Raw genomic sequence first — 60,948 nt, forward strand, 5'->3', positions numbered from 1 at the left:
AAACAAGGGAACACTGCATGGTTTAAGAATTAGGAAAGGCATATGTCAGGGCTGTGCCCTCTCACCATATATATTCAATATCTATGCTGACTCAAATCCTCACAAAAGCACCAGTAGGTAACATCAAGATAAATAGAGAAAAGATTGAAGATTTCAAGGATTTCATCTTGCTTGCTTCCATAATCAATGCTCATGGAAGTAAAGTCAAGAGATCAAACAAAACATTTCATTGGGTAAATATGCTGCACGAGACCTCTTTAGAGTGTTGAAAATCAGGGAGGTTACTTTGCAGACTAAGGTACACCTGGCTCAAGCCATGATATTTTCAGTCACCTCGTGTGCATGTGAATGTTGGACATTGAATAAGAAAGACTGATGAAGAATCAATATATTTGAATTTTGCTCCTGGCAAGAGAATATTGAAAATACGTTGGACTGCCAAAAGGACAAAGAAATTTGTTTTTGAAACAGTATAGCTACAGTGTTCCTTGCAGTCAAGGATGGCAAGATCTCATCTTACATACTTTGAACAGGTTATCAGGAGAGGTCAGTCCCTGTAGAAGGACATCATGCTTGATATAGTAGATGGCCAGCAAAAGAGAGAACACCTTCTATAGGATGGATTGACAGTGGCTGCAACAATGAGCTCAAGTATAGGAACAATTGTGAGGATGTCATGGGGCAAGGCAGTGTTTCGTTCTGTTGTGCCCTGGGGTCTCTATAGGTCAGAAATGATTTGATGGGATCTAGCCACAACACAAAACATTGAAAAATGTCATGTATAATACTACTTGTACAAGCTCAGAATAAAAATGAGGGATGGTCTTTAGGAGGATTCTCCTTACGGGCTGCTCCTGAGATTAGGCAAAGCAAAAGAGAGACTAGCAACCAAAGCAGTCTTCGGTTGTTTCTGGTCACTTGGTGCACCAGAGTTGCACATGAAGACATCCACCCCTCAGTGTATCTTAGAGTTTAACTTCTGAGCAACTGGTTTGTGAAGGCTTTGGATGGCAGTGAAAGCTGAACATCCATTTTGAGAGTCCCCACTTGGATTAAGCCTCCCTGAAGTCTTTGACCATTGGCCAAGGACATGAATACTATTGCCCTCAGGAAGAGTGCACTGGGAAGTGAATTTCCTGGGCTCCCTTTCCAGCCTTTCCAGGGAGGGAAAGCCTCCCTTAGGGGCTTACCTCACTATATCCTTGAAGGAAATTGAACTCCTTGATGAAATTGATTAAATTCCATGATGGAATTGATGGAAATTGACAGAGGCATGGCACCTGTCAATTGTGCCCTGGCTGCTTTGGGCACATAACAGCCCGAACAGCCCAATGGTTGGCCTGTGCCACAGTTGGCTCCTGGCCTTGTGCTAGTTAGCTACTGATGTTACACTTTTCCATGGTTTCTTTCCACAGATATAGTCAATTTGATTTAAGTGTATTCCATCCCTAGAAGGTCATGTCTATAGTCACCTTTTGTGGTGTTGAAAACAGGTATTTACAATGAAGAGATTATGGGTCTTGTAATTCTATCATAATGATCCCCACTGCCATTTCTATCACCAAGGCCATGTTTCCCAACTATTATTCTTTCTTTGTGTTTCCAACTTTTGCATTCCAATCACAAATAAACATGAATGCATCTTGATTGCATATTAGATCCATCTCAGACTGAAGATTTTGGTAGAATCCTTTTTTTTAATCATCTTATTGGAGGCTGGTACAATTCTTATTACAGTCATCATTCATAAATTATTATTATTTTGTCATATATTATACTGTCTGATGTCTCCCCCCGCCTTCTTCTCTGCTCCCCGCCCCCCAGGGAGGAGGCTTTACGTAGATTCTTGTAATCAGTTCTCCCTTTCTGCCCCACATTCTCTCCACCCTCCAGGCATCAGCACTCTCACCACTGGTCCTGAAGTAGTCAATGTACATATGTAAATATATTTATATGAGTGTAGAGAAACAGATCTATGTACATATATTTATAGGTTTAGTACTAAGGCAGCAGATGGACATTGGGCCTCCACTCAAGCACTTACTCAATGCAAGAACACGTTGTTCTATTACATTAGCATTCCAGGATGCACACTTTCCTGACACAATTGCTGAAGAAAAATGTGTGCATAAGCAAATGTGGTGAAGAAAGATGACGGTGCCAAACTAACAAAAGATATAGCATGTGGAGTCTTAAAGGCTTGAAGATAAGCAAGAGGCCGTCTAGCTGAGAAGCATCAAAGCCCACAAGAAGAAGCACACCAGCTGACCACGAGGTGTAAAAGGGACCAGTTATCAGACATCAAAGAACTAAAAATCGTATCAGTGCTGATACGATCAATGAAGACAAACGTGTGCATAAGCAAATGTGGTGAAGAAAGCTGATGGTGCCCAGCTATCAAAAGATATAGCGTCTGGGATCTCAAAGGCTCAAAAATACAAGTGGCCATCTAGCTCAGAAGCAACAAAGCCCACATGGAAGAAACACACCAGCCTGTGTGACCACGAGCTGTCAAAGGGATCAGGTATCCAGCACCAAGGAACAAAAAGTCATATCATTGAAAATGTGGGTGAGTGCAGAGTGGAGACTCAAAACCCATTGGTAGCCAACTGGACACCCCTTACTGAAGGGCTGTGGGGTCATGGTGCAAGGTAGCAACGATGAAACATAACTTTCCTCTAGTCTTAAATATTTCCATCCCCCCAATATCATGATCCCAATTCTACCTTACAAATCTGGCTAGACCAGAGGATGTACATAGGTACAGAGAGCAACTGGAAACACAGGGAATCCAGGACAGAGTCTTTTTTTAAAAGGAGCGGGAGCCCAATCATTTGAGACCCTAGGCTCAGCACTACTAACCCTAAGTTTGGCAGTTCATACCCACTCAGCAACTCTGAGGGAGAAAAGGAGCCGACAAATCTGCTTCCATAAAGACCACATGTTCGGAACCCCCGACAGTTCTGCTCTGACCTATAGAATCACCCAGCACGCAACACCAAAGGACAACGGAGCCAGCCTGACCTTGCGCTCACTCCATCCTTTCTTCTGCTTCCCGCGACTTCTCCTTGCTGCATAGCCTGACTTGTTCTTTTACTTACAAATGAAGGAATCTTCACTCGCTCCTAGGAGTGAAATTCTTATTATGTTTGGAGACTAAGATAAAAATGAGAAACAGAACATCAGATTTGCAATCTGTGCTCTGTGTCATTAACTTTTATCGCCAATAGAGGGCAGCTCTACTGGTTTTGTGTATTTATTCCATCTTTTTCATTTCCCGGATCCAAGGTCACCCTCAGTCTGCTTCTTTGGATATGAAAACGGTATTTCTTGATCCTTTCTTTTTATCATCGTGATCTTATATACTATTTATCAATAGTGATCATATTTATATTTATGAAATTAACTGCATTTGCTGAGCATAATGTCTTCCAAATTCATCAATGCTCCAAGATATTTGCCAATTTCACCCCTGACTTTAGGGATACCTGTTGTTGCTAGGTGCTTTCATAGCAACGCTAGGTACATAGTAACACCAGAACAAAACACGCCCACTCTTGTCCCATCTGCACAACTGTTCTTATGTGTGGGCTCATTGTGGCAGCGATCGTGTCAATGTCAATCCATCTTGTCCAGGGCCTGCCTCTTTTTCCGCTGCCTGTCTACTTAATCAAGCATGATTCCTTTTCCAGGGACAGGGTCAGGGATGCATAGTGGTCCACTACACGTATGTACAGAGTCTATGTATCCATCATCCACAGAAGGGCATTTTGATTGGTTTAGCCTTTTGGCTATCGTGGATAAGAACGCAACAAACAAATTACGCAGTAGACATTTTAGGAGACACTTTCATAGATAGCAGTCAACGAAGAATTCATGTCAAATGTTTGCGAGGTGAGGCTGATTCCACGCTTCCTTGTAAAAGTTATTCTAACTTTTTTTCACGGTTTCTGTACAATGGTGGAGAAGTTGTGCCACCTTACAACAAGACCAAAGCACTTTAATTTCAGTAAAGGAGTTTCAACTCTAACAGACCCATTTAAGGTTTCAGAGCAGCTGAATAAATGTATGTTACCAAACTCACTACCAGTCGGTCAACTCTAACTCATTCTTAACTACAGCTAGAGTTATAGTGACCCAAGAGGGTAGAGTGGAATTTCTGTGGGTTTCTGAGGCTGTAAATCCTTAGGACACCAGAAGGTCTCATCTCTCTCTTGCAGAGTGGTTTGTGGTCTCGGACAACTAACGTTGTGTTAGCAATCAAACACATACCCCACTACCCCAATAGGGCTCCTTAGTACTAGTGTAGTAATACTTGTTTCTGGCCCCTTTTTACGATAACAGTGTGGAACTGCCAGATATTCAGTGACCCTTAGGGAATATTCCAAGTTCCTGTAAATTCATGTTTGAATACCCTTGGACCAAAAGACCCAGGGGAAGTATAACATAACCTACATCTTTAGTACAACACAGGCTACTTAACAAAAGCCAGTGTGCACCTCCTCCATGTCAGGCTAGCTAGCACTGCATTAAAATACCCTGACGTTGTCTGAGCCGGCAGGTTGAAGGGTGGTAAATATGGCCCATGGTCTTCTCTATCTCAGAAAGTAGAGCTGATAAGCATGGGGAGCTGGTCCCATGCTTGGAATCGACAAGTCAGATGCACCTGGAAACAAGTCTAACAGTTCAGGCACCAAAATGAGTACTGTCTCACAGGACAGGGAGAAGCACCAACTGACAAGAAGGAGGCCATTTGCGGGATTGCTACCCGGCAGCTCTGAAAAGACTTTACGGATGGTGACATTTTGCCAAATTTGTATCTGCAATCTTAGACTGAGAACAAAACCTCTTTATGAAACCCTTGGAGAAAAAGACACCATTGCACTTGTGTGGGCCCCAGAATGCCCCCTTTGCTGAGCTCAAGCAGTGAGCTCAGGCTCTCTGGCCTGAGAAAAGCTGTTGACAATGTTGTTCCTAAGAAGCAGGGTATCCTGTTGGGGTCCTCACTCAACACCTAAGCACCTGCCAAAGAGCAGTGGCCTACTTCCTGCAGGGTATTGATGCTGTGACCTGCGGATGGCCTCTCTGTTACAGTGTTAGAAACTCACAGCGTGGCTATGAGTCAGCACTCACTCAAGGGCAGTGAGTTTGGTTTGGGTATTGGGTATTGGGCAGTGAGTTATTCTGGTAAATGGTGTGGATCTCTTTGGGAAAGGCTGGGAGAAAGCAAACATGTCTGATGTGTAGTGAGATCTGTCCTCAAAGGGCCTTGGTCTCCCCTTCACTCAAGGGCTCATCGATCTGTAAACTGACTCGTCTGGGAATTGGTTGAAGAGTCATGAGTCTATATTCCAGTGATCCAAGTTAAATTGCTATTCGCCTGACCTAAAACTGTCACACACGCCAAATTACTCCTATATTAGAGCTTCATCCTGAGCTCTTGGTTTTCAGAAAGGCTATGGGATACAGTGGGCTCCTAACTCCATGTTGACTCTCCACAGAGATTCCACCACTATTGAGCTCTCTCTGATCACTGTCCACACAACCTAAAGTGATACCTCAGTTGCTGAACTCCATTCATTCCAATTCGTGTTCAAACGCCCCAAAAGGTTGATTACTGAGCATATTTTTCAAGCAAGAAATAATTGAAATCCACAGCATTTGTTCTGAAGCCGAAAGCCAGAACTTGAACATAAAATTAACAGCCCTAGGTTGTGAAAATACCCCCCTAAAAGTCTCAATACAATATATAACATATCAAAGCACAATACAGTAAGTAAAATTAACTGATTTTTCATTATGTTTCGTTGCTTAGAAACCTGTGGGTTCTTGGAATGGTGCGCTAACATGGGCTTCGCGTTAAGATCCCCACTAGCAACCCCACCCAACCCCAGCATGAGCCTATCTCATAGAGCCTGTGGCTGGGCAGTGCCTTCTCCCCTTTGGTGAGGAAGGTCCTTTGGGGCATTTTTTTCCCAATGAAGACTGGCTTCCCATCGCAGTGGAACATTTGCTGGAGACTAAAACCCTCGGGCTCCACGTAGTCAACAGATTCACACAGGAATGATCGGCTTCCACCGCCTCCCCATGACTCCCTACCCTGTGTATGCCTCTTCTCATTTTGGATTGTTCTCACCAGCAAGGCTGGCTTTGAATACTTGGAGCTGGTCAGCACCCGTTCCCATGTCATTCCTCCCCACAAAAAAAACCCATTTTATTTGGGGCTAACACGGATAACATATTGTGCCATAGTTCAATCGCATACAGCTGGTACACTTGGTACCACAATCTGTTTCAAAACCTTCCTGAGCTCCTTGGCATCACCTCCCCGGGAGCCTCCACCGCCGTACCTCCCAGAAAGCCTGATTGTCCTTACTGCGTCTATGGGTTCAACGATCCTGGGCTTCCTGTACTGAAAACGAATAACAAAAATTCAAGAGGGTTACCCCAAGGACAGAATATATCTGAGATTAAACCCCAACGCGGAAAAACAAATAAAAACCACACAGAAGTGTAAATCATTGAGGAGGCTTTCAGCCTTCTCATTCCCCCCACCCCCTGCCGTCTCAGAGAAGCTGTCCCCATCCCATTCTTTCTGATTCGCCCAAATTAACAGCCACTTTTCAACCTCTTCGATGATCTAGGTTCTTTGCATAGAGGTAAATGATTTCACACCTTTTGCTCCATTGGCCGCTTTAATCACATTTCTCCCCACAAAATGTTGATGCCAGCCAGCTGTGTTTTATTCAGATGCCAAACCAGACAAAAGGCAACTAGATTCAAATTTCCCAATGATATCTGCCTTTAACTCTTTTGTGATCCTCTGATTTGCCTCCTAGCTTTACAGCTGGTGTGGGGAACGGAGGACCGGGAAGAGAGGGTATGCGGACAAATTCTCTAGTTTCATGATTGGGGAACCCTGGGAGCTCAGGAGCCTGACTGGAGGGAGGCCTTCATAGTTGTGGGTTGGAAAAGAGTCCCAGTCACGTTCTCCTCATTAAAAATAACCCCCACATAGCCTCCCACAATCGTGCTACTTACAAGCGCGTGGCTAGTTACTACTGCTCAGCTCAGGGACTGCACTCCCCTTCCTGCCCCAGCACCGGTGTTAGGTTGCTCCCCCAAGGAGCTCAGGGACTGCTAGAGTCAAGATCCTGCTCACCTTGTTAGGTAGGTCGATGTCTGTGGTTGGGGAGGCTTTTATGCCCCAAGACTATATAAGTTGGTGAAAACATACATATTTCTCTCTCTCTCTCTCTCTCTCTCTCTCTCTCTCTCTCTCTCTCTCTCTCTCTCTCTCTCTCTCTCTCTCTCTCTCTCTCTCTCCCTGGTTCCTGCTGCCATGGAAGAGGTGAGTCCTTGCATGCTTTGCCTGATGTCTGTTTCATTATTCCCTTCAATTACCCAACCATCCCTTAGGACCCATCCGGATGTGGGATGGCTCCTACATGCTGTATCACTAACTTTCTTTGGAGCCAAAGTTATGATATATTACCCCTATAAAACACAAACAAAAGCACAACGAGGAATGTTTTCACTCACTAACGCAAGCCCTGCGGTCGCTGAGCGAGAGTGGTGCTTGGCCTGCAGCATCACCCCATTGTGTCCACAGCAGACTTGACCCCTGATTCTCTCGACTCAGACAAGTGTTTGCAAGTCAGATACTTGGTTCCTCTAGCTGGCTGATCAAGTCATGGAAAGTCCGAGCATGGAGCCATTGGAGAACACTGGTATCAGGGTGAAAGCTTTGCCCTCAGGCAGAGTGTGTACCCTGAGTCCCCAGGTCAGCCCAGGGAGGAGCAGTCTCCCCTTCAAGAGCTTGCCTAGGATGCCTCTACTGGACACTAGGGCCCCCCAGTTCATGGCTAAAAGTCATATCCCAATCTAGGTGCGAGAGGGCCTCAGAACCAATCCTGTAAATACGTCTCCTCCCCAATCGTGAATAGATCCAATTAGGGTCTCTTTTCGGATTGGGAGCTCACACCCTGACTGATGAATTGCTGTTACACTAATCACAGTTTGGGGAACACTTCCCCTGTTTACACATCAGTGGTCATGTGGCTGTCAATATTTGGACACCATTATACGCACGTACTGACGGCCTACCTCACGGGAAAATTTGTCGTTGCCTGTTTAAGCCTTCACAAAGGGGTCTTTATAAGACAGATTTTTATTTAGGGTCTCATTTCCTTTTTTAACACTGAAGGGCCTTTCCTCTGTTTTCAACCTTCGCATGCCAATAGCCAACAATTATCCGTGCATCTGGGATCAGCTCCAGACTGAAGAAGCAGGTCTTCGAAACCTCATTGTCACGCAGGCGATTCCAACTCTCAGTGACCCACAGGAAAGCGTCAACCTCTCCCTACGGGCTTCTCCCAAGGCAGTTCTTCAGGAGACCGGAAAGCTGCAGCTTGCTCCTGCGGAGCACATGGTGATTCCGAGCTGTTGATCTCGGCAGTCAGTCACAAGTCTCGGGGATATCACAGTCTGGGCAAAGGCACCCTGACCGAGGGGACATGCACAAAGCAGTCCTCCCCATGTGTAGTCATGGTCAGCTGGAGCGTGCTGGGTTCCCCCGTGCTCTGCACTGTGTGACAATGGCAAGCTAGACTGTGTGACACCTTTGGGGCCTCATTATGGTGAGTCTTATCATTGTCCCTGCTCCTAGAAGTCAGCTCTGGGTGTTCTCAGCACCCACCCACTTCTGTTCTAGACTGTCTCACAGGGACTCTGGTGGTCCTAGACTTGGGGCCAGGAGGACAAATACCTAGAGCCAAGCCCTGCTACCCAAGGGTCTTCAAACAGGGCTTCTCATTGTGCCCCACCGCTTGACACCTCTCCAGCTGCTCAGGTGAGGGTCCGCTTGCCTGAAGAGAGTAGGGAAGAACCGTCCTTGGGGTCTGAGCACCGCAGGAAGGAAAGCACAGTGGATTCACCGGTGTACCCCAAAGTCACAGAGTCCCCTGGAGACTGTGAACAGGTCATTTTATCCACATGATTTGGGGTGGGAGTTCATCAAGTCTTCCTGAATCAAGATGAATCACCCCTCTCTTACTTTTTCCTGGTTTTGGGAACCACCAATCCCTGACTCAGAGATGAGGAATTTAGTTACAAACAAAAACAAAAATCGTTTCCTCTTTCTCTTTGAGCCTGACACAGACAGTGGCAGAACAAGCCCCGTTGGGCGAGGGGCTTCTGTGGAGGCCGAGGTTGGACCTGCTCGTGCAAGCCTTCTCCAGGAAAGCCTGAGACATGAGAGGCAAATACACACAAGGAAAACTATGGCTACCTACACACACACGCGCGCACACACACACACACACACTCACTCACATAGCAGGAAAATGGCCACCAGCTGCACATATGTTTGCACTAAGAAATCCGCCACCATACACACAGCTCAGCTACCCACCAGAAAAATTGCCAGCACACAGAGAGCCCACCAGAAGGACTGCCAGCATGTGCAGATACCCACCAGGAGGATGGTGGCGATTGTTCTAGTGGGTGTGTGTGCGTGAGTATGGTGGCAGTGCTCCTGTTGAGTTTGTCATGTCAGTGTTTTGAGTGAGTGTGTGTGTGTGTGTGTGTGTGTGTGTGTGTGTGTGTGTGTGTGTGTGTGTGTGTATAAAAACCCTTGTTTGGAGCCCTGTTCTCTGTGCCTTCCCTGTTGTCACCAGTAGATGGAAGCACTGCTCTTTGAGCGTCCTTTTAGTGAGGGTTCGACTTGACCTAGATTTAAGTGGAGGAGTTCACACGACATCACCTAACTCTTTACCGTGTCTGTCATCCTTCCAGTGAATAGCACAGTCCAATTCTGGCACAAAGGTTTTCCTTCTCCCTCCCTCCTCCCTCCGGTCCCCTTTCCCTGTAGTCCGAAGTCGCCACCAGGTATCCATCAGGTACCCACTAGGTACCCACCAGGTATCCACCAGGTACCCACCAGGTACCCACCAGGTACCCACCAGGTACCCACCAGGTACCCACCAGGTATCCACCAGGTACCCACCAGGTATCCACCAGGTATCCACCAGGTATCCACCAGGTATCCACCAGGGAATCGGGCGTCAGGACTTTGAGATTCCTCAAAATGCAGCATCCATCTTCTCTTCTGAATATTGGCCTCATTTATAGCTGGCTCTTTTTCAATTTTTTTAGGCTCTCCATCTCTGTTCTCTGCTTTACTACATACCAAATCCGGCATCACCTCCCAAAGGAGGGAACGGAGAAGGAAGGGAGTGAGTCCTACCCCAGAGGCTACCCCAGGCAACCAACGGGAAATGTCTGATGACTGAGAAAGCCCAAACCAAACATACTGCGTGGAGTTCATGGCCACTCAGAGCAACTTTATGGGACAAGATCGAACTGCCTTGTGGGTTTCAGAGTCCGTAACTCTTAGGAGCCAGAAAATTTTGTCTTTCTCCCTCCCTGGGGCTGGTGGTTTCGAACTGCCGACCTTGAGGTTAGCAGCCCAACATGTAACAACCATGCCACCAGGGCTCCTGACCACAGAGTGAGGAGAGTAAGTAAATTAAAATTCTTCTCATCATGTTCATCTGGTCGGGGATGAGAGAGCCCCAGCCGTTCTATTTCGGTAGATCAAGAAATAGGAGATAGTCCAGGAAAGCTGATTTATAGGTGCCTTCACTGTTGTGTGAAACTCCCCAGGAGATTGGGAAGCAGACATGGACCCAAGCAGGGTATTAAGCACAGCTGAAGTTGAGCAGGAGTTGGGAGAGGTTACTGTGTCTGAGATCAGAATGGAGATAGCCCTCTAGGGGTTCAGATGAGAACACAGGTGTTCCACGCAGGAAGGGGCAGCTTAACCCTTTGGCCCCGCCTTCTCAGTGGAGGTGAATTTCTAACAAGAATGAGTCAATTTACTAATCACACCTGTGACACCAAGGGGCATTATATGTGCTTTATTTTATTTTTTCACCTGTCCCATTTTATAGATGAGGAGACTAAACTCAGAGGAGGTAAGGGAGCTATGAAGTCGTGTACTCTATAATGGGCAGAGAGAGCTGAGAGTCTGAACCCAAATTATCCTTCTCTTACCCTTCCACAGGTGCCCTGGTGGGGAAGTGGTTACTGTTGGTGTGCTCACTGCAAGGTCAGCATTTTGAAACCAGCAGCCTCTCCTGGTGGGTGGGGGTGAGGTGGACAAAGGCTTTCTACTCCTGGAGAAAGGCCACAGTCTCTGATAACCAGCGGGCCAGTTCTACTCTGTCTTATGGGGTCACTGGGAGCTATAATTGACTTCTTGCCAGTGAGCTAAGACACTCAGTGGTTGGCTACAAAGCCAAGCGACCCTACAAAAGGGGCAGGCAGAAGTAATTGGAAGAGATTCTCAAAGAGGCGCAAAGCCACATGCTCTGGCTATATCAAACCACTGTTTTATTTTTGGTGTTGAGTATGTACACAGCAGAACATCGATTCAGCCATGACTACCTGTACGATTCAGTGATACCGACTGAGTACTTTTCCAAGTTGTGCACCGATTCTCAAGGAGCTCTGGTGGTCCTGTGGTGCAGGTGTGGGGCCCTTGACCACATGCTTGGCTGTTCACAGTTCAAACACACCAGCTGCTCCCAGGGAGTGAGATGAGGCTAGCCTCTGCCTGTCAAGATTTACAACCTCAGAAACCCTGTAGAGGTACTGAATGAGAGTCCCCTCCACAGCAGATGTTCGCATATCGTTTATCTCTCAAAACATAAAGTCACTATGTTTTTTTTTTGCTTTCTTTTTCCCCATTCTTTCCAGCTGTTGTTGTCAGAATGATGTCACATAGATAGATCTTAGAAGACCATATGCTTAAGAAAGACAGTATTTACTAGTGTAAAGAAACTGTCATGGTGTGTGGTGAATTACCTTCAGGAACAATTAACTCCTTTGCCATGAGACCTGAAATATAGAGAAACCAGTAACCATGAATGGACATTTTGATCAAAGATCTTAAAGATGAATCTGGATCTAAAGGGGGGAATAGAAAATCTCATGGTATTTGGACATTCTGGAGCACTGGAGGATGGAGAAATCTCTGAAATATTACTCTGATATCACTTTTAAGCCTTAAACCAAATGTATTCATGGAAACTCTCCTTAAAACCACACAATAATTTAGCACAACTATTATAGAGCTCTTTTTATATGAAACTATTTTACCTAAATGAATTAATAAATGCCATCTCAGAATAAAATTTACTTTTAGAAATTATCAAAGCAGCTCTCAAAGGGGAGCCCAATTATTGTTTACTATCCAACTGTTTTAAATGAAATAGTAAAAAATACTATCTTAACATCAACTTTTTAGGTTTGAGCTGTCATTATTTTATTTTTCTAATCTTAAGTAGCTGTCTTCTACAGAAGAGCAAGCTGCTTTTTAGAACACAGACCAATCAACTTGATTAATTTATCCAATGATTTTTATTTATGCATATATTCTGTTATAAATGAATATTCATAAGGCCTCTATACTCATGAAATTAACGTTCTAATGGTCATGTGCATGGTCATAGTATTCAGGAAGTGAAATAGTAGCAATGAACACAAAAATAGGACCAAGTATGATGGCAAGATAATGGTGTATTGTCAGGGAAGGCCTCCTAACATTTAACTCTTTTGAAAAATAACAAAAAGGAGGGGTCAGTTAAACACCAGGAACAGAACACCAAGGGTCAGTGGTGAGTTTGACCTGCCCTAATGAAAGAGATAGCCAGAGGGGTCATGAGGAGTCAAGATTCCATGTTGGGAGAAGAGAAATTCAGGAGGTACAATCATGTCCTGTGGGTCCCCTGAAAAAGTTGTGGGTTAACTGTTAGGCTTCTGTCAGCAAGGTCAGCAGTTCAAGCCCATCATTTGCCTGACAGGAGACTGGTGAGCCTGTCTGCTCTCATAAAGATTCGCAGTCTGAGAAACCCTCTTTAAGGTCAGTATGAGTTGGAATAGACTTTATGGCAGTGGGTTTAGTTATTTGGAGTTATGTTCTTTATCTGCCCCAGACTCTCCAGATCTCAGCACTGGGAGATGGTTAGCAACAAAAAATTATGATCTCACCTCAGACCTGCAGGCCAAGTCCTGAATAGAGTCAAGATCCTTAGGAAATATTGAAGGAGCAATGTAAGGAAACACACCTGTCTGCCAGTTTATCAAACTGTAGTGGCTTGTGCGTTGCTTTGAAGCTGGGTGCTACGTCACTGGTCTTTCAAATACCAGCAGGGCTGCCCAACGTGGAAAGGTTGTCCACTTCAGAGGGATGAGCTGCTGAACACCTTATGAAAAGCATCAAAGCATTGTCAGATACTGAAGGCCTAGTGACTAGAAGCAGAATGTAGTCAGACGTAGTGCCGGATGAACCCCTCAGGTCAGAAAGCACTCGAAGAGTCTCTAAGGAAGAGCTGCCTGCTCAAAGTGGAGTCAACCACAATGACGTAATGGAGTAAGGCTTTCCTGAAGGACAACCGTCAGGACCATCATTTGCAGATGAAGCATGGCTCAAAGTGGGAAGAAATGGGGGCACACACCTAATAAGCTGAACTTAGAACGTATTACGTCTGAACCTAGGAAAGTTGGAAGTTGTAAAAAGTGAAATGGAAAGATTGATATCCCAGGCATTAGTGAGCTGAAATGGACTGGAATTGGCCAATTTGGATTATATATGTGAGGTACCGCTCAAATATCGGAATTGCTCTGAGCAGAGTGGAACTTCAAGTACGCATTTTTTTTTCACTAAGCAAGCATCTGAGTTAAGTGCACACAGTGGCATCACCTGGGAAGGTTCTCTCTGGTCACAGTGATTTTTTTCATGAAAGCGATTTTACTCAAACCTTGTTTTTTGTGATGGCTGTTTTAAGAGAACAGTGTGTGACTGAAATTTTAATTCCTACTTAGGAAAAATGCCACAGAAACTGTTGTGATGTTGAACACATCTTCCAAGGACAGCACGATGGGGAAAACTCAAGGGTATGAGTGGTTTTCTCATTTCAAAAAAGGTGAAATGTTGTTTGATGACAAACCTCATCTGGTCATCCATCAACCTGCCAAAGGGACGAAAATGTGAACAAAATTCGTGCACTTCTGCTTGAAAACGACAGACTTTGGACTACTGAAGAGATGGAGAAGTTGTCTCGACTGTATTGAAGCTCAGTTCAGTGAATTTTAATGGGAGATTTGGGAATAAGAAGGGTTGTTGTGAAATTTGTGCCTCTGGTTCTGACTGACGAAGAAAAAGAGTGTCTAGTGGAAACATGCCGTGCTTGGAAAGAACAGCTCCAAAGCCACCCAGACTTTCCCCCAAGGTGATGAGACATGCTACCGCCCTTACTACCCTGAAAGCAAGCCTCAATCAATCCAATGGAAGACGCATTGTCATCTCACCCATAAAAAGCTCATTAAGTGAAATCTAAGATCATAACAGCATTCATTTGTGTTTTGTGTTTTTGGTTGTTGTTGTTTGTTTATGTGAAAGGGATAGTGCATTTGGAGTTCAGTCCACCAGATCAGACTGTTAATCAAGCTTTCTATTTAGAAGTTGTGAAGAGATTTCATAGTAGTGGGTAACAAAAAGGTCTGATTTGTGACAGACAGGGGACTGGTTTTGCCACCACGATGATGACCTTGCTCATGCAGCCATTTCAGTGTGACAGTTTTTGGCAAAAAACCCAGCATGTCTCTCTTGCTCCACATACCTAACTCACCTCACCTCACTCCCTGTGATTTCTTTTTGTTTACACAAATGCAGAGGGACATGACAGGACAGTGATTTGATGACATAGAAGTGAAGAATAAAATGAGGGAATTGCCGTCAGCCATCCAAACTGATAAGTCTGAAAAATGTTTCCAAAAATGGAATCACAGACTTGAAAAATGTATTAAGTATATAAAGAGTACTTTGAAGGTGATAAGTTTGGTTTGTAAAAAAAAGTTTAAATACCAAAAAAATTGTTAATGCATAGCTTTCAGTAGAATAATTTCATATGCATATTTGGAATGTATGCATATCCACAGTCATACATATAAAGGGGGAAATTCTGTTTCTGTATAAATGTATCCTGGTAATGACACAATCGAGAGGCATGGCATTACATACAAAATCAGAAAGAACATTTTAAGACCTATCTTGAAGCACAATGCTTTCTGTGAAAGGATTATATCAAGGAAATCAAATCAATGTAACTGTTACCAGATCTATGCACCACCCACTAAAACTAGTGAAAGAAATTGAAGAATTCTACTATTGCCTTCAGTTAGAAACTGAGCAGAAATTGAATAAAGCTGCATTAATAATTATTGTCAATTGGAATGTAAAAATTGGAAACAAAGAGAAAGGAATGGTAGTTGGAAACTATGATCTTGGCGATGGAAATGAAGCTTGAGATCGCATGATAGAATTTTGCAAGACCAATGACTGGTTCATAGAAAATACCTTTTATCAGCAAAACAATTGGAGACTATGCACAAAGACGAAAATAAGATTAACTAATCTGTGGGAAGAGACGATGGAGAAGCTCCACATTAGCAGGTAAAACTCGGCCAAGGCCTACCTGTCGGACAGGTACAAAATCAGGTTCAAGTTTAGGAAAATTAAACAAGTCCAGTGGAGCTGAAGCACAATCTTGAGTCTATCCCTCCTGAATTTTCAAGAACATCTCAAATCTCAAGAACAGACTTGCTGCTTTGGACATTAGTGAGAGAAGACCTGATGATATAAAAAGCATCGTACACGAACAAAGCAAAGGGTCATAAAATGGAAGAGAAAGAAAAGATAAAAATGAATATCAGAAGAGATTCTGAAACTTGCTCTTAATTGTAGAGTATCTAAGGCAAATGGAATAAATGATGAAGACAAAGAGCTGAACAGAAAAACTCAAAGAGCAGCTGAAAAACACAAGGAAAATATTATAAGATGCGCAAAGACCCAGTGTTAAAAAATCAATAAGGAAGTTCACACGCATCATATCTTAAACCGAAAGAAATCAAGCAAAAATTCAAGCTTCAAGTTGCAAGATTGAAAGCTTCTGTGGGGAAATGATCAGCGATGCTGGAAGCACAAAAGAAGATTGGATACACCGAGTCACTGTATCAAAAGAACGGTCTGGCGTGCCACCATTTCAAGAGGTAGCAAACGAACCATGACCACGTCTGCCCAGTGCAATGTGTCGTTGATTTCTTGACTACTTCTATGGACGCTGATTGTGGATTCAGGAAGATGAAATCAAGGAAGGAAAGAAAAGACAAAAACAAAACTGGAAATGTCAAAAGCAACAAGCGTGCTCCTGAGTGATCATTCTAGCTTCTCACAAACCTACCTGGTTTCCCTCGGGCCTGCCAGACTCTGAGCCTCCCTCCAAAGGTTCCTACTTTCTCCTCTCTGGTCTCAATTCCATTTGATAGTGTGCCACCTATCAGTTGTATAGCTGTTTTCTATTTGGAAAATTTAAAACATGAAACCAAAAAGATCATGGTATGATTTCCAGTTTTGTCCCATCTCCTTCCCACAGCCTTGGAATGCATCCGTTTACCATTTTCCTTTGCTTTCCAGGTTCTCTGTCCAAACAGAATTCCTAATCTACAGATTTTGTGTATAGTCCCCAAATCCCGGTTCCTAAATCCCTTCTCTCTTGAACATACGCGTCCGTGCCCCTGTGCTGGAAAACACTCTCAAACAGCTGCACATGCCTGTGTCCTCATCTAATGCCTTTAGTGTCTTTTTCTCCATCTCTCCTAGGACACCCTCTGAAGAGCTGGTAAAAGGCTCACATTTACAGACTGGGGGAATGGGGTACTCCCCAATCATGGTTTCTCATCAATTTCTTCTTTCATTCTGTGGTACCTCTACCTGCTCACACTTCTGCTTCTAATATGTAAAATTTGATTGTACATTTGTAACCAAGCCCATCATTTCTATTCAAAATTTGGAGATTGCGATGAGTGAAAAATAACTCTGAAAAGAAGCTAATGTATACATTTTCTGCTGCAACTGAATCTTTCAAACACGAACAGTGGAAGCTCTGGCTATCATTACGCATTTGAACCTGTCCATCAGGTCACTTGGAAAGAAAACACAGTACACCTCCCAGAGTGATGGCTTTATTTGTCATGGTCACTCGGGTTGCCTAATATCCGGTCATACTCACCACCCTCTACCAGTGGTCCAACACTATCCTCAGTGTCTCCATCACTTTCGGCCCCCTCCTTATCAGAAGCCATGCTCTCTCCATTTAAAATGTGCAGCATGTTGGACATTTACCCATCCACGCCATTCTCACTTCAGAGCCCAGACTGGCTGAGAGAGAGGACATAATCACAACATAATTTAGAGTAAGGAGAAATGATAAGATGTAGCAAGAGGGAGATATGTATGTAATATAAAAAGATCCTTTGCCTTTCCAAAAGAAGAAAAAAATCAGTCCCAAATGCTGGATTATATAAACCTATTCTGCTCAGCATTTATGAACATGTTTTAGGTTCAGGAAGTCCCTGGGTGGTGTAAACAGGTGAGACTTTTCACTGAAAAGTTGGAGGTTCACATCTACAGAGAGGCATCTCCACGGACAGGTCTGGTGGTCTATTTCTGAAAAAGGAACCACTGAAACCCTTTGGTGCACAATATGCCACTCTAATACATACACATGGGGGCGGAGTCAAAGTCAGCTCCACAGCAACTGATAGCATGTTCAGAGACCTGTGCTGAAGAGAACTAGACACAGATCCTGCCCTGAGAAATCTTGGAAAATTCCCTTCTATATTCTTACATAAGGAGAACAAATATGTGCCGGCTCAGGCATCACATGGAGAACAAGCTTTAGGGAAGTCTGTCGGTCCTCTGATGGCTTTCCCTAGATTCAAATAGAGAAGCTCTAGTCTAGTCACTTGGCCTAGGGCTCATGGTGGTGATTTCAGGGGACACCAAAGTGAACTGGCCCTCACATGGCACAAAGGCCATATTCCTCTATACCCTTCTTTGTTGAGTAGCGATCGAGGTCTTAAAAACGTATGAGAGGCCATCTCGGGAGCAAAGAGGGGTCTTGTCCTGTGTGAAGGAAAGAAGAGGAAATAAAATAAAAGGCTCATGGAGACCATTCACCCAACAGAATGGATCCTATGAACAGCAGACTCCGCAGCCCTGGGGCCCAAGGAACTGGCTCACCCACTGCGAGCAAAAAGATCAGACTGGAAGGTCCTACGCCGAACGGGAGAGAGATGTGGCACAGAACTCAAAATCATGAAGAGACCAGGCTTACTGGTCAGAAAGAAACTGGTAGATTCCCGGAGACTCTGACCCTGATCACCCTTCATATTAGGAAACAAGCTCTCCCCTTGGAGCCATCCTCAGCTAAACAATAGGTGGATCAGGGGAACCCGAGCACTAGGGAGGTGCATATTAAATCACCCATCATTTGAAGTTGCATGCCAGCATCCATCCAAGCACGGAGTTCACAAGGCCTAGGGAAGAAGAAGGAACAGAAGCCGGGGACAGCGGGGCCGTGGGCACACGCGGCTGCAAAGTGGAGACTGGCGTCGATGGATTGTTCAAGGAGAGAATGAATTGCACTGTAAATCGTGACCAAATCACAATAAAAACAGTTTGAAAAGAAACTAATCTAATGTTGGCCTGCGCCAGTAGCTTTTGCCCCAGAAATGCCATTGTGGGTGTTGCACATTGCTGACGCACCGCCTAGTGACACTCTGAAAGAATAAACTGCCCCATAGGGTTAGTGGCTGGTGGGTTTGAACGGGGAGCTTTTAGCAAACAGCCAGTATTTCACCATGGCCCCAGCAAGGAGCCTTACAAATCTGTTACGCATGATGTGTCAGACCTCTATATTACTTGTCCAGAGCACTGCATTAAAAAAAAAAACTCTCTATTTTGAGGCAGAACATGATGTTTTTATGACAGAAGGGGAGCATGCCTTGTGTGCGTAGGTGAGAACACGAACATCACTAACTCAGATGGTATCACAATATGCGGGGAACTTCTCCCAGAGCTGACAGCCTCTCATTTTGAGAACAGAATCCTAGACACAGCGTGACTCTCACCAGGGCCTCAGAGGCCTGCATCCTCGGATTGTCTGAGCACCGACGATGCACGTCTCTGGCATGTCAGCCTGCTTCTAGATTAGAAAGGGAGCCGTCAGGGTTACACACCTGTCATCTTGCTTGTTCCAGCTATATGATAAGCAAATAACTTGAGATACTTGACAAAACGCATTAGCACTGGGGGCGGGGGGGCAGTTCTACTCTGTCCTACTAGGTCAGTAGTTAGAATCGACTCAATGGCAGTGAGTTTGGTTTTAAGAGCCCATCGTATGCATGTTCATTGTATCTCTCCTTCATTCATGGGTGGACATTTTAATTGTCTCTGCTTTGGGGGTATTGTTAAGAGTGCCTCAATGAACACGGGTGGACAGGTTGCAGATGGCCCTGTGGTAGCTCTACGTGCTACTTTGTGAGGAGCCAACACACTCTTTTCTAAAAGATAAAAGAATATTAATCTGTTCAACAAATAAGTGGAAAAACCCCTCATTAACAACCTGTGATATGCAGATGACACAACCTTGCTTTTCAAAAACAAAGAAGAATTGAAGCACTCTTTTTTTTTCTTTTTAAAAATCATTTTATTGGGGGCTCAGACAACTCTTACCATAATCCATCCATCCATCCATCGTGTTAGGGACATTTGTACATTTGTTGCCCTCATCATTCTCAAAACATTTGCTTTCTACTTGAGCCCTTGGTATCAGCTCCTCATTTTCCCCTCCCTCCCTGACCCCTTTCCTCCCTATGCCCCTCACTCATGAACCCTTGATAATTTGTAAATTATTATTATTTTGTCATGTCTTATGCTGTTCAATGTCTCCCTTGACCCACTTTTCTGTTGTCTGTCCTCCAGGGAGAAAGTTATATGTAGATCCTTGTGATCAGTTCCCCCTTTCTACCCTACCTTCCCCTGACCCTCCTGATATCACTAATCTCATTATTGGTCTTGAGGGGCTTATCTGTCCTGGATTCCCTGTGTTTCCAGTTCCTATCTGTACCAGTGTACACCATATGTACTTACCTGTATGTAGACCTCTATAAATGTCATTTGTCTCCTAGTTCTTTCCTCTATATCCTTTTACTTTCCTCTTGTCCCACTATCATGCTCAGCCTTCTGGGTTTCAGTAATTCCTCTCGGTTACATTGCCCTTGATCTAGCCCTACCCATCCTCCTATACTCTCCTCGCCATCAATTTTGGATCACTTCTTCTTCCCTTGTCCCTGGATTTACTAACACCCACTTCCTTTCCCCCACCTTCCCCTCTCCCATGTACCCCCAGAACTGGTGGTCCCATTGTTTTCTCCTCCAGATTGTTTGTTCTGCCTGTCTTATCTAGATAGTCCTGTATGTGGGAACATACAGAAAGATTTCTCCAAAATTATCTCCCCCAAATAGATGTTAGACTTAGGACACTGCTTGTTAATAATGGTAAATGATTGTCAAGCTACCTCCCTGAAGGCAGTCAGTTGCCAGACTACTGTCTGGGCTCACCACAGGTAGGGCCCACTCCCTGCTGTTAAGGACAATGGGTTACTTCTCCCTAAAGACTTGAGACCATTAGTCTGGTTCCCATAGGTGGGGTTTACACCCTACTGATAATGGTTTCTGTGGTGGACCAAAGAACAGATCAAACTGGCTCAGTGACATCCAAAGTTAGGCTGCCATCCTGAATCTAGGATCCACCCATCTTGTCACATGTATACCTCCAATCCTTCCTCATCCTATTCCATGGATACCCCTGGACCACCCCCTCCCATTACTGTATTACCTATAGCACAACCCTTTCCATGATGTATGTCTTCACCTGTAATTTGGGGGTTTGCATGCCCCCTCAAAGATAGAGAAGCCTTGGTTAGCAATAAAGATCCCTCTTGGCCTCTCCCAGTCAACTCCCTCTCTCTCCCAGTCCTTGCTCCCCTGTTCCCTTTCCCCTTGTCCTCCTTCCCCTCCCTCTCTTTCCACGTGGACCACCAAGTGAGGCTGAGGTGAGCATGCTACTATGAACTGTCTCTGACTCCATTGTTTCAATCTCTCTTCTATCTCTCATGCTCTCTATGACTTTACTATAATCTTTACGTATTATTGCTGTACAATTGCACCTCCCAGACCTGTGATGATGTGTTAGGGGCTGGTATACCCTGACACCTGTAGAGATAATAATATGCACAAAAACAAGACAGAGAAAAACAAAACAACAAGCAAAAAAAATCCATTGACAAAAAAAGAAAAGCCTGTAATAGTTGATGGTATGTTTGGTGACCCTTAGGAGTGTTTTCTGGTGGAATCTGATGGGGTGCCATGCCCTGGCCCCAAAGTCTATTTTTGGTATTCCCTTCAGATATCCTTGCTATGCTCTGTGACACTGTGCCCTGTAACAGTAACAGGCAGGCCACCGCCCGGTCAGGAATGGGTGCCCTGTAACAGTAACAGGCAGGTCACCCCCAGGTCAGAAAGGGACAAATTTTTAAATTGCAGCTTGGGACAGGTGTAGCCCAACCCAGGATGTTTACACTCCAAGAAGCAGCCTAGCCTAACTACAGTATCAGTTGGCAGACCACTGGAGACAAACTGACCTTAAATGTAGAACCTGCTTTGTTAGACTTAAAAACTGTTTTGTTTCACTTTCCTGAGAATGCTTTACCAGTTTCACACAAGAACTTGCCTTCCCCTTCCCCTTGCTCGGCAAGGTGCCCCACAAGGAAGTATAACACCCTCTGTTGTGCTGTTATTCGGGGCTCTCGCCTTACAGACTGAGCCTGTCTCGGTTGCGGGTGTGAGCCCAGATTCGAATTTGTCTGAATAAAGCTTTACTGTTACCATCTCTGTTTCAGTGAGTGGTCTGGGTGAGGGTCTCGCTCGCTAACATGCTCCCCTTGCTATTCATTTGCATGGCCTTAGTGTTTTGCCTGGGTGTGGTGGGGTCAGATTGTGTGCAATTCCCACACTGTGTCTCCAGTATTGTCCCCCTTAGGGCCATAGGTCACTGGGGGATGTTGTGTGTCATAGTGGGGCCAGCCCTATGACCCTCTCTGTGCATTCGCTGTTCTGAGCAGGGATATTGTCCTCAAGGCTTGGTGGGCCAAGGTGTGCTCTACTCTCTCTTCCTCCCCCTTCATTTGTTCCCGTGTGCTCTGATCAGACATGTCCATCTCCCTGAGCTGCAGCTCCAGTGCTATCCTCTGAAGTAAATTATTTTGGGGGTGAGGAGGGGCTGTCTACGTAGTTGGGATTGGGGCCAGCCCCTCAGACCTCTCTACTGGTTCTCTCATTGATGACAGAGATTACAGCTTTCAGTATAGATTACATGAGAACATGAAGAAACCAAAAAACTTCACAACTGAACTGACAAACAACATTATGATAAATGAAGAAACTGAAACATTAATGGTTGTATTTTGCTTGAACCAGTAATCAGCATCCATAGAGGAATCTATCGTAAAATTAAATGATGTAGTGCATAGGGAAAAATATGTTGTAAAATTCCTATTCAAAATTCGATAAGTCAGAAATGTCACATTGATGACTGAGGCATGTTTGACCCAAGCCTTGTGTGTTTTAGTCATCTTGTGTGCAGAAATTGTAAAATTATAAAGGTAAGTAAAATACGAAGAGATGGGTTCCAGATGTGGTATTAATAAGGAACATGGACTACCAGAAGGACAAACAGATACGTCTTAAAAGAATACAACCAAAATGCTCATTAGAAGTCAGGTGGTGAGACCTAGGCTCACTTATTTGGACTGGCCGTCAGGAAAGACCAATCACTAGAAAAAGGCATTATGGTTGGGAAAGTAGAGGGTTGGCCAAAACTAAGGAGCCCCTTATGAGCTGAGCTGATTCACCAGCCACAGTAATAGACTCAAACGTATCAACAGTCCTGAAAACAGCTCAGGACTGGACAGCGTTTCATTCTGTTAAGTAAAAGTTCATTATAAGATGGAGTCAACTAAACAGAAAATAATAACAACATCAATTGAAAATAATTTGAAAGTTCTCCCAGGATTTGCCTCTCAATCTTTAGGTGGTCTATTGAATGTCTCAACAGTACAATCTTTGCCCAAAGTGGATCCTTTACCTTGCGTTGTTTTCCATTAATTCCCACCTGTGTGAATTCTGAGGTAAGCAACACAGATATGAGCACCTTGGACCAGGCTGTCAGATAGGTCCAGATAGGTTAGAACAAGTAATAATCTATGTAAATTCTTGCTCCCTCAGGATCCCACACTGAGATTACAGGTTACAGTCTTAAAGATTTCCGCCAAGTCAGAAAACACGCATTGGACAAAGGAAAGCACAAGGCCACAAAGCTTATCTTCCGTTTTTGATATAGTATTGTCTGAGGCCACATTCACTTCATTTTTTGAAAGCCTTTGACTGTTTTTAGAATTCTAGCAAAGTTGATCCTAAACATGTCTTGCTTTTTTCAAGCTGTTGGTGGGAAACAGCGTTTGGAGCTGCCTATTCTGCCATTTGGTTCATGTAATCCCCGAGTGATCCCCGAGAAACAAGGTCACCCATCACATGTTAGTAAATGCTCTGCAGCCAGGGACTCAGACAACGACTGTGAGAGTCATCAGGACCAGGAGGCCTTGCCTTCTGTGGTACATAAGGTCCCTATGAGCTGGAACTGGATTGGTGGACCTAACAATAAGTACCAGACTATAAGTAGCTTGTAGTTCATCAAAATGGTAGAAAACAGAGTTAAACAAAGTGAAGAATTTAGGTGTTGCAGAAAATTCAGTAAAGCCTTTAATAAAAATAAAGTGCATTTTAATCCCTCCAAAAGGAATGTAAGATTTAGGATTTCTCTTTTAAAGAAACACCTATCAATGTTTCATGGGTCATAAGTGTGGTAGTTTCTCTAATGTTGGATAACTCTGGGGTTTTAGGGGCTCCCTTCACCTCTCAGCACAGTAGATAGGGTTGTACTAATAACAAAAAAATAAAATCTTCATATGTGCATGAAATGTGTGTATGTGCATCTCTCTCTATTCCCCCCTCTCTCTTTCTCTCTCTGTGTGTGTAATCTAGATTATATGTGATCACATATGACCAACAGGAATCAATAGTAAAAAAAAGATACTGTTCATGTATATAATTTTTCCCATGACAAGAAGTATTTAATCTCAATGGTTCAAAAAAGACTGCAAATAACCAAAGAAAAAAGTGCCTAGATGTGCTAACTCCCTTGTCCCTATGAGAGGCAGAAAACCAGAAATACAGGCCCTGCCAGACATGAGGACACCTGTCAAAATGTAAACACTCAGATTGCTAAGTCATTGTCCTCCAGTGTGTCCAAGGACATGCCCATAGTTGGGGCAACGCCGACACAGGGGGGAGAGAAGAGAAAAACAAAGGTTAGAGCTAAGTGAGTCAAATAGAGGTCAGCGATTTTGAAATTGCTACCAGATCTGTGGGTGTTGGGTTGTGTGTGCACTGGAGGACAAGAAGGAAACAACTTAGGGGAGTGGTGAATGGTAGAAGTCCAGGGAGGAGTACAAAACAGACTCAACTAGAAGTGCTCCAACCTCTCGGTCCCACCCTCTAATCACCACTATGTCTTATTTATCAGCTCTATTATGGCTGTCTGGAGAGGGATATATTTAAAAGAAAGGATCCATCAAGGCTGGATGTTGGGAAAGTGCAAGGCTCAAAGAGGAGAAGGGTCTTAAATAACAGTGACACATAGATGGAATGGGGGAGGGCAAGAACCCTTGCCTCCTGGCTCTGGGCTCCTTCTTCTTTCCCCTGCACCCTTCTTTCTTCCAGGTGAGTTCCACCCATGACAATGCCACGTGTTCTGTCCCATTGCTCCACATCAGCTGTGTTTACTGACTGTCCTGAATCTGTCAGTTATACTTCCATCATTTCAACATGACAGGCAAATAGACATCATATTTTAATCTCCTTCATCTTTTCTTTTTCAAATGTTATCAAATGAGATTTGGATTTTAGACAATAAACCAACATGGTTAAAAAAAAAACACCAGTTCATAACCTTAAACTAGCTGCTTCTCATGGCCCTGTTGCCTCAGCTGTAAAAGAGAGCAAATAGCCATAACTAGTTCAGAATGTTGTACGTTTTAAGTGAGATACAAAGCCAGAAGACATAGCATGGCTCTAGGCACTTCAGACATGCATTGTATAGGAGAGGGCTTCAGAAAGTAAGAAAAATAGAATGAAAAGATAATAGAAATTTTACCAAAACTTAAAAATATATTTAATATTAGAAATTTTATTGCACAACTAATTATTGAAATCCTTGAAATGAACTGGATGCTGACATTGCTGCCCTCTTGGGTTTAAGCATCATTTCTTCAAGGAATCCATGCCGGAATGTGCCGCATACCATGTTTAGGCTTCTCATTCCACCAGTACCACTGATATTGTGTCTTTTAGCCTGGAACTCCAGTTGTACTCGCCCTTGTGCATGGCAGGGTAGCTGCATTTGCCACGGGCCGACTTCTGTCATTGGCAGGCCTTGGAGCCATAGCGCGGGCACAAGATGTGCATCTGATGTGGTGCTTTCTGAAAAAAGGATGTTCTCTTCGTTATCTTGATTCTGCCATAAACTTTTTCGAAGTTCCCTTGAATAGTTCATTTTCTTAATGGAGCTTCCAATGTCTACCATTTTAATTCTACAGCTGCATTGCCCAGGCTGTACCAGATTTCCTCCCTCCTGCTAACAAGACTGCCCTGGGAGAAAGACAGCCGGAATGTTTCTTAGAGGCAAAGATGGCTAGACTTCATCTTACATACTTTAGACATGTTGGTAGGAGAGACCAGTCTCTGGAGAGGACGCTGTGTTTGGTAAAGTAGAGGGACAGTGAAAAAGAGGAAGATCTTCAATACAGTGGGTGGACACAATGGCTACATCAAGGGCTCAAACACAGGAACAACTGTGAGCGATAGACACAGGTCTGAGCAGTGTTTCGTTCTATTTTACGTAGGGCGCCTATGAGTTGGAACCAACGTGACAACACCTAACAACAAACCAACTAGACTAAGGACTCTTTACCCGGGCCCTGTCTCATCCCTCTCCAAACCTCTTAAAGGTACCCTTCCTCTTCCCTATGGCATGCCAACTCCACCAGGAGTGGAATCTGGAATATTTTCAAATCTTTCACTCATTTGACATCAATGTTTTTCTGTATTCATCTTATGCTTTCCTCCCAGGATGGAAACATGGCTACGGTGATCCTCTTTGACAAGAACTCAAGTTTCTCCACCTGCAGAAATATGAAAAGAAATAAGCAAACATTTTACCTCGTGGTCACTGAAGAAAAGGTCCCTTTAATCTTGATTCTCACTAGCATGACAGCCTCTCATGCTGAAATGGACTCATATACTCACAACCTTCATCTCTCACTACAAAGATCCACCCATAATTTCTTGCACGGACTTTACTTTTAAAATGTCCTTTCCCTGAAAACTCACTTCTTTCACTGCCAGCAAGTCAATTCCAATTCATAATGACCCTGAAGGATGAGGCAGACCTGCCTCTCTCAGTTTCTGAGGCTGTAACTCTTCGCGGGAGTAGAAACCCCCATCTTTCTCCCCAAAGAATGGGTGGGAGTTTCAAACCACTGACCTTGCAATTATAGCCCAACAACTGCTATAAACCAAAGCAACCTCACAGTACAGCCCCTGACCTCACTTGCCCTCGCACATTTGACTCCAGTGACCTTTATCTCCACCCTTCTATCTATTTTCTACACCTAACTAACCATCACCACCACAGCACTGCTCCACCTCTGAGAAATAAAGTCTGCCACTTTGCCTTTCAACACAGCCTCCCACATACTAGCTCATAGTTCCCACACCTACTAAGGTTGCAGGTTACCTGAACTTGGACTTCTGGACCCCTAATTTCTTACATCTTGAATGGCCCACCAGAACTTTCTGGAACACTTGAGTGTCTTCCCAACTTTGTCATCTCCTGACTCAGCCCTCATGGTGCTCATCAAGTCTCTGATGTGTCAACTCTGTAAAAGCAGATTTTCTCTGTTTCTCCCTCAATGTCACTATGTATCATGGGGGAAATATACAGAATAAGCTGGAGCCCTGGTGGCGTAGTGGTGTGTTGGACAGGGTTCTCTAGAGAGACAAAACCAGATTGCTAGTAATTATATATAAATATATTTATAAAGATAGATATATAATACAAGAAATGAACCGTTAAATTATATACAGATAGATAATACAAGAAATTAACAGTTAAGTTATAAAGCGGTGAGACACTAGCAGTCCTTTAAGGCTTGAGAGCTACCAGTTGCCAGTCCCTTTCTGTAGAGAGAGCTGGGCTATATACACCCAGGCAGCAAACAGCAAGGCAGGTCCCCAACTGTCATCACCTGCCGATCCCCCAGCTCCAGAGACAAACATTCCAATTGTGTGGGCTTAAAGGGACCTCAACTTACAGCGACACAGTCCACAGGCTAGGCAACCCACAGGTAGTGTACCCCTTTAAATTGAGGCACAGAACAAGCAAGGTGAAGCTCACCTAGCCATTTATCCCCCCGCCCTTCAATTAATCCTACTTGTGTTTATTGGCCAGGCTGGCACAATAAACTATCGCAAGTGGTTACACATAAGGCTGAGATCTGCCAGTTCATCAGTTTTAAACCATCAGCCACTCTTTGGGAGAAAGAGAAGGTTTTCTATACCAGTAAAAAGTTATAATCTTGGAAACTCACAGGAGCAATTCTGCCCTGTCATATAGGGTCGCTCTGAGGGGGCATGAACTTGAGGGAAGAGAGTAGGCAGAATAAAATGGAACTGTTTGAACTGGCTAAAGTCGTATGTCAAGTGCACCTCTCACAGCTGTCACGATCTTAGAAAAGTCCTTTAAATTTTCTAAGACTCAGTTTACACATTCATAAAATTAGGGTAATGAAAATTCCTTCCTTCATGATTTTTTATGAGTACCACATTCCAAATTATCAACTAGAGTAAGCAAGGTTGGAATATACATATAATTATATATATTATATATAGTGAATTTTGTCAGAAATAATACACCCACATGGATAAGTCACTCGCTCATATAAATTTAAGTAAAGCACTTCTATCATAGTATGTTAGATAGGGTTCTCTAGAGAAACAGGACACTTATGATTTTATATATATTTATCTAGATAGATATATACAACATGAGAAATAAACAGCTAATCAGTCTATAGAGCAGTACAAATAGCTCAGTGCAACTTACTACCATGAGACAGCTAATACATTGGCAGCCCTTCAAGTCTTGAGGACCACTGCATGCAAGTCAAGAAAGCAGACAGCTGAGTCCTCTGTAGAGCAATTCAGACAATCCAACCACTGGCAGCAAACTGCAAGGCAGGTCACCAACAGACAGCCAGATGACAGGGTCCATCCAGCTCAAGCAATGTATACTTAAGTAGCATGACGAAGCAGGGTTGACGGAACCTCAAACTACAGTGACGCAGTCCATGGGTTGGGTGTCCCACAGGTAGGGTAGCTCACAAGTTGAGGCAGAGAAACAGCTAAGGCAGCCACAACTGGTCCGATCATCAAAGAGCAAGAGACCAGAAAGGCAAGGCTTGCTGAGCCATTTATCTCCCCAACTTTCAATCAATCCCACATGTATTCATTGGCCAGGCTGGCACAATAAGCCTACCTATCATACATAGCATGCACTGAGCATATTTTGTGACATTTCTGGAAGTAAATTTAACTTATTTATCCATATTCCTATATTAAAAATAAACCATATCATTCTGTTCATTTTTAAAATTTTGTTCCTTCTATTTAATCTCCACCTATGTGTGCAAAAATACTTCAAAAATGTGACTTTTGATCATATTTGAATATATAAGCCAGGTCAAAAAACATTAAATGAATTTGTAATCCCCCAATAATCAGCAAATAGATCATTGATACTATGCATTTGTTTATAGTAACTTAGTTACTCAGAGATCATTACTTCAACTGTTGATTTACTGAAAATATTTTTTACTTAAATTTCAAGTAATACAAAAATCATTGTTCAAATTGGACCGACAGTTCCAGGGGGACTTGGGGTGGGGGGAGGTAGGGAGGTAAGGAAGTGTTGTTAACAAACACAGGGACAAGGGAACAACATGGGACCCAAAATGGTAGTGAGGGGGGAGTGGCAGGCCTGGTGGGGAATGATCAAGGGTAAGTTGCGTATAGAAGAGGTATAACTGTAGCCCAGGTGGGGATGAAGGATGGTAGTAGGGCAGGAGGAAAGTCAAGGGAGATGGAGGAAAGAGCTAGGAGTCAAGGGGCATTTATGGAGGTCTAGACAAAGACATGTACATGCAAATGTATATATGAGGATGGGGAAAAAGATCTATGTGCTTATATTTATAGGTTTAGTATTAAGGTGGCAGAAGGACCTTGGGCCTCTACTCAAGCACTCACTCAATGCATGAATACTTTAGTTTATTAAATTGGCACTGTACAATGCTCACCCCCCCCCCGACACAACTGCTGAAGCCAAAGCGGGTGAACAAGTAAATGTGGTGAAGAAAGCTGATGGTGCCCGGCTATCAAAAGAGATAGTGACTGGGGTCTTAAAGGCTTGAAGATAAACAAGCGGCCATCTTCCTCAGAAGCAACAAAGCCCAAATGGAAGAACAGACCAGCCTGTGTGATCGCGTGGTCCCAAAGGGATCAGTTATCAGGCATCAAAGAACAAAAAAAATCATATCATTGGCTGCACACCTCCATGATATGATCGCCAAAGACAAACGGGTGCATAAGCAAATGTGGTGAAGAAAGCTGATGGTGCCTGGCTATCGAAAGAGATAGTGTCTGGGGTCTTAAAGGCTTGAAGGTGAACAAGCGGCCATCTAGCTCAGAATCAATAAAGCCCACATGGAAGAAGCACACCAGCCAGTGTGATCACGAGGTGCCAAAGGGACCAGGTATAATGCATCATACAATATATATATACACACACACCATCGTGAATGAAGGGGAAAGTGCAGAGGGGAGACCCAAGGCCCATTTGTCGGCCACTGGAGATCCCCTCATAGAGGGGTTTAGGAGAGGAGATGGATCAGTCAGGGTGTGATGTAGTACCAATGAAGGACACAGCTTTCCCCCAGATCCTGGATGCTTCCTCCCCACAACTACCATGATCCGAATTCTACCTTGCAGGACTGGATAGGGCAGAGGTTGTACACTGGTGCATATGGGAGCTGGAGGCACAGGGAATCCAGGGTGGACAATACCTTCAGGACCAAGGGTGTGAGGGGCGATGCTGGGAGAGTAGAGAGTAAGTGGGTTGGAAAGGGGGAACTGATTACAAGGATCCACATGTGACCTCCTCCCTGGGAGATGGACGGCAGAGAAGGTGGGGGGGGGGAGGGAGACTCCGGATAGGGCAAGATATGAGAAAATAACAATATATAAATTAGCAAGGGTTCATGAGGGAGGGGTGAGGGGGAGGGGGGAGGGAGGGGGAAAAAAGAGAACCTGATGTAAAGGTCTTAAGTGGAGAGCAAATGCTTTGAAAATGATTAGGGCAAAGAATGTATGAATGTGCTTTATATAATTGATGTATGTATATGTATGGATTGTGATAAGAGTTGTATGAGCCCCTATTAAATGTAAAAAAAGAGAAAAAAAATAATTGTTCAATGTCTATGTTAAGTGATGCTTCCATGTGATCAGAAACAGAAATTGAAGGCAATAACATGTAAAAAACCATAAAATTTGGCATAAAATGCTTACAGAAATATGCAGGCATTCACAAAGCAAGGCAAAAAAGTAAAATGTGCATGTTATTTGTGTCATAGAGATATATACATAAAGACTATAAGCAATTGTATATTAATATATGCACACATATTTCATTGTATGCTAACCATACATTGTATTATATATGTGTGTGTATCTATATATATGCACACACATATATATGCTGATGAAGAAGATCATGGGATCAGGATTGGAGAAAGATGCATTATCAATTTATATAAACATAAGACACAACCTTGCTGGTTGAAAGTTAAGAGAGCTTAAAATACTTACTGGTGAAGATAAATAGATATAGCCTTAAGTATGGATTATAATGCCTGGTAAAGAAAGCAAAAGTCCTCACAAGTAGACCCATAAAAAATTTTGATAAACAGAGAAAAGTTTGATATTGTCAAGGGTTTCATTTTACTTGAATCCACAATCAAAACTCATGGAAGCAGTGTCTAGGAAATCAGGCGATTTTTTGAATTGGGCATAACTCTTACAAAAGGCCTCTTTAAAATATTAAAAAGCCAAAATGTCACTTTGATGCATAGGGCACACCTGAAAAAATTCATGATGATTTCACTCACCTCTCATGCATGTGAAAGTTAAACAGTGAATTAGGAATATCAGAGAACATGTTAGTCCAAGTAAACTAGAGAAACAAATTCATAAACATGCATATATGTATAAGAAACAAGTTTATATACAAGAGCAGTTGAATATTGAGAAAACATCCCAGCCCAGTCCAGATCAAGGCCATACCATGTATCTGATACCAATCTATAAAGTCCTTTTCAGACTCACAAAATACATGCAATGATGCCAAATGCAGGAGGATCACAGGCCAGTGGGTTGGAAGTCTTGCAGATCCAGTGGCATTGTAAAAACTCAGAACTTGTAGGGGCGGGTCTCCATGTGGCTCCTCCAGTTCCCAGGCCATGAGGTCTATCAGTGTAGTTCCATGTAGTGTCAATAGAGTGTCTCTCCAGGGAGTCAGAGAAGAGACTGAGAGAGTGTATCTCTCTCCTCCAAGGAGGAAATCCAAGAGTTCCCAGAATTCTCAGGAGGCTGTCCCCACACAGAGGCCTCATTGGCTATGACCCGACTGACAGACTAGACTCTACCTACCCCTTCACTCTTAATCCTCTCAAGCCCCAGATTGACACCAGATTATGTAAGTACCACAAAGAAGAATTGATTTCTTTGAATTGTGGTGTTGGTGAACATTGAATGTACCATGAAATTCCAGAAGGAATATGACTTGAAAAAAGTGTAGCCAGAATGCTTTTTTTAGAAGCAAGGATGGGAAACTTTTCTTAGAACATCTCAGGGGAGGGATCAGTCTCTGGAGAAAGACATCGTGTGGAGGATCAGAAAATAGAAGACCCTCAACTAAATGGATCAACATAGAAACTTCAACAATGACCTCAAACAAAGCAGCCATTGTTAGGCCTGTGCAGGACTAGCCAGCATTTCATGTTACAGTCCCACGGGTTTGCAATGAGTCAAAACTAAGGCAGCAGCACCTAAGAGTAACAACACGAATATAAAATCAGCATGTGGGGTAAATATTCTTTCCATTTCAGAAATAAAGTAACAGTGATATCCAGGGATTAACCTACAGACTCCAAGTTATAGTGAACATTTATTAGAAGCAAGATGTCAAATACGTTTCCAAATGTATTCTGCATGCCCATGTCGATAACCACTAAATAGCATCATTTCCTGAATTGATGTAAGAGTCAAAGTTTTATGGAATTCTACATTTTTTAATATTAACTTAATTTCCTAGGCAGATGCTGTGTTTCAGACTGCACTGAAAAAAGCTGACCAGTCATGGACTGTGGGAACAGAACGTACTGCCTTCCTCCCCGGCGTTCAGATCTATGTTCCTCACTTCAACAGGCAATTGACACTTACTTACGCTTCTCTTGACCATGCCGTTTACACTCCAGTGCTAGCAGCAATCTGTATTAGAAACTGTTGGTTCCACAATAATGAAGATAACAATCACAAAAACATACTTTCATGCATTGGGCTTAAAACTTAGACTTTCACTTAAATGATCTCTGTTACAGCTGACTAAGGGATCTGGTGACAAAACAACTAAGCACTCTAGCACTAACTGAAGGGTTGGCAGTTCAAACTCACCCAATAACAGCTCATAAAGAAAAAGGCCGGATGAAGCAGTTCTCCATTGTCTCAGGAGGTTACTTCGAGTCGGAAAAGGCTCAGTGGTACCCAGCAGCAACCTTGTGGCTAGTAGCCAGTCCCGCTGCACAGGTGATTGTATTATGGCTCTGAGCCGGTCTCTGTGCGGTTTGCCCATCGTGTGCCTTGCAGTCTTCAGAGGGCAGGGTAAGATTTCATGTAACTGCTTGAATTGGGGGCGACCGCATGATGGCTCTGACCAGTGAGCTGGGAAAAATGACAATGGCATCACATCTAAGGCAGATCAGTTAACTGATGAAAAGAAAAATCCCGAAGGAAGTGTTTTCACTTCATTTGGTAACTGACAACGCTCTCAACCATGACCATTAACTTGGGAAGATAATCGGAGGACAATGCATCACTCGCTCCTGGCCACCACGCATATGAGGCTTCCATAAGAACTAGACATGTGTACTTCTCAAAGTCACAGAAATCTTGGGGTTATATGTTACCTCAATATAACCAAACTTTCCTGATTAATACAGGCTCACACATATAAATGACTTACTCCGGGTGATGAAGCTAGAAAATGTCAAAAGTAACCTGTCGAAGTCCTTCTACAAGCCTTACAAATGCCAATATTTCTGTTCCTTCTTTTAGGGCCTCCCAGGTTCATTGCCCCAAGTGCCAAATAAGACTTCTCCGGACTATAAAATACAATGCAGGTACAATCTCCCTAATCTTTGCTTAATAACCTACATCTTGGTATAATAAACAAAAAATAAAGTTTAAGCAGCTGAACGTAGTCTCTTCTTCAATAGGAAGTTTGGGATTCTAAGTGACAGGCCCCACCTGTGGGGCAGACAGAAGATTTGTCATTCACCTCAAATAATCAAATTTGTCAGATCAGAAGTAGCAACTAAGTGACAAGGACTGTAACAACATCTCCCAAGGTGTGCCATTGGGTGTCGAGATTCTCTCAGGGCAATACTGACTCCTGATGACCTCACAGGAAAGGCGGAGCACAAAACTTAGCATAAAAGCAGTGCTTCTCTCCTAGATCTTAGGTGCTGACTCCCTGAGCGTCCTCTGCACCACATCCATCTCCACGATGAAGTTCCTGGCGGCTCTCCTTCTCCTCTGCACAGTGGCCCATTTCTGCAGTAGGGCAGGTGAGTAAGGCTTGCTGGAGAAATGAACTCCGGCCTGGTTTCCTCATGAGACCAAATCATCTAGGTGCTTAGGTGAAGTTAAAGTGTACTCCTTTGTAATAGAAAGTGCTCTTCCCTGGGAATGGGGGAAACTTTGGATCCAGCTAGAGTTGGGGGACTTAGGGATGAGGATCTTCCACTTTAAATGCTGATTCCCATCGATGGAAAATTTTCAATTATGCAATTTCTTCTTGCCTCTACCAATGTAGAAGGACTTTGGGATTAGTAGGTGTTCTTAGATAACTATTCTTCAGTCAGAAAGCTGTGGATGTCTCCCAAATCAATACAGGAAGATCAGAGTAAAACACAGTTTTCTGAAGGCCCAAACTCACTGCCATCCAGTTATTCTGATTCACAGCAGCCCTGCGGGACAGGGTTGAGCTGCCCTTGTGGGTTTCTGAGGCTGTGAATCTGTCACAGACGTAGAAAGTCTCATCTTTCTCCAGAGTTCCAAAGGGCAGGCAGCTACACTTTTAGATGTTAAAGTAATCATTAAAACAAGACATTAGAGCTGTTGAATTACATCCCTTCAGATCACTTAAGCACTGGCACAAAGTAGAGTTTGACTCCTAGTGACTTTCCAGGGCAGAGGCGAACTGGTCCCTTGGGACTTCGAAACTAAATCTTTCAGGGAAACCTTATCTTTTTCCCACAGGCAAAGTGGCGAGTTTGAACCACCAACCCTGCTGCTAGCAGCCCAACATTTAACCTACTATACTACCAGTGCATCATTTATCTCAGTTCCAAAAATACTCAACCAGTTCACTGCCGTTGTGTATTCTGACTGATCGTGACCCCCTAAGACAGGGTAGAACTGCCCCTACGGGTTTCCAAGAGCGGGATTCTTTACGTCTTTTCTGAGGTAGCAAGCCTGTGTCTCCACTCAAGGAGCAGCTGGCAGTTTCAAACTGCTAACCTTGGTTGCAGCCCAGCATACAACTACTACACCACCAGGGCTCCTTTATCTCAATTAGGAGAGACACGCTATCAAAGATGGTGTTTCAGACTAGGAGTGGTGACTGCAGTACTGAGTTTGAATCATTATCAAAGACACGCTAAGCTCCAGAGAATGGCCTTGTCAATAGAGGGAGAAACTAGAGTAATTCGCTTGTCTATGCTGAGGGGTTATCTGGCATGATTGTCTCATTGAAATGTTTTCTCAGCCAACAGCTGAGACTTTGTATAAAGATGAGAAATATGTCAAGACTTAGTGACCCAGAAAATAAAAGTCTAAATATAGGTACAAATTTACATTAGTTAGTCAGAATTCAATTTTTCTCACTTACTTGTGCATTTCTCTTTCAGAAGCTGCCAGTGTAGCCTCAACAACGGTAAGTACATTGAGTGGCATTTTAATTCCCATCGACAGCCATTTAATCAACAAAATACTTATGATTCATATAGCTAAAGTGAGCTTAGTGGGTTTGGAAGGGGATTAAGAAAATCTGACACATGATACAGCGCCCTCTGTTGTCTAGAAGGAAGTTAAAAATTCTATAAACATATATGTATATATGTTGGTCTGCTAACCACACAGTCAGCAGTTTGAAACCACCAGCAGATATGCAGGAGAAAGCTACTCCCTTAAACAGACACAATCTTGGAAACTCGCAGGGAGTCGCTTTGAATCAGCAATAACTCTACAGAAGCGAGTTTGGTTTTCGGATCGGTATCATAGACAATTCCAGTGTTAAAGGAAAGACAGGCTACTTCAAACTGAGAAGGTGCTGAACTCTTTGTGGAAGGGACAACCTGAGAGAATAGAGCAGAGTTTCTCTGCTTAATTACACAGACTCTGTATTCAAATCTAAACTCTACTATTTATTAGAATTTGCCTAGTATATGTTATGTCTTTCAATGCCTGAATTTCCCTCTTTTGTAAATATGAATAATTGTGGGTCCTACTCTCTTCAGTTGTTATAAAGATAGCAATAAAAAAATCCATGGTGTCAATAATGACTGGAAAACACAAAGAGTGTAATCAATGGCACTGAATTATACATGTAGAAGTTGTTGAATTGGAGTGTTTTGTTGCATATATTTTTGCCACAATTTTAAAAATACACAAATAACAATGAGTACAAGGAAGAAGGAAATATTCTAAAGTTGATTTGGTGATGATTGTACTTCTTCATATGATTGAACTAATGAATGGTATGATATGTGGATGAAGTGTCAAGAAAACTGTTAAAGAAAAAAAATACATGTCACAAAAATATACTGGCCCTCACAAGGTGTGGAAGGGATCAGGTATCAGGCATCATCAGAACAAAAAATCATGTCTTGTGAATAAGAGGGAGTGCGGAGTGGACTCCCAAAGGCCATCTGTAGGCAATTGGATATCCCTTTACGGAAGGGTCGTGGGGAGGAGACGAGCCAGTCAGGGTGCGGTGTAGCAACGTTGAAACACAACTTTCCTCTAGTTCCTAAATGCTTCTTCTCTCCCCCACTATCATGATCCCAATTCTACATTACAAATCTGGCTAGACCAGAGGATGTACAGATAGGAACTGGAAACACAGGGAATCCAGGGTGGATGATCCCTTCAGGACCTGATGTCAGAGGCTAGGGTAGAGAGCGGATGTTTTGAGAATGATGAAGGCAATGAATGTGCAAATGTGCTTTACACAATTGATGGATGTATGGATTGTGATAAGAGTTGTATGAACCCTTAAGAAAAAAAATTTTTTAAATTCCTGGTCCAAAAATACAGAATAATTTTTAGAGTGCAGTAGTAATAATAGAGCCAGTGGTAATGTTACATGCTGTGTAGAAATAAAGTTAGTGTAGCGCATTTATAAAAATGCCTGCTGCAGGGGAGGAAGCAGTTAATACGCACAGCCAGGAGGCAGTGTTGTTTGTATAAAGAATATGGTGGACGCACTAAAGGAACTGGCTACACAGCTTCAGAATGTCTGAGCAGGGACTCCCGGGGTAGCAGCTTTGCTGTCTGACCAGCAGAGGTCAGAAGAGGCTGACTTGGGTGCTGGGTGGTAGTAAGCCCTTCCCTTGTTTCTGTCTCAGGTGGACTGCAGCATTTATAAGAAGTACCCGGTGGTGGCCATCCCCTGCCCCATTACGTACCTGCCTGTCTGTGGCACTGACTACATAACCTATGGGAATGAATGCCACCTGTGTACTGAGAGCTTGTGAGTACAGAAAAAGGAAGCCGGACCCCGTGTCCTCCTCTGACAATCCCTCCTCTTTCCAGGATCCATTTGTTCATATTGCACATAAATTCTACTCCACCTCGCCCAGCAGTCACTGGCGGGAGAGAAAAACGTCATGTTTCACATCGGGTCAGGGTTGGACCCAAGCTGTCCAGCAGGGTGGTTACGTTCCATTTCATCACAAAAACTCCAATTCCCATCTGTCAGTTGCAGGAACCCAGCAAGACCGTGAGCTTATTGTTCAAACCATTGTCCCTGGAGTCCACAGATTCTGTAAACACATGATGAAAATCTCAACTTCAGCTTCTGGCTGTGCTAAATTGTAGAATGCTATGCAATATTTTGGGAAGGCCTGGTTGGATAGTGGATATGCATGTGGGCTGCTAATGGCCAGGTCAGCAGTTTAAAGCCACTCTTCAGGAAGAAAACACGGCTTTCCACTCCTATAAAGAGTTACAGTGTTGGAAACCCACATGGGGTAGTCCTATAGGGTTGCTATGGGTGGGAATCAACTCACTGGTAGGGAGTTTTTTATGCAATATCTTATTGAAAGAAAGATTCTGAGCTTTCCCTTCCCTCACCCTGCACACACACATTGACATCCATTATCCTATCTGATTTCTACCATACTTAGCCTCTTTATAACTTGATTCTTGGACAAACTATGAGTGCTGGTCCTTTATTCTCGGTTTCTTATTGGTTCAAACATCTGCTGATCTAAAGGAGATGAGACTAGCACTCTTTTCCCCTTTAATTTTAAATCCAGGTTACAAAGTGTCAGTGGTTGGACCAGCACCCACAGGCATGTTTTTAAAGGTGTTTTGGTTGGCCTGATCAGTGTTTGTGAAGGCAATATAAGTAGGTAGATGCTGCTTCTAGTGTCCTGATCTGAAATTTAGCATGCCTTGTCTTACACTGGGAGAAAGATGGGGCTTTCTACTCCGGTAAAGTTACAGTCTCAGGGAGTCCCACAGAGGCAGTTCTACCCTGGCCTCTACAGTCACTGTGAGTCAGCATTGACTCAGTGGCAGTGAGCTGTGTGCTTTGTTGTTTTTTTTTTTCAGTTTGTCTTATAATAAGTCCTTTATACTCATTGTTAGCTCTCTAATTATTTCAGGTCATTAAGTTTGGGGCACTTTCCTGTAGTTGTTTGTTTTGTAGTTATTTGTTTGCTTTTGCTTTTGTTGCCTTCTTTGTGCTTCCCTAAGCAAATTAGAATGTCAGGTTAGGCTCGGGTCCCAGGAGAAGATGATCACATATTTGTCCCCTGTCCTGGAAGCTTTAGTTCACAAACAGGAGGATTTCTTAGATTCCTAATCTAGAAATTTAAAATATCCTTTGGTGTGGTAAAAAGCCCTCTTTAGTAATCCAGAATCTGCTCCTCATCACAGTTCTTTCGGTCTAGGAAAATCTATGCGGCTGGCCACTTCGACTTCCCTCATCCGAGGCTTGCTTTAAGACACTGGGTGTTCCCTGTGGCTTCTGAGGTCCCTGGACATGGGCTGTGTGGTGGGGGGGGCAGGGGGGATCATTCTAGAAGTATTCTGCTCCTCACTCTGACAGAGACTCCATGTGACAAAGGCCTCCCTTCTAGGAGACTCCAAATCCTCACCTGAAAAATTAGGCTGGACTTCACAATTTCTGGAGTTCTTCTTAGGATTAATATTTTTAAATTCTCGTGTATTAATTGATATTGTTATCTGTATCTCCCCTCAGGAAAAGTAATGGAAAAATCCAGTTTCTTCATGATGGAAAATGCTAACTCGTCGATGTAAATGGATACCGAGTGATGACATCCTCATTGTCATCTTCGTCATTTCCAGGCTCTGACTGCCCTCTCCCTCATCTTGGCAGACATGCCAGGTGAGAATCAGAATCAACATTGTCAGTGTTTCCTGGGTGAAGTTGCCGCGCCATCTCCCACCCCCGTTTCAAGCCCATGTCTCACTGTTTGAATGGCTTTAACTCAGTAAAAGAATCTCCTCAGAGCGTTTATTTGCACTTGTACTGATATTTATTTCTTAGATCAAGGTATAATAACTTTAAAAAGAATATTCATTAACACACCATGCTACCCGTTATTCAGAGAAAAGTTTGTACAAAAACCCTAAAGTGGTTCTTAAGAAACAGACGAGTAAACACTCCATATTCTCCCCAGTCTTCAACTTATTAATCAGCAATCATCACCAAAAACTAGTTTATGGACTGTTTTGGTTCCTTATACTGGTCCTTTGTCGGTAATTCCTTAAAAGAGAAACTACTTTATTCCAAAAAATAGCATTCCTAGGAAGAGGGCTTCCTGTCTGTCTCTTTTCATGCCTTCTCTTCTCTTGCCTCACCTCTTGCTGTCCTCCTGGTAAGAGCCTTAGTGGGACATTTCTGCCGCTTTCTACGACACTGATTAAGGAAAGTTGCTTGGTTAGTTTCCATACCTGTAAGATGCAGGCACTACGTAGGGATCAAGAAAACATGGACAATAGTAGCCTCTTCTAATGAGCAATGGGGGCTCATGAAAGTTTTGTGACCAGATTGGTCCTTGTTTACTTTCCTGGCCCTCATTTTCTACATTTTCTAATTCCTTCACGTGCTGATGAATCAGTCTTGTCCCAGATATGAACACAGGATGGTCTAGCCCACCTCTATGATGGGCCTAAGACTGCCAGGTTTTGGTTGTTATTAAGCGCCATTGAATCCAGTTCAACTCCTGATGACTCAACCCCATGTGGTAGAGTTGACAGGTCTTTCTCCCTTGGAGAAATCCACTGATTGGATTCATCGGTGGTTAGCCACTGTACGCTTAACCTTTGTGCACCAGGGCTCCAGAAAACAAAAGGAGGCCTGTAACAATCTGATCGTCACACAGAGTCAAGGAGAAAGAGGGAAACTACGACCATCGTTGCTGCCTCCTATCTTCTCCATAAAAGAAAAGTGGTAGAAAAAGAAACACGAATTGTTGTAGCTTGCTTCCTTTAGATATTCGATCACTAGATTCTAAATCAATCCCAACTTTATAGATTCTGTCTTTAGGATCGTGAGTCACATAACATCTTCAACAGAACAATCAGGGACCAGTGTGGGTCTGCGTTAGAGTTAAATTTAAAATGCAGGTCATTTCAAGGTCAAGTTTAAAACCAAGATCAATTCAGGCCATGGAACTATGGGATGTGTGGAGCCAACTCTGAAAGTTGTAGAAATTAAGGAGCTAACTCTGAAAATTGTAGATTCAGACTAATGAAGCAGCTGAAGCAAAAAAGAAAAAGCAACTGAAGAGACGTTAGCTGAAAAAGAAGCTTGTGATCTTGGAATAAAAGGAGCTGTAATGCACGCTCAAATGGATCTGCAAATGTGAAGAGCAAAAATAATAACGAGAAGAAACAGGAATGAGCAAAGCATTCAAAAGAAGCAAATAATTAAGGTTCGGGTCTATAAAATGGGACAGAGAACAGTAACTCTCCAGAAGTTAACAATTATAAAACAAATAAGAGGAACCAAAGCAGAATGAGCTCCACAAGAGAAGGAACGTGGGATATAATTACACGTCAGGGCAGAGGAAAAACCTGAATAACTTAGGAGCAGGCACAGGTTAGTCACAAGGAGTGAGACTGCAACCACAAACGGGATGTGTGAGGGTGCTAATAAAGGAAGCTAGTAAGTCTTTCTCTACATGTCAAGTTTGTTGTGTGAAATCTCAAAATCCCATTATTGTGTTTCCAACAAGGAAAATACATGAATTCCCCAATTTCCACTCCTCCATCGGCTCTGACACCAACTGCACACACATAGCTGTGTGTCATATCTCACCAGACACTGTCCCTCGGGCTCCAAGTGCCAGCTACAAACTCAGGAGCACACAGATCACACTTGCTTCTAGCTACTGACTGCAAATTTAAAAATGTTCCCACTAACCTTGCAGGATACCAATCCTGTAACTGTTTACAGGAGTAGAAAGCCCTGCTTTCTCCCTCGGAGCAGCTGGTGGTTTTGAAGCGCAGATTTTGAGGATCTCGGCATGATGCGCGCCGTAACCGCAATGCCACTAAGTCTACATGATGCTCTTAGTCTGCTGCCTCAAGCCACTGCTTTGTGGTGAGGTCTGGGAAGGTTTTCAAAATCAATGTCAATGTCGTTCACCATCCAGGAAGCGTCCCACATGTGTATGAACTTTATCACATAGTTATGCTGAGGTCCCATTGCATAACCAGGATGGGGTCCCATTGAAAAGGCGAATAAATCATGGCCTTTCTGAGGTTACCAACCCAGTTGGTTTTGAGTTCTAAACAAGAGCACTGGAAGCTTCTGATGCCTTTTGTCATTGTGACCTGGGAACCAGGCCACTGTAAAGAAGAATATATTCAGCAACCAGAATAGTGGCTGTACTTTTCTGGAGTTGGTGGCTGACCCAAACACAAGCCACTGCCTTCTAAGGGCAGAGTCCATTTCAGCACACCAAGGCCTCATATGTCAGTGTTCATGCATTCCCTTTCCTTCTGGACAACTGCCAAGTCCCAACATTCCTCATTGGGGTCCTCAATGGCTGTTTCCTGTTGCTTCTTCTCAGTTTGAGTCATGACCCATCTGAAAAAAAAGGTCCTGGAAGCTTTGCTCCATGTCTGTCATTAAGGTTGACTCTACTTCAAGGCTGTAGCTCTTCCCAGTTGTAGTCTGTGTGCCTTCCAATATGAGGGGCGTAGCTTTTGGCACGACTCAGACTCGCTTCTACTACTAGTCGTAAGTCTTTCCGCGGCTAACCTCTCAAAACTAGACAGCCGATTCCTGCTTCCTAGTGTATACCTAATCTGGAACAGGCTGAACCCTGTTCATCATGGGTGACCCTGCTGGCACTTGAAATACAGGTGGGCATCGCTTCCGGCATCTTAGCAACATACGACAAACTGACAGGTGAGTGATGGTCAGGGATACAGAACTGCTCGTTTCCACGGAGTACTGGCTGAATTCTGACTACTTCGTACAATACGCTGTGCTGGGCACCGGGGTAGGAGAGGAAAGATTCCTTTCTTGTGCAGGCTCTATTTACAACGGTAACTTTAAAAGTATTACTCAGGGTCCCCCATTAAACGTGCATGTGTGTATTTGATGCAAAATATGCATAAACATGTCTCTGCGGTCATCTTTCTTCTGCTGGGTGGCTGGTCAGTTGAAAATTCTTGGGATTGGGGTTGGCGGCTGATCATGTAACGCACCAGGGCTCCTACCAGGCTGCGTTAGTACAAACCTCTGCAGGTTCCAAGGCTGAAGTCTTTATGGAAGCAGACAGTCATATCTTTCTCCCAGGCTGCATCTTGTGAGTTCAAACTGCTGATCTCCCCTTAGCAACTGAGCCAAAGTTCTATCTGTCAATGAGGAAAAGGAACCACGTATGGGAAGAGGAGCAGGAAAATGTTCCATGCAGAACAGAGACACAGGACCTGAGATGCAAAATCCTCTGTGGACAGAAGTAAGGAAGGAGACATGGGTTACCAAATGAAAGCACCGTGGTAGTAAAAGATAAAAATTATGGCACTCTTGGGACAATATGACATCCTAAGAAGATGGTAAACATAGGGTCGTGTGAGATCCAGCCTCACATCCGGATGGGTCCTGAGGGGCAGTTGTGTAGCTGAAGGGAAGAAATTAAGAGACAGACCAAAGGTTGGGGGTGCTTACCTCCACCATGACTTCAAGAGGCAGGTCCACACACAGAGAGAATAATGTACTCTCACCATCAGCTTATATACTCTTTGGCCACTCAAGGGCCTTTAATTACAGGTAACTGCATAGGTAACAAAGTGGAGTGTACCCTAACCCTAAAGGCCTCTGGGTTAATTGGAGGAGTAACCTAACACCAGTACTGGGGGGCAGGTAAGGGTGAGTGACTGTCCCCTGAGCAGGTAAAGCAATTGCAACATGTCTGCTCCTATAGATGAGGCTGCCAGCAAGATAGTATTCAGCCATGTGCTTGTAAGAAGTAACTTTAAGGTAGCACGATTAGGGGAGGATATTGTGGCTATCAATCTTGGTTCTGAGAATGTGAGTCCACTCTAGTCCACAAGTTTGAAGGCCACCCTCCACCCAGAATCCTGGTGTGCCAGGCTTCTTAAAATCTGAGGATAAAGAACTTGTTTGCATACACTCTCTTCCCGTTCCTCCGTTTCCCACAGGTCAGGAGACCTAGGTTCTATTGTGTAATCTGTCAGAAACTAGCATGTGACCGTGGACCAGTCCCGCCCCTCTATGGGTTTTAATGTTCAGTATAATAGCCATAGACAAGCCCGTGAGCAGTTGAAAATATCATTCGTTGCGCCTGTTTTTTAAGGTATACTTAGAATTCCCCAGTCATCTTTCTTGGTGGCATATATGCCCAGTCTTTCTGCAAGAGTCAATATGTCCAGACAGAATTAGAAACTTTGTTTCTCAGTCTGACAAAATGAGAGTCCTGCAGCATCCTCACCATTGTTTCTATGAGCTTGACATCTCATCTAGGATCATCCTCTCTTTCACTGGCCCTCCACTTTACCACGCCTGCTGTATTTCTCCAGGGACTGGTCTCTCTTGATAACATGTCCAAAGCACATGAGGCAAAGCCTCTCCATCCTTGCCTCTAGGGAGCATTCTGGCTGTATTGCTTCCAAGATAGATTTGTTTGTCCTTTGGGTAGTCCATAGTACTTTCATTGAACCGTATCGATTGTGCTTGGATCTTATTCATTGTCCAACTTATTCATACATATGGGACCATAGAAAACACTATGACCTTGGTCAGGCGCAAATTAATCCTCGAAGTAGCATCCTTGCTTTTAAACTGTGTAAAGAAGCTTATGCAGCAGAGTTACCTAATGTCATGCTTCATCTGATGTTTTCACTGCTATTTCCAATAGCATTGATTGTGGATCCAACCAAAATGAAAATCTCAGAAACTTCAATCTTTTCTCCGTTTATAATGATGTTGTCTTTTGGTCCAGTGATGGTTATTTTGTTTTTGTTGTTCTTTTAGATTGGGTCTTGATCCATATTGAAAGATCCACATTAAAGGGCTTCAAGTCTTCCTCACCTTCAGCAAGCAAATCTGTGTTGTCTGCATATTGAAGGCTGTGAATGAAGCCTCCTTCATCTCAATGCCTCCTCTTCCTTCATCTGGTCCACCTTCTCTTACTGCTTGACCAGCACAGGATGGCGGGACGATGCCACCCTGAATCACGACTTTTCTGATTTTAAACCATATGATACTTGAACCTCTCTTCTGTTTTTATCCTCAGATCAAATTATTTCAAAATGTACTTATCAAAGGAAAATAATTGTATATCATTCTACTCATGCCTGAATACTGCCCCCACCCTTAGTTCTCATAAATGTCATTTTCTCCACCTCAATACAGTTTGTTACTATATCTAAGGAAGAAAAATGACCCAGCCTAACACACAGCCAGCCTGTACAAAATGGTAGAACCAGGAAAGCTTTCATGCTGTTTCAGAAAAAAGTAGTCCAATAAAGAATATATAATAAACCCAGGGCAATTATCTAAATTGCTCAGGAATCTAATTCTCCACGGGTAAAAGAAAATGATAGCAAGTGCCCAGCAGATTTGTTTTAGGGGTAATTTTTTATAACTTATGAAAGTATTCATAAATATTCAAACACTTGCAAATGTAAGGCAGTGGCATATAAAAATAATCCTGGTTTTAGTGAGTTTTATTGGCTATTGAAATGTTATGTGCAATCAAGCGTCTTTCATAAGAAAAGAATTCCCACAGCTTCACAGGAGTTTCTGTCTTGTTCCAGGAATCTATTTCCTCAAAACCTGTTTCACAACAGAGAGAAAGATTCTAGAAATATATAAGGCAGAACCCAAGCCGGTTGAGCAGACACCAGAGAGTCTTTCTTTCTGCTTCCACCTGACTGTCCTTGGCCACTTCATACCATGACATCAAAAGCCTTTGTCCTGATCTTGGTTCTGCAACTTACGATCATCTTCAGTGAGTATCATCCTCCTGAAACTGCTCCTATGCTAGATCAACGGCTCCAAGTCCTCTTCTGTCCACATAACATTGAGATGCTCTCATCACATATTGGTTTGCTATGAGTTAAAAGTGACTTGATGGCAGTGGGTTCAGTTTTTTGTTTTCTCATCACATAGACAATATGTTTGAAATGTATTTTTGGGTGTAGTGGTTACACTTTGGGCTGCGATCCCCATCGTCAGCAGTTTGAAACCACCAGCAGCTCCATGAGAGAAAGACTGGGCTTTCTACTACCATAAACAGTTACAGTCTCAGAAATGCAAAGCAAGTAGCTAGGGATCAGCATTGACTCCATAGCAGTGAGGTTTTTTTAACCAATAAATTACAATACCGTGTAAGAGCAGACTTCTTAATGATCATGTAAGGCCAAATTCCTATTCATCAAAACATTTTCTGTAAGATCCTTCAGAAGTTGTCATTCAACCCCTGCCTTGACCTGATAGCACAGTTTGTGGGGGCCTCAGTTCGTTATCTAACAGGGTAACCTACTGTGTGGAATTAGTTATTATATTATTCCCCTATTAACGAGAAATCTTCCATCCTAGTATTTTTAACCACTCGCCAATATGTCCACATCCATGTTTGATATATTATAGAAAGCACTTGATGAATATGAAATTCACCTGCTTTTTCAAAATGTACTGAGCCTTGGTTCTGAGGCAGAAAAGATAGGGCAATCCCTTACTTAGCATTACAGTTTGGATGTTTTGTTTTGTTTTGTTTTGGGTTCTTGTGGCTACATTTAAATCTCCCTCCAAAAAGGAAGCCAGAAGATCCGTGCTGAGAGTCCACCCTTAGTATCACTGTGCTGCATAATTCTGAAGAGAGTGCATTATTTTCAGAGCAACTTGAGAACTAAAACATAAATTAAAGGATGGTTTTCTCTCAAAATTTAGGTTATTCCAGAGTCTAACTTTCTCTCTCTCTTTTTTCTTTTTTGCCAGATGCAGAATGTGTCCAACAGAGAAAACAGGTCAGTACATCATTTTGGTATAAAAGCTCTACTTTTGTATAAATTTGAAATAAGTATCACAAAGAGAAATATTTTATATTTAATTTAAAATATTAAACATTTTATATATTTTAAGATCAATTTCTGAAGTAGAACCTTTAGTTGCATTGAAGAAGCCATATTTCTAAAGTAGAAAGGATAGAAGAAGTCGGGGGACACGTAGCATTGTAGCTATCGTAGTTTGGGACTTGAAAATGCCAATGTGGGACTAGGGAACAGTATCTACCTGTTAAAAGTATTATAAGGTTTAAGATTATAATTTTGAAGAAGGCTTCAAAGCACAGTAGAGCTTATTAAGAAGTCATGATTATTATAATTTTAAGTGAGTCCCGCCCATGACTGTTCTCTATCTTAGAGAATGAAGCGTGAAGGTTTTTTTCAGTCATAACTCAGTGAAAATAATGACTATTGTTGAGAAAAATCTAAATGTGATGACAAAAAAACACTTTACACCAGCAATAAAGTAATGTGGGTTATAAACCAAGCTATGCCATGTGGCTTTCCAATTTGGACAATTTCCTTCACTCCTTTGTCCCCACCCAGCCCCCTCAATGGAAAGTAATAGGGTTCAGAAGGTAAATTTTACTATCTGGAAGGCATGAGTGTAAGCCATTTTTCACAATTGTGTATCTGTGTAAGAATAAATGGGTTAATGAATGTTCCGCACGTAACTAGTTTCTGCTCACAATGTCTGACCTAAATGCTGGCGCTTGGGCATAAGCAAGCAAAGAGGGGAAGTGGAACCGTTGTGGCATGTCAAGAGACATCGTAAGCAGCTCTACTCTTCTCGTCTCTGTGGTCTTCCTACATGGATGCCGTCTCATCTTTGTACTGCCAGCCCTCAGCTCAGCCCCTAACTTAGAAGGTCTGTGGGTTACTGGAATATACGGTGCTGTCATGGTTGCCTGTTGGGCTGCTAACCTAAAGGCCACGGTTAAAGCAACAGCTGCTCTGCCGGTGACACGGGGAGCTTTCCATGCTGACACGGAGTTACCATCGGGAAACACACAGGGGTCGTTCTAACCTGGCCTAGAGGGCTGCTATGAATCGGAATGAACTCAAGGGCAGTGAGTTTGGTTTGGGTTTTAGACGAGACAATTAATTCCATTTTAATTTGAACATATTTGGAGCTATGCAAGAGGAGATATTAAACAACTAGTTACAAAAATATGCCTGTATCTCTGGGATGGAATGAGTTAGAGACTCCATCTTTTTGGTTATTTGTTTGTTTGTTTTTGGGGTGTGTGTGTGTGTGTGTGTGTGTGTGTGTGTGTGCATGACTAGAGCGTCTATAGACCTGGAATCAAAGTCAAAGTCTAAAGTTAATAGCTACTATTTCCTAGTCCCTGGAAAAGAACATAATGTGTGATGAATGCTTGAGAAACTATAGGGGCGGTGAAAGAGGGGAAGACTCTCAAGATGGATTGACCTAGTGACTCCAACAACTGTTGTTGAGCATAACAACTGGGAAGATGGCACAGGACAAGGCAGTGTCTCCTTCCGTTGTACATAGGGCGGTTACGAGTAAGAAGCAACTTGATGGCACCTAACGACATTTATTCAACACTTTCTATACTCTGCCCTGTACTGCCTTTTATATACATCTTCTACACAGATTCACATGTGATTTCTACTTTACTCTCATCACCTAATTATTATTGCCTTTAAGGGAATGAGGTGGTACAGTAAATTGAGCATCGGGCTTCTAAAATTAAGGCCAATGGTTCAAAGATAGAAACCACTGGACAGGAGGAAGATAAGGCTGGCTGTTCCCACAGAGATTTACAATCCCAGAAACCCAAGGAGCAGTTCCACTCTGGGTGCTTATGAGCTGGGTTCCGTCAATGGGAGTTGGGTCTTGTGTTGCTGTTTAATTTATATACGAAAAGCAGTAAGGCTTAAAACCAAGCCACCAAACTGACTCTCATAGAGTTGGTTTTGAGGCATAAAGACTACATGACAATAAAGAACCGCTCCCTAAGGTTTCTGGAGCAAAATGGGGATGAAATCCTGGCCTCGCAGTTAGCAGCCCAACAAGTAACCTACTACGTAATCTCTTGAGGCTTAAAAAGGTAACCTACTCGCTCCAGGGTCATGCAGTCTGGAGCTGAACTGAGCTGTGGTTCAAGTTATTTTCCACAGTTGTCTCACAGATTAAATCCCTAGGAAATGATTTCTTGGGCTTCTCTAGCCTATTTCTACAATAGTTCATTACTCCTATAGGTGGCTTACCAAATTGGGTTGGCTTCAGGAATTTGGAAATTTTGTTATCTACTACAATGTTAGGATAAAATGGTCAATTGATAGGAATTTCTATACATATGCAACAAGTAATTTGTTATGAATAATTAATGTTACGAATAATCAAAGATTTACTAGTGCTTATAATTATCTTACTCGTTGCCATTGAGTTGATCCTGGCTCATAGTGACTCTATGTAAGCGTACAACTGCCTCCAGGTTCCTAAGGCGGTCATCATTACTCACACAAACGGCCACTTCCTCCCACGGAGCTGCTGGTGGTTTCAATTATCAGCCTTGTGGTTCGTAACTGAGTGATTAATTTCTGCCCAACCAGGGTTTCCAACATGCAATGGGAGCCCTCCCACTTTAATTGGAAAATACTAAGTTCTGAAGATAAAATTCGTTTTAAAAAATGGAGGTGTTTAATATGATCCCCGCCCCCCCACACACACACAGGTTGATTGCAGTCGATATGAAAAGTTACCACCGAGAGAACAACGGCGCTGTTATGAAATCTATGCACCAATCTGTGCCTCTGATGGCCAAACGTATGACAACGAATGCTTCTTCTGTTCTGAAGTTGTGTAAGTATTAAAATATCTTCTTTTTTCTTTGCTTAAAAGGTTAAGACAAATATACTTCAGTTAGATTATGTGGTTTGGGCATAGGAAATGTATGAAGCATGACATTTTGACCCTAAGAAATAGGATTCTCCAAATTTACATGATTTGTAAGTTTCTGCGGTCATTTTTTCCCACGTATTCTGATTGCAAGAATTAGTCAAAGAATTCCAGATCCTCCAAGTTGAGACAAAAATTAAAGGTCATGGATTTCAATTTGCTTTTGCTTAAGTTCCCTCTAAAAAGAAACACAATAAGAGAAGAAAAGTCACCACATAGTCTCAAAATCCATGATTGATCATTTGCAGGGACCAAGAACACCCCTCTTCTAGGCAGGACACTTCATACCTGTTAGAATAAGCTGCATTTATTGTTCAACTTCACCAACACAATTTGGCTTTGTTAATACCCCTAATGACCAGTACAAAGTCACCCAAGTACAAAAACAGACTCACTGCCATTGAATGAACCCTAACTCATAGGGATCCTGTAAATCAAAAATCTGAACTCACTGCCATTGAGTCGATGCCACTCCTAGTGACCCTGTAGGATAGGGTAGAACTGCCCCTGTGAGTCTCTGAGACTGCCACTCTTTACAGGAGTCGAAAGCCCAATCTTTGCCCCTGAGCAGTAGCTGGTGGTTTCAAACTGCAAACCTTGCAGTTCACAACCTAACGTGCAACCACTGCACCACCAGGGCTCACCCATAGGGACCCAGTAGGTCCCTGTGGGTTTCTGAGGCTGTAAATCTTTACTGGAGTGGAAAATCTCATCTTTCTCCTGCAAAGCAGCTGGTGAGTTTCGACCACAGATATTGTAGTTAGCGGCCCAATGTGTAACCCACTAGCCTCAAATATGTCCCAAATATACAAAAATTAAAAAGGAGAATTTAGCATATATGTCAAACTACTCTGATTTAATGAAAAGAAAAATCACTATTATCCTGCTTCCCAAGCTGTGAGCTATTGGCCCCTGGTGGGCGATGACCTGATCCAAGGAGGCTGAACAAGCAGATGGCTACACTTCAGCCTGGATTATGCACCTTAATGTAAAAGTTTTTAATTGCCAGGGTGGCACTGAGTAATATTCTTCTGAAAAGAGAGTGCGGTAGGTCAAATAAATTCCAGAACTTATAAATGAAAGGGGTTTCTACATGCACCTCCTTTAAATAAAAAAACCCATTAACATAATAGAGCTTATTTTCAAGGACACAAATTGATTGAGGTCTAGTTTGAACATCAACATTATGCAATGTCAGCTGTTAAAATATTCTCAGATTACCATAACCCCTTTTAAAACATCAATTATTGCAAAGACGCGGGTACATTTTTTAGTTTGTGGGTGAAGTTTGATTGAAATGCATACAGCTTCCAGGTTTCTCATTTGTTGCCACTTTCTCTCCACAGGAAAACTAACAAGAAACTTAAATTTGTACATTTTGGAAAATGTTGAATCTGCCTGGAAATTTTGAAATAACTTTTCATCTATCCATTCACAAGCGCCCCATCTTTCTTCCCAGATGACCTATGCCATATTGACTAATTCTGTCCCACTATGTCTTCATCGTTTGTCAAATAAAATAGACTTACCTTAAATATATGTATCTGAATCATTTTATTTGGGAACTGAATCCTTTAGATTTACTCTACTTTTTAGCACTGGATATTAGGTCAATATGGGGCTAGATTTCATAAGAAATTTTCTGTTAACACCAGAAGTTATTGTTAGGTGCATATGACAGATTTTAGGTCAGCTTACACTTATGTAAGGGTGGAGTCCAGCCTACATATTCAGGTCACAGGCTGATGAGGCCTCCTGGGACATATGACTTTCTTGTGAGAGACACTTGGAATATCTCACCCTCCTTCCCTGCCCATCGCCTTCCTGCATATTCAGCCTCCATACCTGCCTTGAGGGGTGGCCCCAGGTGAGTCATTGAAACTAAGAACTGTCACCACTCTGCCTCGTTTCACTGGCCTTGGATCCCACACAACTCTGCACCCTGCACCCAGTAGCACTTGATCTTTCTGCCCACGCTTCACCTTTCTGCATCACAGGTTTGCAGCTATGTGAGTCTGAAGAGGTCTCCTGCTACCATCAATTTCCTGGATATCACTTGGCCTAGGCTGAAATGCCTTCTTGATGTAAGATTATTTCTTGGTATAAAACTTTATCCTATACATATATGAGTGTGTTAGTCTGGGTAGACTACAGAAACAAATTCATGGACACATGGTTTATAAGAGAGAGTTTTATATAAAGGGTAAGTCTACATTAAGAAAATATCCCAACCCAGTGCAGTCTGAGCTCTTAAGTCCAATATGTCCAACAACAATCTACAAAGTCCTCCTCAATTTCACAAAACACACAATGATGCTGAATGCAGGAGGAAAACCGAATCAGTGAGCATGTAAGCATCTCAGCACTGGCAAGGGTCTCCACGTGGCTTCTCCCACACCCAGGGCTGTAATCATGGTAGGTCCATGTGGCTTCTCCTCAAGGATGTCTCGCAGGAAGTTGGTCGTGTCAGCTGAGGCAGAGAACTAGCTAAGGCAGCTTCACACTGGTCCAACCATCAGAGAACAAGAGACCAGAAAGGCGAGACTTGCCAAGCCATTTATTTTTCCACCTTTCAATTAATCCCACAAGTGTTCATTGGTCAGGTCGGCGCAATCAACCTTAGCTGTCACAATCCACCCCTTGCCAACATAGCACCTGTAAACAATTCTTTGGCCATATATATAATTTTCAAACAAGCAATAATAAAATCATATCTGTACCTAACAGGATAAAACTAAAATGCATACCATTCAAAAATGTGCCACCCTCATTTAAACATAACATTTTATAAGTGAACAAAACAAAAAAATATCCTAGGCATAACACGGTTAAGTAACACCTACACCTTAATCCTATAATCCTATGCATATATTCCCCCAACTATGAAAGTTTGTAAGTCAACCACTTCATCCCTTCATCCCCCAAATTTTGAGTATCCAATTTCTGTACTGCCCACTTACATCAAGCCAGTGCTCTGAGGAGACAATCATATTCTTTGATGTGAAGAGTCTTATTTCAGTTGGAACCTTGTGAGTCTGCATCCATCAGCAAAGTCAAATCAGGACAGGCCATGCAGAAAGTCTGCAGCAGTATGCACCAGTTCACAGGCTCACATAACTTCTCTTCATCGGGTTTGGTTTTGGTCAACTCAATGAGTGTCACTGGTTTCATTTCTGAAGACTACCCAGCCTAACAGTGTTATGGAATCAGTTCCTATTCACAGCAACTCTGTGTACAACAAAATGAAACCCTGCTTGGTCCTTTGTCATCCTCACAACTGTCATGTTTGAGTTCATTGTTGCAGCCACTGTGTCAATCCATCTCATTGAAGGTTTTCCTTTGCCTCAATGTTCTGTATACTAGTATCTCCAGGTGACATGTCCAAAGTCATGAGACAGTATTGCCATCATTGCTTCTAAAGAGCATTCTGACTATATCCCAGACGGCCTTGTTTGACCTTCTGGCAGTTCATAGTATTCAATTGCCTCATAAGCATGTGAAACTGGACAATGAAGAAGGAAGACTGGCTTATGGATGCATTTGCATTATGATGTTGGTGAAGAATATTGAAACACCAAGTGGTGGCAACCAGTAGGAACCAGAAAATCAAATGCTCCAGCACTTGTTGCAGGTTCAAATAAATGACAGCCACTATTTTGTCTTGAAATTTAAAGAAGTTTTTTATTCGGTTATAACCAGATGGTGAGAATCTAAAAGTGACTCTTTGGTTGCAGTCCCAAGTGGACATTTCAGTCCATCTTTAAAGGCAAAAACTCATTTATCATTTGTCTAGGACTTAAGCAAGCATGGACAGAAGCAGAAAACAAAATTAATGTTATTATTCTTTAGAGTTAATGAGTGTTACAGGGTATAGCATTGATTATAACATCCAGGTTAATAAAATAAAAATAGCAATGTGATAGTTATATAATCTGTTGTCAATTTGAAACAGGAATGCAGGGGTGGAGTTTAGCCTGTCAATCAGGTCACAGCTTGATTTAGAGGCCCTCATTTAGAGGCGCTGAGGAGATAAATAGATCGCTGGGATGGGCCACATTCTCATTCCCTGTGAGACATTTCTCTGGACAATACACATGGAGCTAGAGCCCTGGAGCTGAAGGAGCCACTGGAGACCCCTGCCAACCCTGAGAGGCTTCTACTGCCACTGGATCCACAGACTTCCCACCCACTGGTCTGTGATCTTCCTGCACTCAGCGTCATTGCATGTGTTGCATGAATCTGAAGAGGAATTTACAGATTGTTAGCAAACATATGGGCTAATATTGGACTCATGGACTTCATCTTGACTGGGCTAGGAGGTTTTCTCAATATTCAATTGTTCTTGTTTAAAAAGCTCTTTCTTATACTTGTACGAATGTCTATGAATTTGTTTCTCTAGTCTACAAGGTCTAACACAAGTAATATCCTGGCTACAACATCAAAAGGAACAACGTTAATTACAATGTTCTGATCTTGAGAACAGAAGGGTACTTTCTAAAATCAATCAATAGTGGACTTTTCTGAGATGGGAGGGGGAAAGAGGCAGGTCACGCACCAATCAACAAGATGGTGTTACAGTGGCGAATGCTAGTCTGTGTCACACTGATGCCATGATTTTACCCAGACTTGGAAAAAAATCATCTGTAACAGTGGTTCCCAATCTTCCTCATGCCGGGACCCTTGAATATAGTTCCTCATATTGTGGTGGCCCCATAAAATTATTTTAGTTGCTACCTCATAACTATCATTTTCCTATTGTTATGAATTAGGTGACTGATGTGAAAGGGTCATCTGACCCCAAAGGGGTTGCGACCCACAGGTTGAGAACTGCTGCTCTGTATATTATTTAGAAAAACCAAACTCACAGCTGTCAAGGTGATTCTAACTCATAGTGACCTTATAAAAGGTAACTAAGACAATAAATAGTTTAGGAGACACACACCTTTATCTGTATACATTCAGCGAGTGAATGTGAACCATTGACCTGGCAATTGGTAGCCCAATATCTTATTCACAACACCACCAAACAAAAAACTTAATTTACCACCAAGTAGGCAATTCCATATGTGGAAAAATCGATGGGCTTAACCCATTGACTTTGCAATCAGCATCTCAATAGATAGGGTTCCTGTCACAAGGCTCCTTCACCTGTGCAAACCTGAAATATGAAGCGATAAAAAGAGAGCTTAGGCATAAGGCCAAAGAAATGAGGTTCTCTAGATGTCTCTTGTGTTCAAGACATTGAAAGCTGACCTTCTATTGACTTCCAACTATCACCTTGCCAACATGCCTGGCAAGATGCACCCAGTTGAGTTGCACAAGTCCCTAAGTGTTTGTTGACGTCTTTCATGTTTTCTTTTCCTAAGATTTGATCTCACATCTAGGACCTGCAACTTATCCCACTATTAGATAATATATTACAAATACTACTTAGAGAGCACAGATACGGTTTGCTAGTTTTGTAATCCATTTTGCATCCAGTCAGTGTGTGTGTTAGGTCTGGGTAAATAGAATACAGAGTAGAGTCTCGCTACTCTTTGAATTTATACGCTGGAGGTAATTACCCATCCTTTTTATTCAATGTTGTTACGTCATATGTAATATATTTAATAAATTTTAAATTATGCAGTGTTTCCATTTCAACTGACATATGAAATCTGATTTTATCTTTTCTACAAAGGGAGAGAAATGAAACAGTCCTTTGGAGTAGCGTTCTAGTTTCACCAAGCCATCAGTGATTCATGTACCAAGATTGTCCAACACAAGTTCCTCTTTCTTCATTAGACTCACTGTACCAGACTGCTCACCATTCTCAGAGCCTCCTTTACATTCTGTACTTCTGCACATGCTATTCCTTCTTACAAATCCTTTTCTCGGGTTCCAGCTCACTCAGACTTGACTTTGTTAATAATTCTTTTCCTGACTTGATTTTCACTCATCATTTGCTTAACTCTGATGTCATCATCTCTAGAAAGCTCCTTTTACACCATATTTGGTCCTCCTATATTAGCATATTCCACGGTATATTTCCATTAGCTTTTAACCATGTGTCAGTCCATGGTTACTACCTGAAAGGTCTGCAGCTCAATGGTTTGGGTTTTGCTAGATTATTAACTGATACCTGTTTGTAGTAGGAATTCAAGTAAGGTTCTAAGAGCCAACTGAATGAAAGATCATTAAAATGAATTAAATTTCCCACCAAAGAGCAGGTGAGGAAGGAAACAACCATTTCTTATCTCAGATAACTTGAATTTGGATTTTCATTCTCGATCTAGCGCCAGTCTTTGAGTATGCAGCATATACATCAACTCAAATAGAATGCTTTTGCAAGATCCTATTGAAAAGAATCCATTATGAAAATGATCTAAAACTGATTGTGGTGATGATTGAACAACTCTTCTTGATGTGACTTTACTACTGAATTGTATGGTATGTGAATTATATATCATTAACACTGTTAAAAAACAAGAAAGAAAGAAAAGGAACAAGGACCAGTACACACCGAACAACAGCGACCAATGAAGGTGGTCCTCAAGGTTTCAGAGCCGTCACTAAGATTGTGCTGATACACACACCCCGCAACCTGCAAGTCCTCACTGTGTTCCTGTCCTCTAAGGGCCTGTCTTGTCATTGGCAGTCTGACAAGAAAATTGCCCTAGAATTGTAAAGACGCAGAAGCAAACAGATATAAACAGAAATACACTGCCAAGCTTGTCTTCTCGAGCCGGAGCCTCCTCCAATGCCAAGAATCTTACTGTGCTTGATTTTTAGGTAGCTCTTTCTCGTATTTAAGCAAAACAGGCATTAGAACATCCAGTGTGCCCATCCTTGTGGAACAGGTAACTCGTGTCTCTCTCAGAAGGCAGTCAAAGTAATGTCTCTGGAATGATAATCAGCAGTGTCCTGATCAAGGAAGTGGAAGCCAGATGGATAAACACAATGGAACCTGTGAGAGCCCAAACTCAACAGGACTGCCCTGTTTTTAGGGTCTTCTAGGTGTAGTCTTACATCTTTTCTAGAACTCATTTTAATGCACTTCCTTCTCTGACAAGCATGGCTGGATTAGTCAATAAGCAAGATCAGCAGGTGCTTACTTGTGTTTACTCACTTGTCTATAGTGAATGACTTTGTTAGATTTTCACCACATTTCCCCATGTGAAATTGTTCGCCTCAGTGTAGTAAACAAACACAAGTCAATCCAGGCTCACCTTGCCCATAGGATAACCTGTCACTGCTCATTTGTTTCCACCTCACCCACTTCTGACTTCTCCGCATTTTACTGTGCTTTTGTTAGCAAAAGCATGTGTGAGGACCCATCTCAAAAATCATTCCACGATCACGAGGTGCCCAAGGGACCAGATATAAGGCATCATGAAAAAAAAAAGATATAAGTGTGTGTATGTATGTGTATGTATGTATATATATATCATATTAAATAAAGGGGGAAGTGCAGAGTGGAGACCCAAGGCCCAAGTGTCGGCCAATGGAGATCCCCTCATAGAGGGGTTTAGGAGAGGAGATGGGTTAATTAGGGTGTGAGGTAGTATCGATGAAGAACACAGCTTTCCCCCAGATCCTGGATGCTTCCTCCCCCCAACTACCATGATCCGAATTCTACCTTGCAGGGCTGGATAGAACAGAGGCTGTACACTGGTACATATGAGGGTTGGAGGTACAGGGAATCCAGGGTGGATGATACCAAGGATGTGAGGGACGATGCTGGGAGAGTGGAGGGTGAGTGGGTTGGAAAGGGGGAACTGATTACAAGGATCCACATGTGACCTCTTCCCTGGGAGAGGGACAGCAGAGAAGGGGGGAAGGGAGACTCCGGATAGGGCAAGATATGACAAAATAACGAGGTATAAATTACCAAGGGCATATGAGGGAGGGGGAATGGGGAGGGAGGGAGGGAAAAAAGAGGACCTGATGCAAGGGGCTTAAGTGGAGAGCAAATGCCTTGAGAATGATTGGGGCAGGGAATGTATGGATGTGCTTTATACAATTGATGTATGTATATGTATGGATTGTGGTAAGAGTTGTTTGAGTCCCTAATAAAATGTAAAAGAAGAAAAGAGAAAAAATGATTAGGGCAAAGACTGTACAGATGTGCTTTATACAATTGATGTATGTATATGTATGAACTGTGAAAAGAATTGTATCAGCCCCAATAAATTGTTAAAATAAAAAAATTAAAAAAAAATCATTCCACAATCTCTTACAGAAAGGGATCTTGAGCCCAAAGATAAAAGTCACATTCTTCCCATGCAAACTTCATCGTTTTATAAATGTGTGCTTAACTACAGAGTCAAGGCTACTTAAACTCCGAGACATGCTTCTGGGGCATTCAGGAACCTGTCCTAATTCATTATTGCCAAACATCCTCAGATGTGTGTACTTAACAACTCAGAGATTAAAACAACAGAGCCCAGCCCTGCCAAGCCCTCTGTTACTCATCAAAGAGTAAGGCTGACTCAGTCTGTGCTTGTGCCTACTGAACCTCATTCCACATGTGCAAAGACCTCCGCTCTGCTCATTGCAGCTTCCGCATCCTTGGACCCTTGCCGGTGGATGCACCCCAAAGCCTTCCCTCTGGGACCTTTGCACCTCTAAGTTATGCTGCTGACTTCTCGTCTCCCAATCTACTTCACTGCTTCTGTAAATGGAGTCCTGGAGCAGGTGCCTAAACATAGCAGGCTCTTTTCTGTGTTTTGGCTAAATTGGGGGCTTTGTTTATTTCTTATTTATCCAGGAAGTCCACATGTTACCTGTTTGTTGTACCATCCTTAGATATCAAATTGTCTCTCTGTCAAAATGAAATTATTTGTGAAGGCTATATAATAAGATGGTTAAGACTAGGGGCTAGAAGATATTGAGGTCTTGGGGCAAACCTAGATTTGCCACTTGATTAATCTTGGGAAAGTAGCTTAATCTCAAAATTTCAGTTCCTGTATCCTGAAATGGGGACACGAGCAATTCATTATGGGTTTGGTGGACAGAGTAAATGAAGTAAAGCATATGTAGTATGAAATAACTAAAATGAACCAATATAGATATAAATTATATATATATATATATAGTATACTGTGCTTAGTATATGATAACCAAACAATAAATGGTAGATTAAAAACTATCAACAACAGTGGTACTAAACCTGTGGGTCATGACCCCTTTGGGGGTTAAATGATCCTTCCACAGGGGTCATACAATTCATAACAGTAGCAATATGACAGTTATGAAGTAGCGATGAAAATAATTTTATGGTTGGGTGGTCACCACCACATGAGGAACTGTATGAAAGGGTCGTGGCATGAGGAAGGCTGAGAACCACTGATCAACCACAACATTTTGTAGTTGGCCCAGTCTCTCCCTTAGAGGAGCCCTAGGGGCATAGTGGGTCAGCAGTTTGAAACCACTAGCCACTCCTCAGGAGAAAGATGAAGCTTTCCACTCCTGTAAAGGCTTCCAGTCTCAACAGTTCCATCCATTGTGTCCTGTGGGGGCACTGGGAGTCACAACTGGCTCAACTGCAGTGAGTTTGCCTTTGATTTAGACGTCTCTCCCTTCAGCACACAGTGGTGCTAACATGGACTGGCCTTCTCATCTACCTCTGAGCTCATCTTAGCTACAGCTAGCAGCCTTCCTCTGCCTGTTCACTCTCAGCCCCTCTTAGAGAACATCTTCCCTCTCCCAGTCCCAAAAGGAAGCAAAGTAAGTTTACTGCCATGAACTGAAAACACATAACCTCTATGAGGATCTTCTACAGGATTTTGCAAAATTATGCTCGTTTTCTGTAAAAAAAAGATTGTGTGCATGCGTGTGTTTGTGTGTGTGTGTGTGTGTTTGGTTTTGAATTCCCCTGAAGGCAGAGGATCTGGTCTTGTTCATCTTTGATTCAAAACTATATGTTTATTTCTCTACTCTTTAACATCTAGGAGAGTATATAGATACAAAAGGTAGAAATACGTAGATATATACACACATATAACTACATATCCTAACCAACCCACTGCCATTGAGTCAATTCCAATCTAGAGACCCTATAGGACAAGGCATCACTGCTCTTATAAGGTTTCTGAGGCTCTAAATCTTTAAGGAAGCAAACTGCATAAACAATTACTAAAGTAGTTCATTAGTATTGCCATAACAAACTGACATCAATACGCTGTCATTTTGTTAGGCTGTATTGGCTTTTATGTGGCAATGATGCTGGAACTTATGACACTGGTATTTCAAATACTAGCAGGTTCACCTATGATGGATCGTTTTCAGTGTTCTTAGTCTCGACTAAGAAGAGACTAGGAGAAGGAATAAGATACCCACTATTGAGGGGACTAACAACTTTATAAAGACCTTCTGAATAGCAGCAGAGCACTGTGTAATATAGTGTTGAAAGATGAATTCCTCAGGTTGAAAGACACTCAAGATATGACTGGGGAGCAGCTACCTCCCCAAAGCACAGTCAACCTTAATGATATGGATGGTGTAAACCTGTGGGGACCTAAATTTGTCGATACAGCAACAATTCAAAATGAGTAGAAAGGGCTGCAAACATCTATGACTTATCAAAAACAAGAAGGTATGAATGATGAATCTAAGAAAATTAAATATAGTCATAATGATTAGTATTCTGTATACTTAAGCTAGACCATCATGTGGTTTACTAGGCTGGGAATGACACATTCGAGAGGAATTGTGTTGCATTCACCTGCAAAAGAATATCTCAAGAACTATTTTGAAGTACACTGCTGCTTGTAATAGGAAAATATCTACACACCTATCAGAAAGACCACCGGATACAACTATTATTCCATTTAAGCACTGACCATCATTTAGTGATGACAAAATTGATGAAACATGCCATCAGGTGCACTGGTAAATTCTGCTGATGGGAACGTGAAAGTGGGAGACAAAGAAGAAGGGACAGTAGTTGGAACACATGGCCTTGGTGCAAGGTAAAAGGTTGGAGATTGCATGGCAAAATTTTTCAAGATCTCTTCATTGAAAGTACCTTTTCTTCAAGAACCAAATGATGAGTATACTCATGAATTCACTAGTTGGAATGCATAGGAATCAAATTGACTACAACTATGGGAAGAAACAATGGAAAAGCTCAATATATTCAGGCAGAAAAAGACCAGGAGCTGACTATACAACAGACTATCAGTTGTTCACACTTAACTAAGTACAGGCTGAAGCTGAAGAAAATTAAAACAAGTCCAGGAGAACCAAAATACAATATTGGGTATATCTCACCTGGATTTTCAAAAACATCTTAACGATAGATTTAATGTTATCCACACCAGGAACATCATATACGAAGAAATTTAAAAATCATTGAAAAATGAAAAAAGTGGAAGTCAGAAGCGAGTGGGAAACTGGCTCTTGATCATAGAGTAGCTAAAAGAATGGAAGAAATAATGAAGCAAGAAAACCTTCAAGGGTCAGCTTGGGAAAACATAATAAAGCATTATAATGAATTGTGCACAGCCCTGGAGAGAGACAGTCAAAAAGGAAAACAATGCTCAGCATAGTTCAAGCGGAAAGAACTGAAGGAAAAATCCCTCAAAGTTCAAGTTGCAATATTGAATGATTCTATGGGCAAAATATTGAATGATGTAGGAAGTATCAAAAAGGATGAAAGGAATGTATACAGTCACTTTACAAAAACTGGTCAACATTCAACCATTTCAAG

The 60,948-nt window shown here is 42.6% G+C and overlaps 2 protein-coding genes across 2 annotated transcripts; both read left to right on the forward strand.

Moving 5' to 3' along the window:
* Window positions 1-34,037: 34,037 nt before the first annotated feature.
* On the forward strand, window positions 34,038-39,069 carry SPINK7 (serine peptidase inhibitor Kazal type 7). The gene is made up of 4 exons (XM_075542707.1): window positions 34,038-34,098; window positions 35,443-35,468; window positions 37,162-37,286; window positions 39,024-39,069. Exons 1-4 carry the CDS (start codon window positions 34,038-34,040, stop codon window positions 39,067-39,069), a joined length of 258 nt encoding a protein of 85 aa, XP_075398822.1.
* A 6,152-nt stretch (window positions 39,070-45,221) lies between these two features.
* SPINK9 (serine peptidase inhibitor Kazal type 9) lies at window positions 45,222-50,648 on the forward strand. The gene is made up of 4 exons (XM_075543152.1): window positions 45,222-45,276; window positions 46,266-46,294; window positions 49,033-49,160; window positions 50,603-50,648. Exons 1-4 carry the CDS (start codon window positions 45,222-45,224, stop codon window positions 50,646-50,648), a joined length of 258 nt encoding a protein of 85 aa, XP_075399267.1.
* The last annotated feature ends 10,300 nt before the right edge of the window (window positions 50,649-60,948 follow it).

Source organism: Tenrec ecaudatus, chromosome 2 (assembly GCF_050624435.1).
Source record: "Tenrec ecaudatus isolate mTenEca1 chromosome 2, mTenEca1.hap1, whole genome shotgun sequence".
Lineage (NCBI taxonomy): Eukaryota > Metazoa > Chordata > Mammalia > Afrosoricida > Tenrecidae > Tenrec > Tenrec ecaudatus.

Bases quoted from the DNA above. Each gene is read 5' to 3' on its own strand.
- SPINK9 (XM_075543152.1), top strand. From the start codon at position 45,222: ATGACATCAAAAGCCTTTGTCCTGATCTTGGTTCTGCAACTTACGATC. The intron at 45,277-46,265 runs GTGAGTATCATC...CTTTTTTGCCAG, and splicing joins GCAACTTACGATCATCTTCA to ATGCAGAATGTGTCCAACAG. The intron at 46,295-49,032 runs GTCAGTACATCA...ACACACACACAG, and splicing joins GTGTCCAACAGAGAAAACAG to GTTGATTGCAGTCGATATGA.
- SPINK7 (XM_075542707.1), top strand. From the start codon at position 34,038: ATGAAGTTCCTGGCGGCTCTCCTTCTCCTCTGCACAGTGGCCCATTTC. The intron at 34,099-35,442 runs GTGAGTAAGGCT...TTTCTCTTTCAG, and splicing joins CCATTTCTGCAGTAGGGCAG to AAGCTGCCAGTGTAGCCTCA. The intron at 35,469-37,161 runs GTAAGTACATTG...TTTCTGTCTCAG, and splicing joins CCAGTGTAGCCTCAACAACG to GTGGACTGCAGCATTTATAA.